Raw genomic sequence first — 69,849 nt, 5'->3', positions numbered from 1 at the left:
GGAATAAAGCCAATGTACAGAAGATGTCTTATCTGTTATGCAACATCTATTTTCGAAAACCATCTACTCTTCAGACTATCGTCCTCTCTCTAGGTTACACATCGTTCTTCACGACAAAATTCCATAACAAAACAAAGTTCTTGTTTAGAAAAACGTTTACATGAACCAGCTGCACCAAGAAAGGAAGAATTATTTCGGGGCATACAAGGTCTAATTGTTCATACCTGAGCACTATATTCAAGTGAACTAAATACAAGTTTTGTACCGTAACGTCAGAAGATTCGATCATGACGAGAAGACATATCATCGTAAAATATCTTTAAGGAAGAAATGTTATAAAATAAAGAAATCATAAACAGAACAAGAAGTCTATAAGAAAACAATGCTGTCTATAGGAGGACGATACTTCTCTTCTTCAGATTGGCTAGACATGGTGGTAAGGGACATTTTGAGTCTCTCTCTACGAGGGGCGTGTGTTCCCAATTCAAATGAAATAACATGTAAGCATTTTCAGACGTAGGGACGAGTTAGGGATATGATCGAAAATTTCACTGTTCGGTAAAATTAAGTACATCAAATAGTTGGTGGTGAATGATGTTGTAGAATTGCCTTTCCTCTTTCCGTCACTGGTAAGTTGGAGATGATAACGCACATAACCATCCAATAGTTTTGACCGGAATTTAAAAGAATAGGTTAAAGAATGAAACATGTAGTGTGATTAGTTGTCACAGCATGAAGAGTTGTTCTCAACACAAACTGACGGAGTCGTGATCTCTAGATATTACCTGTACAACCTGGCAAGTACGTTAACTTATCTTCAAATAAGGTCGCGTGCATCGACGTTTCAAACTGTTCACGCATTTAAGAAAAAAACAAAACTCATAAACCCATTCTATCCAAAAGTTGTAACTTGCTGGTCAGATACTTCGTCGAACGTCACATGATTACGCGAAGGTCGTTTCATCACTTCAAATGTCGCAGCAGTGCACGCATTATATTCAAAGTAATAACGTTCCTGTTTTGATTTATCACACAACAGTCACATGAATTTCTGAAAGTGGTTACAAGTGTAGGGAAACTCGGTAACTTCTGTGATATCTCAGCCGTCTCACCCTCTGAAACAGATATTATGAAGAAAATATCGTTCCACGTTCTCACCATCCGATTTAAAAGAAAAGAATGGTTCAAAATATTAAAATATGCCTGCCAGGGATCGAACCTGGGACCTTCCGCGTGTTAGGCGGATGATAACCACTACACCACAAGCACCTGCGTTTCGCGATTTTTCTTGTTAGAGATTTAAATGAAACGATAACGTTCCAAAAATTTTATTTCGCAGTGTAAACAAACACAAGTATAATGACAGTTTAACCTTTAATTTTAAATAATATAACACTCTCCTTTTCTACCAATGCCAAAGAATTTTTCCAATGTGCTACGGTGTCTTTCAACGAATTTATCGAGCCCACAGTATCAAATGTTTTCACACCTCGTTTAATTGCTTTGAAACGTGCAAAACGCAAGTTTTCTTTCCTCAGTCTTTTCTCTTTCTATCAAAAACTGAACAGAACATTTTCATGGCTTTAATTTTTCTATCAGAATTATTAAACGATAACGCAATAAGCGATTTTATACGTCTATTAAATCCATTAACAAAATTAGGGATCGTCTTAAATAATATTTAATATTCGTTATTTTGTGACCAATTTTGCGATTTCACTCTAGCCGATGTTTTCTTGTCACACAAAACTTGTTTAAGGTGTTCAATACCACAAAAGTTGCATGGTGACTCTCAAACTCCTAAAATGATAACCTTGTCCAAACACGCTTAAGTTGTAATAGTACATTGACAGTTGTGGGTTGTAGGAGATCACAGCGGTGGAATAAAGTCCAATGCACAGAAGATGTCTTATCTGTTATGCAACATCTATTTTCGAAAACCATCTACTCTTCGAGACTATTGTCCTCTCTCTAGGTTACACATCGTTCTTCACGACAAAATTCCATAACCAAAACAAAGAATTCTTGTTTAAGAAAAACGTTTACATGAACCAGCTGCACCAAGAAGGAGGAAACACTTCAGAATAACAAATATTCTCCGGTCTTGGCATCGTAATTTCATTTTACCTGTCTAGTCTGTACTATATTCAAGTGAACTAAATACAATTTTTTTAATAAGTACGTAAAACAGGAGATTCGATCATGACGAGAAGACATTAAGCATCGTAAAATATCTTTACAAAGTGAAGAAATGTTATAAAAATAAAGAAATCAGACAAAAAGGGATAAACAGAACAAGAAGTCTATAAGAAAACAATGCTGTCTATAGGAGGACGATACTTCTCTTCTTCAGATTGGCTAGACATGGTGGTAAGGACATTTGAGTCTCTCTCCGAGGGGCGTGTATTCCCAATTCAAATGAAATAACATGTAAGCATTTTGAGACGTAGGACGAGTTAGGATATGATCGAAAATTTCACTGTTCGGTAAAAATTAAGTACATCAAATAGTTGGTGGTGAATGATGTTGTAGAATTGCCTATCCTCTTTTCCGTCACTGGTAAGTTGGAGATGATAACGCACATAACCATCCAATAGTTCTGACCGGAATTTAAAAGAATAGGTTAAAGAATGAAACATGTAGTGTGATTAGTTGTCACAGCATGAAGAGTTGTTCTCAACACAAACTGACGGAGTCGTGATCTCTAGATATTACCTGTACAACCTGGCAAGTACGTTAACTTATCTTCAAATAAGGTCGCGTGCATCGACGTTTCAAACTGTTCACGCATTTAAGAAAAACAAAACTCATAAACCCATTCTATCCAAAAGTTGTAACTTGCTGGTCAGATACTTCGTCGAACGTCACATGATTACGCGAAGGTCGTTTCATCACTTCAAATGTCGCAGCAGTGCACGCATTATATTCAAAAGTAATAACGTTCCTGTTTTGATTTATCACACAACAGTCACACGAATTTCTGAAAGTGGTTACAAGTGTAGGGGGAAACTCGGTAACTTCTGTGATATCTCTCAGCCGTCTCACCCTCTGAAACAGATATTATGAAGAAAATATCGGTCCACGTTCTCACCATCCGATTTGAAAGAAAAAAGAATGGTTCAAAATATTAAAATGTGCCTGCCAGGGATCGAACCTGGGACCTTCCGCGTGTTAGGCGGATGTGATAACCACTACACCACAAGCACCTGCGTTTCGCGATTTTTCTTGTTAGAGATTTAAATGAAACGATAACGTTCCAAAATTTTTTTATTTCGCAGTGTAAACAAACACAAAAGTATAATGACAGTTTAACCTTTAATTTTAAATAATATAACACTCTCCTTTTTCTACCAATGCCAAAAAGAATTTTTCCAATGTGCTACGGTGTCTTTCAACGAATTTATCGAGCCCACAGTGTCAAATGTTTTCACACCTCGTTTAATTGCTTTGAAACGTGCAAAACGCAAAGTTTTCTTTCCTCAGTCTTTTCTCTTTCTATCAAAAACTGAACAGAACATTTTCATGGCTTTAATTTTTCTATCAGAATTATTAAACGATAACGCAATAAGCGATTTTATACGTCTATTAAATCCATTAACAAAATTAGGGATCGTCTTAATTAATATTTAATATTCGTTATTTTGTGACCAATTTTGGATTTCCTCTAGCCGATGTTTTCTTGTCACACAAAACTTGTGTAAGGTGTTCAATACGACAAAGTTGCATGGTGACTCTCAAACTCCTAAAATGATAACCTTGTCCAAACACGCTTTAGTTGTAATAGTACGTTGACAGTTGTGGGTTGTAGGAGATCACAGCGGTGGAATAAAGCCCAATGTACAGAAGATGTCTTATCTGTTATACAACATCTATTTTCGAAAACCATCTACTCTTCGAGACTATCGTCCTCTCTCTAGGTTACACATCGTTCTTCACGACAAAATTACATAACCAACACAAAGAATTCTTGTTTAAGAAAAACGTTTACATGAACCAACTGCACCAAGAAGTAGGAAACACTTCAGAATAACAAATATTCTCCGGTCTTGGCATCGTAATTTCATTTTACCTGTCTAGTCTGTACTATATTCAAGTGAACTAAATACAATTTTTTAATAAGTACGTAAAACAGGAGATTCGATCATGACGAGAAGACATTAAGCATCGTAAAATATCTTTACAAAGTGAAGAAATGTTATAAAAATAAAGAAATCAGACAAAAAGGGATAAACAGAACAAGAAGTCTATAAGAAAACAATGCTGTCTATAGGAGGACGATACTTCTCTTCTTCAGATTGGCTAGACATGGTGGTAAGGACATTTGAGTCTCTCTCCGAGGGGCGTGTATTCCCAATTCAAATGAAATAACATGTAAGCATTTTCAGACGTAGGACGAGTTAGGATATGATCGAAAATTTCACTGTTCGGTAAAAATTAAGTACATCAAATAGTTGGTGGTGAATGATGTTGTAGAATTGCCTATCCTCTTTTCCGTCACTGGTAAGTTGGAGATGATAACGCACATAACCATCCAATAGTTCTGACCGGAATTTAAAAGAATAGGTTAAAGAATGAAACATGTAGTGTGATTAGTTGTCACAGCATGAAGAGTTGTTCTCAACACAAACTGACGGAGTCGTGATCTCTAGATATTACCTGTACAACCTGGCAAGTACGTTAACTTATCTTCAAATAAGGTCGCGTGCATCGACGTTTCAAACTGTTCACGCATTTAAGAAAAACAAAACTCATAAACCCATTCTATCCAAAAGTTGTAACTTGCTGGTCAGATACTTCGTCGAACGTCACATGATTACGCGAAGGTCGTTTCATCACTTCAAATGTCGCAGCAGTGCACGCATTATATTCAAAAGTAATAACGTTCCTGTTTTGATTTATCACACAACAGTCACACGAATTTCTGAAAGTGGTTACAAGTGTAGGGGGGGAAACTCGGTAACTTCTGTGATATCTCTCAGCCGTCTCACCCTCTGAAACAGATATTATGAAGAAAATATCGGTCCACGTTCTCACCATCCGATTTGAAAGAAAAAGAATGGTTCAAAATATTAAAATGTGCCTGCCAGGGATCGAACCTGGGACCTTCCGCGTGTTAGGCGGATGTTTTTTTTTTTTTTTTCTCTTTATTTATCCCACCTCAACGAGGGGGTATACACAGAAATACAACAAATAAAACACTAGTTAATGAATTAGCATGTAACAATAGCTCTATAGATTACCATGCTGAACATTACCACAAAGTTAATAAAATTAAGGAAAAAGAAATAAAAGAGGTAATTGGAACAGCAGGTAATCCAACAAACATTATAATGAACATTAACAAACAAGAAATCAATGGATCTTGCATTGGTAACAAAAATATAATGAAATAACAACTTATCTTAACAACGTACACAAGGAATAACCTTGGGCACCTTGGGTTACCAAGCTACCAACATAAGAATACACAGAATAAAAAACATTTAATGAGTTATGTAACAAAGATCTATGATAATGAAGATATATATGTCTCCGTACACGCACTTTAAACATGGAAATTAAATGAATGATGCGATTTCGTGCCAAAGAAACTGAACGAGCAGAACATATAACCTGACGTGCCAAACTTGTAATTAAACGGAATATGTTCCAGCATCTCCTGGGTAACGAAGGATGAGATCCCACTAAGAGGCATCTCCTCCATACCCAGTTTGATATGGGACATCCAAAATAAAATGCCAATAATTTATATACATATGACCACAAGGGCTGTACAAAAGGACATTGGAAAACAGATGGTCTATGGTTTCTGGCGCCTGGGAACAGAAAGTGCACAACCCTGTGGGATGTCTGTCCATATGTATCAGCTTGACATTTGTGGTAATCGCCCGCAACCAGAGTAAATAATCCACATCACAAACAAAAAAAACCAACAAAAGAAGAATAAGCGTTTTTACGAATGCGTTTCCAGTCTCCAGGAGGAACAATATCCCCCAGTAGAATGGAGCAGGGAAGTTATTAGCGAGTGAAAACTGTATATATCCCACCAGTTGCCGCAGATAAACCTTGAAAATGAACTCGATTATCAGAGTGGTCCAGAAAATATAAATCCACAACACATGTGGACGACGGAAGAGGAGCCGGCTGGGTAGACAAAATCGGCAACCACTCCACAGGCAACGCCTCCTTGAGCATATGAAAATGTGAAAAAATTGTGCGGGCATTGGCCAACGGGTCAGCGTCCGTACACATTTCAATCACTGCCCCCACCGGAAGAAAAGCAGGGAGCACCTCGTACATTAAATGACGGACCTGAACCAAATCTGCGTTAATAAATTCAGGAAAATGAAATGTTCGGTGGCGAACATCAACAATAGCCGGATTGAAAAACAAAGGTTCATCAAAATTTGGGGAAAGAGGAGCTGGGACAATCCCTTTATCCCCAAGAAGAACCTTCCAGGCATGAAACATTTCCTGAATATAGAAAGGTAACGATTTCACAAAACGTGGCAAAATACGGCATTGAAGAATCCGAAAGCTTAAAGAGTGATTACCATAACAAGAAAAAATCCAGAAAGAAGTTGTCGCAAGGTGGAAGGACAAGAAGCATCCAAACAACGCTGCAACAACTTCAAACGGAATGCGAGTTTACGAGTGTTAACATCAACCAAGTTGATACCTCCACAATCATAACTCCGAATCAGAATACCGTATGCCACTTTATGTATACCTCCCCGCCAAATAAAATCCAGTATACATTTGCGAAATCTAGCCTCAAACTGTCTTGGCAACGGGAGTATATTCAACGGGTACCATAACACCGATGCCACCAAGGAGTTCACCACAAGAGATTTACCCTTTAGCGACAAAGAACGAAATCGCCACGACACCAAGACACGAGATACCCTGCGCAATACACCCTGCCACGTATCTTGCAGCATGACATCGAAATTAGAGTGGAAAACTATTCCCAAAATCCGAATAGGATCCTGGGAAATTCTCAACTCACCAAGGACGAAGTCTGCAGAAGAGGCCAAACACCCAACCCACAAACCCTGACTCTTGGTCCAGTTGATCTTCCCACCAGTAGCTTTGCCAAAGTTTGGCAGACATCCAACACATGCGGCAAAGATTCGGCGTCTCGTAAGGTTAAGGTGGTATCATCAGCATGCTGATAAGTAAGTGAAGGCGTGGTGAGTAGCACATCACCACCAATACCAGTAATATGTACATTATGGACTAACATATTTCGTAACGGTTCGACACTGAGAACGTAAAGTAGAGCAGACATGGGGCATCCTTGACGAATACCCCGAGTAATAGCAAAATCATCAGTGAGAAATCCATTAAACTTTACACAACTAGAAATAGAAGTATAGCAAAGACGAACCCAATGAACAAAAGTAGAACCAAAACCCATACGCAGAAGAAGTTGAAATAGATAGTCATAGGCCACCCGATCAAAAGCTTGCATCTGATCGAGCTTCAAAAAGATTCCACCCTGGCCGGTACGTGCTAAAGATTGCAATAGCAAAACGAGTGTTAATGGAGTATCAGCAACGTCCCGTCCAGGTATACACCCGGATTGGTCATCTGAAACTAAGCTGGAGATCACAGACGAAAGGCGACGAGCCAGCACTTTGGCCAAAAGCTTATAGTCAGTACAAAGCAATGTCAAAGGCCGGCTGTTAGCCGCCAACCGTCGATCCCCTTTCGGGATAGGAACAATTACCCCAGAACACATTGTACGGAGCAACTGTGGAGAGTGAAACAGTTGAGACAAGACAGATAAAAAGTCGTCAACAAAAAGAGGTAGAAAATATTTGAAAAATTCGGAGGTAAAACCACATAAACCAGGAGATTTGCCCAGCGGTAAACTGTCTAAAGCAGCGATAACTTCCGGAACCGTGAATGGAGCATCACAAATATTAGCTTGTTCACTGGAAAGAGTTCGATCAACAAATGAGAGAACTAAATCTATGTCTGCCTGCAGAACGATATCCTTAGAGTACAGTGCGGAATAATACTGATGTAAAACAGCAGCGATATCTTCCACACCGGACACCTCCACACCCCTATCAGTGAGCATGGATCTAAACTCAATTCTGCTTTGACGGACCTTTTCCATACGAAGAAAGTAAGACGTAGATCTCTCACCCTCCTCAAACCAACGAATATGAGATCGAATCCTCGCCCCCTCTATGGTATCGTGATCCAAAGTCTCCAATGCATCTTCAAGTTCATACAATTTGACCTTAGATCTACCAGGGAAACGGGTCAGTTTTCGAAGCTCACGATTGATGGACGACTCAAGCTGACATTTGCGAGAACGGGATGCCCGCGCACGAAGAATCGAATAACGCTCGGTAAGTAAACGGAACGCGCATTTCAATTGTTCATACCATTTAATTTTATCAGTCCCATAAACTGACCAACTACGACTTCTGGCGATCAACAGCTTAATGGCTTTCACATATTCGGCATCCCTCAATAACTGGTTATTGAAGTGCCAGAAATTAGGACCTCTGACAATTGGTCGCAGAGTAAGGTCGAAGCCCAATAAAGCGTGATCTGTAGCAGGAAACCACAACGTACGGAAACGTTGGACAGTCCCCTGCAAGATATAAGAAAGCAAAACCCTGTCAATACGTGACGACATCATCTCACCATTAACAAAACGCTTCCATGTGAAACCAGGTGTAGTCGGCGATATGAGTGAATGCGCATCAAGCAAATCAAACCTATTAAGCAACTGGACAAAAGCCGAACGGCTGGCGTCTCGGTAGAAACGGACCGGAAATCGATCGCGTGCCACATCCACCACACAATTAAAATCTCCCACAACAAGCAATCCTGTGCAACCATCCAAACAATACTCCAAGTTTTGGAAAATTCCGTCGCTCGGAGATATCGCGAGGAGCGTACACAGATGATAACAGATAAGACAAAGACTCGAAACTGAATTTGACTGTCAGAACCCTACCCACCCCATCAGAAGAAACGAATGTAACATTATCACACAAAAACTGCTGTACCAAGATGGCAACCCCTTGTCGGCCAGAAGTAGAATTATTAAAAAAAACTACACCTGGCCAAAATTTCAGAACGACATCATAAAAGTTATCAGTGAAAAACGTTTCCTGTAAACAAACAACATCAAAATTAGTAACAAAGTAATCCAGGTAATAAGCCAGCTTACTAACATTACGCAACCCATTACAATTCAAAACTCCCACCCTTAGTAAATGTACCATGCTAAAGAGAAAGTAAAGGTACAAAATTGAAAGGAAACTGTCACAAACACAAAAATAACAAGAATAAATGTAAAGATCTAAGCAAACATGCACAAAGTTCAAATAACAATAAATGACAGTCTTACACTAACTGAAACAAACAAACTGTCACAAAAAAACACATTTAAGGCTGCGACACCGCCTTCGCCTTCGCCCGAGATATCCGTAGTATTGGCACGTCCGACACCCGTTTTCGTCCACTGCCCTTCTTAGAAGTGTCACCAGAAGACATTGCCACCACACTAGCATACCTCCAACGACGAGGAAGAGGCACCTCCACATCGCCGGCGGTACTCACACCACTAACCGGAAGTGGCGGGAAGTGACGATCAAAATTGCGACTTGCAGCAGGGGTGACTACTTGCCCGTTCCTGGCCCCACCAGTAACCGTCGATCGTCGGGCAGAAACATCGTCCACCACCCGAAGGGTAGCTGAAGCCTTCTTTGAAAGGGGAACCTCCGAATCAACGCGTGGACAAACAGAAATGGTGTCAACATCATGAGGCACTGCACGAGAGGGAGCAGCCGGGTCTACTTCAGCGGCGTCACGAGAAGTAGTAGGCGTGGCCACTTCAGCGTCGTCACTAGAGGAAGTTCGAGGAACAACAAGCTTGGGACAACGTTGACGGACGTGTCCCTGCATATGACAATGTCGGCATATAAACTGGGTGCTATCTCGATATAGATGATCCGCCCCCAAACATAAATTACATACTTTTGACTGGCGATCATGCTTCACTTTTACCATTACCGCCTTGCCCAAAGGATCAAAAACTTTTACTACGTACGGCAAAGAGATACACTTCTCACTAAAACACACACGAACATGGCGTATACCTAAGTATATGCCCTGGTCCCTCTTCCACACAATAGGGCTTTTCACCTCACAATCATAATCTTTAAGTTTATTTAGTATAATATCATCGTCGATATATTCGGGTACGTCCATAAATGACACAGTAATAGTACGTTTAGTGACACCATTAGCCGAACAGTGCACACCATTTACAGTTAGACCAGCATCTATAGCCAGGTCCACATCGTCGGGAAGAACAAAAGTTACCTCATATCCACCCGGGCGAGGAACTACAGCAGTGACCGAAGCTGCGCAAACGTAGAAATAACAGAATGGATAACGTCCCCATGGCTTGAATTAGTCGTTTCAACAAAAACTGTACGACGCATAACTTCCATGACCTTCTTAGTTGATGAAGACATCGTCAAACAACTTGAAAAATACAAAATCTAGCAAAAAAAAAACTACACACTCACCAGGCTTAGCTGTTAAATTTACACTAAGGCAATGAGGAGCTCGAAAAACACGTCTGTACTCGTTGACGAGAACCGGCGCTTTCCAAATGTGCTTGCCAGGGATCGAACCTGGGACATTCCGCGTGTTAGGCGGATGTGATAACCACTACACCACAAGCACCTCTCTTTCGCAATTTTTGCTGTTAAAGTTTTTAAAATGAAACGATAACGTTCCAAAATTTTATTTCGCAGTGTAAACAAACACAAGTATAATGACAGTTTAACGTTTAACTTTAAATAATATAAAACATGTTGTATAGGCCTAAAAGTAAGAAACATTATCCAGACTATAGCTCTAACCTATAGTCATCTTTACGTAATGATGTTTCTCGCGAACGTAAGCACTTACTAATATAATAAGATAATTATATAATATTAAATACTATGGTAGCTTATTGTTACAGTTTAGTTTATAATTAATAAGTGTGAAGTCAACAAATTACAACGTGTTAATAATCATCGTTTCATGTAATGTAAATAACTGTCTACATGTTGTTGTAAAATATTTTGATTCAGCTCTAATAACTTGTAGTTAACAAATTATGAAATATATTTAACATCGTTGTTTCTGATTTTAAAGTTAAAAGCCAGGATACCTGTACATTGTATTTTATGTCTTAAAATCCCTTTTAGTTATAAACTAAGATACTTTCTCTTGAAAACCACCTTCTTGGTGTATATATGTGGGTTGGATATATGTACCACCTTGCTTTCCCAGTACAAAGGACAGCATTGACTCATGACCTCTTTGCTCTGATAGTATTGGTCAGTTATCAAATTTTACTTATTTTTAAGATATGTAACGATATTTGTCTGACACGAACCAGTTTATTGGTAAGAAAAGTTCAACTGTTAACCTCCTCCTGGATAACAGTTATAATGTGAGAGCAGATAAGCTACTGGATAAAAGCAGAATTACGAACATAATATAACAAGTCAAACTGTACCACAAACATTTGCGATAATTGAGGATGACTAGCTGCATTCTATCTAGTTTTTGACTGTTAAATAAGAAATGGCTAACGCAGACAGCCGTGATGAACATTTGCGCGAGATTCAAAACAAATTAAAAGACAAACGATAACAAATAACTATCAATTATCAAATTGACAGTTTAGATATTTTACACCTAACTTCAGATTCCTCTGTGACGATCAAAAAGAATTGTTATACAAAGAAACCGTGGTGTTTTTTAAAGACCAGAATCTACACGCTAGCCTGTCTGAACTTAGTAGCGTTAAAATAGAACTCCACATTCTGATGTTATAAGATGAAGACTACTGCTGACCAAAAAAAATGTTTGTTCAAGAGTTTCATGCAGTATATTTTATTAATTGAAGTTTACCAAATGGTATTCTTAAAATACACCATAGCTTCTTATATTGATTACTCGTTCACATATCTGATTGTGGCAGTCTGTTGATGGTCCAAAGATAAAATTGAAAATACATTATAAAAGCAAATAACATTTTGAATCATAATGTTTGATGTATCTAGCTAGCTAATTGTGTAAATAATTATCAATCATCAATTAAACATTTAAAATTTATATAATGACATTTATCAAACTAAAAAGAGAACCAACATAGATTAATCCATTTTCAGTTTGATATAGTACTAACCGTCTCTCGAGAATACTTTCAATAATATTCATTTGCACAAATACACAATTCGTTTTACCATCAGGATGTTCAGGCCAAAAATAAAAAGCTCATTAACACAATGAAAATAATCTTCTCAAACTAAATCTCAAGTATAGATGTAATTATAAGTAATCTGTTGAGGATATAACGATTAACAGGTGCTGTTGTTGACATTCGTTATTTGTATTAATTGTTTTCAAACATCAAGAGTTAAGGTCACTTGAAAGGTCTCTGATGAAACACGACTTGAATCTAAGCTCTAAGAATTTTAAGATTTTATTATTTTCATGAGGATTTTTACTTTAATTCTTAATTTACTGCAGATCTATAATTCAAGTTATTTTGAGCCAAAGTATTTGACTCGAATGTAAATTTTATTTTTAACTAGAGTTATGTTTCTCAGCTCTTCAACTGTAGTCCTTTTTGTAGTAGTCTTGCATAATACGTCGTGCAGATATGCACGTTGTGAAATAGTGGGCTTATTTCCTAAATGTGCTCTTATCCAGTGGCAGCGCCAGGGGGGGGCTTGGGTAGCTTGAGGCCCCAAAATAAACCAAGCCCCCCTCAGCCCCCAGTATTGTTACCTACATATATTCATAAAATATGGAAAACACAATCGTCGTTGTTGCTTAACAATTAACATCAAAAAGACTTAGATCTGTAGAACTCAACGTCTTCATTAAGACGGAAGTATGTGTCATGCGTCCCATAGCAACGTACTGAATGCATTTAAACTCATGCGTTGTATTGCCGCTCCCCTGTGTAGTGCCATTCTATCTTGAGCTTTGACGAAGATTAGACAACCACGTTTATTTCAAGTTTCAACAGAACAGGCGCATTCTTTTGAAGTAATATTAACTATAAATACAACATTATGAAAGATAGTTAGCCTGATAGTGACCTCAGAGTATATTAACTTCACATGGGATAATTCGCTTCTGCTATGTAAATTATATATTTATGTTATATTTATTTTGATTTGTAGCTTTACTCTTAATGGTATATTAAATGTTCAATCTAAGCTACTCTTGAGTGGAAATTAGGTGAGCTTCCTCTTTTACATATACGCATATTTTCGTAAACAGATTGTTTTTAATTTGTAATAATGATTCACAGTATAAGTTTCCAACGAAAACTGCATTAAAAATGCAATTCAAAATAGCACACTTTTCTGATATATACCTTGGTATTTAGATCATTATAATTTACCATCTATACTTCATATTGATGGCATTTTGGGAACCCCTCCACAGTTTACCTCAGCCCCTATTAGCACCCCAACGAAAATATCCTGGCGCCGCCACTGCTCTTATCAACATTTTATTGTCATTGGTGTTTTGTTTTCGTTTTCATTACGTTTAGAAGAATAATTTCTCGGCTGTAGGCTTTTCGTTTCGTCATCTTTAAGTAATGGTGTTTCTTGTGAACGTAACACCTTCTAAAAATATATGGTAATATATAAACATTGGATGCTTTGGTATTTTGTTACCACAGTTTATTTTATAATTAACAAGACCAAGGTTAAAAAATTACAGAGTATATAGATTTTTTCAAATACATTTTACTTATTTGTGTCAACTTTGAGTAAAAAAATTATTTTATTTTCACATATTGATTCACATATCCTGGACTATTATCACTGTCAATACATCTAAATCTAGTAATACTGTCTTTTTACAACTTACCGTTTTACTAAAAGGTACGTCCTTTGTTAGAGATCTACGAATCATCGAACAATTCTTATTGGTACGTAATATAAATGCATAATCTTATTCTTGAAAAATAGAATATTTATATCACTCATTCATCAGACTCGGTGTCAAATTATCATTCCACTATCACCACTCTCCGGTTTCAAACGTGGCTTATGGACTAACTGTACATATAGCTTATTTACTTTTCATTTCCATATATCATTTTTCCTTTGTGGTATACTAGAGAACGTTATAACTGTACAATCTCCTGCTGGTTATTTCGTGGTAAAACTGGTTTTATAAAAGTACTGGACCAACCAAATAATATTAGTTGGTTAAGAAACCCCTGTCATATCTTCTTCAAAAGGTTGATTCCCAGGTGGTCTGGTATAGAAAGGAGACAGACTAGTCTAGATGTACTGTGTTGGCTAGGATATCACACATTACCATAGTAAGGGTGAACCAACCATCATATCTACAATTAAGGAGGTCATCTTCTTTTAACACCCAGTTTAGTGAAACATACTGTCAAGATGGGCAAAGACTGTATCTGGTTATGAGCGTTGTCCCACATGTGTATTTCTCTAAGTTGAGATGTTACACTCCATAGAAATGAATTTGAACACTTTCCGAAGGGTGCTCATCACTGTTTCCTCAACCAAGTCAATGTGAGTTTGGGTAAGATATCGTGATAATTTCTTACACTGATACCTCGACTCACACTTCTGGTGCTTCCTTACTTGGAAGCAGCTGCAACAGTAGAAGTAGTCACGTTCCTGTTGAAACCTTGGGTAGGTGGAACTAATGGCGGCAGAAACTGAACGGTAAAGCCATCTTATGAGAAGTAGTATTTATCGGAAATATATTTGCGGTGTATGATAAATATTAAGTTTTCATAAATTCACAATCAACGTACTATAACTTTTTGTTTAAACAAATTTAGACACTACACATGTAAAACAAATCTGAAAATCAACATTACCAAACTGTATTCAAATTTTATGTGTGTAATCTAACGTATATATAAATAACTATAAATAAACGTATTTACTGGTCCTTCTGTTTGTAAGATCAAAATTAGAATTATTTGACTTTCTTTATACAAAATATTTACCATCATAACTTATCAGTATGTTTAACCTGTAAAGGCAGATCACAGATATAAATGACACATTTAAATGGTATAACAGTAATATCTGATTCCATGTAGTCCAAAACATCAATTATGGTAAGGATATTGTTGAAACATTTTACTCGGAATAGATTCAAAGAGACTATGTCCACATGTTCAGATTATTTATTGATACAAATAATTGAAATCATGTATATGTTTTACAATAAGACTTTATCAAAACTGTAGGTATGCTGTATAAATAAAATTATAAAAAACAACAACTAAAGTCTCAATTCCTTAAACAGTGAACAGACAGTTTGTCTGATATATTTTTATTACATTGGTTCTTGACCAACATGATGAATGTCTTTACATTTGTTAATTTCAATACAACCATATACTAAAAGTATAAAGTACTAACTAGTTTACATTTGATCGTATCTTTGTATAGTTCTACTGTTATTAGATAGGCTTGTTTAAAAGATTCTAACAAACCAGTTTTAAATCTTCATAACATGTTCGATCCTACCTGATTCATTCAATACTAAATTATTATTTAACAGAAACTGATCAAGAAAACATTTCTATATTTAATGAAATATTGAAATTGTTCATGTGTGATGATTTAACACGATCACATTTTATATTTTTAGTAGTATGCACAGGGTTCAGAATGTTATATTAATATAATGTTGAATAACCAAATCAACATCTTGAATTAAAGGTTCCAGTGGTACAGTAGCAACATTATTTGGTATTTAGTATGTAGTTAGACGTCACTAAGACTTTGTCACATTTGGGAAAGTATGTGATGATCATAAAAAATAATCAAGTTGGTGGATTATGAAGATGTGTTTAGATAAAGGACTTTTCAAGATGGAGATAGTCCTTAAACTTAGTTGAATTGAGAAACAAGGCAACATACATCAACATTTTCAACAACTTTCACTAACACTATATTATTGGTATATCTTCATTAACACTATATTAGTCCTGTATGGCCAGATGAGTGGTCGCTTGACTACCAATTTGAGGGTGACGGGTTCGAATCCGTGTCCCACCAAACATGCTTGCCCTTTCAGCCAAGTGAAATTTTATATTTTTAGTAGTATGCACAGGGTTCAGAATGTTATATTAATATAATGTTGAATAACCAAATCAACATCTTGAATTAAAGGTTCCAGTGGTACAGTAGCAACATTATTTGGTATTTAGTATGTAGTTAGACGTCACTAAGACTTTGTCACATTTGGGAAAGTATGTGATGATCATAAAAAATAATCAAGTAGGTGGATTATGAAGATGTGTTTAGATAAAGGACTTTTCAAGATGGAGATAGTCCTTAAACTTAGTTGAATTGAGAAACAAGGCAACATACATCAACATTTTCAACAACTTTCACTAACACTATATTATTGGTATACCTTCATTAACACTATATTAGTCCTGTATGGCCAGATGAGTGGTCGCTTGATTACCAATTTGAGGGTGACGGGTCCGAATCCGTGTCCCACCAAACATGCTTGCCCTTTCAGCCAAGTGACGGTCAATCCCACTCTTGATGACTAAAAGACTAGCTGAAGAGTTGGCGGCCTTTCACTGCTAAATTAGGAACGGTTAGCGGAGATAACTGTCGTGTAACTTTGAGCAAAGTTCAAGCTACACCAAACCAATTAATACAATATCACTGGTATACTTTATTATGTAAGAGATATATTCGACTTTTATTTCGATGTTGTTTCGTTGAAGTGGGTGTTTACTATAAGCTACTTTATTAATACCATTTTCACGATATTCACACCAATAACAGCTTCGCTTTAGTCACAGTGACCCCCATGTTGATGTCTCAGAAGTCACAGTGACACTTGTAGAGGTAACTGAAAGCGGAGCTAGTTTTACTATCTGACATTTTGTGTGTAAATATGACGAGTTTCTGTAACGTTCATTACACACAGGAAAACTTTGTGTTTACAGTTTTGACTGATGATTTACATAAGGTAAAATGTTAGTAATTTGGAATGTATATCACAAACTCCTATTCCAACCTTGAAACAATAACCACAGACTTATGTACCGATTCATTAGTTTTGTTCACTTGTTCAGAGAGACACAGTTATGTACATTCCAGACACAGAATGCCTAGATGTTTTCAGTTACTTAGGGTTCATTGCCTCATATTGAAGGTATACAAAGTTTAGATGTCTTGTAATAGGCTAGATGTACAGTGTCAGACACGTTCGTTTTGGTAATATAGTCGAAAGTAAAGAACTGGTATAAATATTGTTAAACTGGACCTAGATGTGTTCTATATAATCACCTTTACTTACTAAGCAGTATTTCATGTGTGCTGATGGGTGATATCTTTCTTTACCTAAAGGGAGTCAACTTGTTTGTTAAGTTGTTGGATAACGTTTACCACATCTATTAGTGTTAGACCTATATTGTTTGTTTTTTGAAATTTCTCGCAAAGCTACACAAAGACTATCTGAACTAGCCGTCCCTAATTGAGTAGTTTAAGAAACGAGGAAGGCAGCTGGTCATCATCACCCACCGCCAACTCTTGGGCTACTATTTCATGAACGAGTACGGGGATTGACTCGTTTTATAACGCCCCAACTGGAAACACGAGCATACCTGTTGTAACAGGGATTCGAACCTGTTGTCTTCAGATTTCAAGTCAAGTACCCTAACCTCCTGACTATGTCGGAACGTTTGACCTGGAATTTAGATCTAACTGCTTATCTACACAACGCTTGTATTTTAACGTTACGCTACATGTACATTTTTAATTTACAAACCATATGCTAGTAAAGTTTTCAATGTGTGATTCGATCCAAATATTCACATTTCGCCTGAAAGAAGCACCACCTACAGACTGCTAAATATACTTACAGTTTCTGAGATAATATAATGTGTTGATGATACATGTGTAATTAATTTCTTAAAATGACTCAACACTTACAAGTTATAACAAAAGTTATATCTTCATATTGGGGAACTACATGCTACCCTGTACATGTAATCATAACTGTGAGCTAGGATGGAGTATGTTTTTTTAGTTGGGTCTGTATCAAAAAATGTCTGTTTTTGAAGCTTTTGTGATTCTAATATTAATATTCGTGATAGTCCTCCGATGAAACAGTGGTGCATCTTCAGATGTACATCTCTAAAATCAGTGTTTCGATTCCTCTCGGTAGACACAACATAATGTCCAATATTCATGATAATTACATTCTCCGAAAGAAAATACTTTCAATACATTACAATTATGTTTGTAACTACGTCAGTCACAACTACTGTCCTAGAGCATTTTGTATGGGTTATAGTTCAACTAGAGGGCCAGGTCTAGACTGTACGTTTCACGTGTATAACAGGAATATGAATAACAACCAGTTGGTTATGATGCTGTTGGTTTAAAACATACAGGGCTGACCTTTGGTTATCTTTGTTGGTGTCTCCATGTTTTAAACCAACAGCATCACAACCAACTGGTACGATTGTATTTAACTGAAAATAGGGTCATTGTTACTTCATTTACTTATTGTTGGGTCCAATATGGCGGAATAAACAAAGCCGACCAGGTGCATGAAGTCACGTGCATAACCTTTATAACGATCTCGTACACGTTATTCTGACACCTACATGTAGACTCAAATCAGTCACAGTGACATCTATAACAGTTTCAGTAATGTTGACATTTATAACGGTCTCGCACTAGTAATTGTTACCCATAAAAATAGTTAAATCAGTTACACTGACAAATATAACAGTGTCAGTCACACTGACTCCTATAATATTTTATCAACTGTCATTGTGACACTCAAATCGTCTCACACCAGTTATACTGAGATAAATAATATAATCAACCCTAGTTGTACTGACGCTCATCATAGTCTCACAACAGTCACATTGGCTTTAATTTAAACACTTAACGGTAGATGGGGTCACTGTTATAGTTTTATTAATTTCGAAGTGGTTACGTTAAAAATAATATTAATTAAACACATGCTTATTGATTCCGAAATAGTCTTTTACCAATGAATCATTTTTTGAACATTTGTTTTTGTTTTGCTTTAAATCCATTAAACAAAGTAAAGTATAACTAGAAACTTTCAAATTTTCTACCATGAATACATCATGGGTTATTAACAGGTGGTTTGTTTACTGATTTTTACACATTTTTAACGCTTTCAAAGTAGAAATGGTAGAATTTCAATACAAGAAATCCGTTTAGCTGAGCATTTTTTAAAATTTGATTGATAAATAAAGGGAGACAAACAGAGACTTGGATAAATACATTAGATATTACACTTTATTACAATCAAATCATACAATTACACTGATTAGTCAGAGAAATAAGTACAACGTAACGTATTTCGATTAATTTATCAGTGTTCAAATGTTTAGAAACATATTATTTATTATCTAGAACTTCTCAAAAGAAATATGGTAAACAATCACCTCAACTAGTATATAAAACAATCTGGTATATAATACTACCGGTTATATGTTCCTTGTGTACTGTAGTAACGATGTAAAGTTAACAGTGTTGTTACTAATAGTACAGGACGATATTCATTTTATCTACATCATAAGATAAAACAGTTAGATCTGTCGGTTTATAACCAAATAAACATGTTTACAGTTCTTCCTCTTTGTTATAAAATTATCTAATCACTTTATCTTGTTAATAGCGATGACCATCTCAGAGTTAACTGTACGTTTTCGAGTCTCGCGTCTTTTATCAGTCTCTAATGAATCCTATTATGGAAAAAGACTTAATGTTATTTTGTGTTATCTGTCTTTCTTTAACATGTTTAAATCATCTAGAAGGAGGTGTATTCATGTCAGTCTCATGTTGATTGTTTACTAATGTGAATGGTTTCACTCACCATATCAAGCTGTGTTTACAGACAACCTTACTATTTCCAGTAGTAGTGTGTCTCCCAGAAGAGAAAAGACAAATATCAAACGTGTAGAAAATGAAAATTGTGGTCATCGAAGGTTATTCAATGTGATAGGCTAGTCTAACCTTTTATGATCCAATAGGGTCGTATGGTAGACACCTATGATGTAAGTGAAACTGACACTGTTAACAACAGAAGCAGTTGATATACAAAAGACGTCTTAAATTTCTTAGGCTATATTCTTTACATAGAGACAATAGCAGAGTTAATATCTTGTCATGAATTTTGATGAAACTAAAGGTTTAATTGTTCCTACAAAACAGTAAGGTACACATTACTACGAAGTAACCAATCTCAGTGAACTTGGAAGAGAACACTACACCAAAAGGACGAAACAACCATTGGATCGCAAGTACTGGTAAAACAAAAGCTATAGACATGTGGTCTTTTCAGCAGACAAAATGGAATTAATCACAGGGTTCTTATAAATGGAGATCAGTTAAATTCAATTAATGAAACAAAACAAAAACTCAACAATCTAGGAAACCAAATAAACACAGTCATAAACTATGTTCACCAGATAAAATTAACGATGAATTAGACAAAATAAAACAATACTTCATCAACATCAATAAGTTTCCTCCACAAACTGTAGAAAACATTATACGCACACACCTAGACAAAGAGCAAAATCAACCACCAACTAAAGTAAATACAGCTCACGAATCAAAAAACCACGAAACCATATACTGCTGCATACCATATATTCCTGACATCAGCAAACAAATAACCAACATTTGGCAAAATTAGTAACAAAATATGACATTCCAATTAATACCAAATTTATTCAAAAACCAGGCACAAAACTAAGGTCTATACTATGTAAAAACTACATTGACAAACACAACACCAACATTATTTATAAAATACAATGTGATAACTGCCACGACTTCTATATTGGAGAAACAAGTAGAAAAATGGAAACCAGATTAAAAGAACACAAAAATTCACAAATACTAAATAAAGAAACAAACATAAACAAACGCAAAATTAAAGAAGCCTTACTTCTACAACAACTCAAGCCCAAAATAAACCAGTACAAAGAACACCTTTATATCTATATTAATAAATATAATCAAACATCAAGCACGTTCTCTACATTCCTATACTCAATTATACAGCCCCCTTTAAACATGTGGTCAGCTATCGGTTAGTTACCTCTTTCTTTGTGAACCTGACGATGAGTGAAGAATGTCGAAAAGTTGTTCGCTCCTATACATAAATATTTTCTCAACACAAACCAGCTGTTTTTACATATATAATTTACTTCATGTATTGTTTGGTTTCCTTTGTGTTGAATGGTAAAAAATACATATACAATAATATTAGAGGCAGGTAACTATCACAGTGAATCAGCCAATAAAATACATTGTTTGTATAATCTTATTGTTACTGACCAATCATACAAATCACAGGCAGTTGAGAACCGCGATTGATTTAGTAACTAATTTTATGTTACCGCAGAATACTTCAACTTGTACCATCTTTATGGGCACAGATACTCTGTTACCTTAAAGCTGAAAACACGACAAAATAAACGTTTGGTGGATTTAAAATATTTATAAAAATATAAGGTTTTATATAAAACGCTTAGTAATTTATACATTTTATTTTAAAAATGGCAGACATGTATAATAGTTTTGTAAAATGTTAACTTTGTGAAGCTAAAATAGTGTTTTCTTGGAACTGATATATAATAAACACCTATACACAAACACTTGTTAACATGCTGTTTAACAACCTCTATCTCTAGACATCAATGTTTATATAGTTATGGACACAGTAACAATATAACAAAATTTTACATGAAAAATAAAAATAGCAAGTTAAAATAATAAATTTTAAATTCTGAAAAACTTATTTCATTTTAACAAAACTGGGAAATCTGTTAATAGAATTTCTTATATCCTGAGACTGGTTATTTCCAGTTAGTATATTAACATTTAAATACTTTTCATGTTATGGTAATTATAAAGGCATAATTGAAAGCAAAGGAGAATGTGTTATATGTTAGTCACATTACATATGTGATCTCAGGCGTTAAAGATGCCTCTCGTCAAACACTAGCAATATAGTTAATACGTCAAAAGGTTTCTGATGTATTATCCAGTCAGTGAGACCCAGCTGTACAGCGGTATGTCTACGGGCTCACACCAGTAAACGCAAACTATATCATCATACTTTAGACGAAACTTTGTATAAACCCAACCAAATATAAAAGAGAAACAAAAATGGCAGAGATAAATAAAAACAAATCACAAACTACAGACGATATCCTGAGGTATTCTGATGTTTGTTTCACCGAGTTCTCTATATGTATTAACAACTTCCTCTGTTAGCTAATAAACAATTAAACTGCTTCGATATATTTCACTGTAATTGTTTGTTTTGAATTTCGCGCAAAGGTACATGAGGGCTATCTGCGCTAGCCGCCCCTAATTTATCTTGTAATTTGAAAATGTAGGTCAGTAAACATTTAGTTAAACCACCGAGGAACAAAGAGCGTAGTGTTCACTTATAGGAATAACATAATCAGCCTTATCTTTATCCACTTATGTGCTATACATTTTGTTAAGACAGTGTAATATTATTTTATATGTGTCTACAAAACAAGTTTAGAATTAACGAACTTTCTTCTACAAGTACAAAATAAACCTTTATTTTACAATTGAAGAAACACCGCTCTTAGGAAAGTGCAAGACCTCTATTAACAGAAAGGTTAGATGGGCCTAAAACAACGAATTAAATTCCTACTCATACATTTTACTTTAAAAAATCCCTTTCGCAAAACCTTAAAAACCATTTGTTTTGATCAATAACATTCAAATTCAATGAATAGAAAAGAAATTATTGTCTATTCTTCATAGTCTTGCTAACGAATTGACAACCAAATCTCTATTCTTGTTCTTCTATATATCTAACACCCAAATCGTTATTCTTCTCCTTCTATATATCTAACACCCAAATCTCTATTCTTGTCCTTCTATATACCTAACACCCAAATCTCTATTCTTGTCCTTCTATATATCTAACACCCAAATTGTTATTCTTGTTCTTCTATATGTCTAACACCCAAATCTCTATTCTTGTCCTTCTATATGTCTAACACCCAAATCGTTATTCTTTCTTGTTTTTCCACAAACTTCCACCAACATCTCGATTCTTCTTTGTCTTGCTATTTGAAATACTTTTAAATATTCTTAATATTTTTGTAGAAATCTGGCATCCAAATCTTTATTTTTCACCTTCATTTTAACTGTTTGACATCCATATCTCTATCTTTCATTGCCTTGCTAATTGTTTCAGGTCAAAATCTTTATTCATACCATTTTCTAAGTATTTATTCCTCAGATCTCCATTTTGCATTATCTTTCCCACCGCTTGACATCCAGGTCTAAGTTATTGAACGTCTTCCTAACTAGTTGACACTCAAATCTCTATTCTTGCCATTCTATATATCTAACACCCAAATATCTATTCTTCAATGTACAATCCACCACTTCCACCCGTACATGTATTGTTCTCGTCTTGCTATTTGAAATTCATATATATATTCTTCATATTATAAAAATATGGCATTCAGATCTTTATTTTCCACCTACCTTTAACTGTATGACATCCATATCTATATTCTTCATAACATTGCGAAGTACTTGACATTAAGTATTTATTCTTGAGATTTTCATTTTGCATTATCTTACCCACCGCTTGACATCTAAGTGTCTATTTATACTGGGAGACTTCTGATCAGTCAGACCTTGACATTCTTCTTGAACATTTGCTGTATCCCCACATTTATTAAATGTATATTTTGGGAGATGTTAAAGGATGCAATCCCCTCTGGTGTGCTGATATTGATAGGAAGGGTCTTTCTGTGGACTATATGCTCTCAGTTCATGAACTGTATCTGATGCTATTCTTGTACATATTTTTAGGCACCTACTCAATATCTTACTTCTAATGATCTGTTTGTTTTCCTTCATTTTTCTTGGAGGGTTATTGTAACTCATGGTGCAGTGATAATTTTCCTATAGTTTTGAGGGAAATTAGCCATGGTTGATGCACTCCGACTCAAATGCTACAGTGGAAGTTGTAACAGACCAACTGATTCATCATTCAAGCAAATATTCATTTTGTACCTAAAACTTTGACATATTTCTCACTATATCCTTGTCCATAGTGGTTTCAAGCCTGCCGGCAGGCATAGGAGGCTCAGAAATGGACTTAAGATACCTATTACAGACATCCCACACTTTCTAACTACATTGCTTTCCAGCAGACCCCTTTTCATATTTGACAGATCAGGTATTGAAGCCGAAAGGAAACTTGGATTAAGTATACCGCTAGCAACTCTTCTACTGGAAATTCAAGTCATATGACCAGGAAGTCGCTGTATAAAATATTTCCAATACCCTCATCAAAACTTATTTTTACAACACTTCCATCTGTTCCTCTGTTTTCTTGGCCATCATGTCTTGGACAAAGTGATTGCCTCTTTCCTATTGGGCCAATTATGTCAATGACTGTAATTGCCCCTAAACACTGATGGAACTCCAGCTTGCTCTTCATTTGTCTGGCAGTGCATGAGTCAGACCAGATGACGTTCACTATGAGATGATGCACCATCTTTCTTTCTTGCTCTTCTTATGGTTGTTTTTTTTACCAGTTTTGGAAGGAAGAACATTTTTCTTGATGCCTGGTGCTAATCTATCTTTTCCAAAGCCTGGGAAGTATTCAAAATTCCTTCTAATTATCATCCAGTAGCTTTGATAACCTGTCTCTGTAAGATCTTAGAGAGGATTGTTAATGCTTGTCTTGTTTGGTTCCTTGAATCAAACAGCTTTTTTATTGGCCACCAAGTATGGGTTCCATTGATAGCACTCCATCTTGGACCACCTGATTCCACTTGAAACAGTGACGATCACAGAAGACTTCAACAATGAGAGATCACCTTGTTTCTGTCTTCTTCAATCTTGAGCTCTATATCGGTGATATTGTTCTTCCCATGGTCCTTAAGGCAAAATTCTTGATGTTTATTTTTGACCATAACTTTCTTTCATTCATCATATCAAACAGCTATGTTCTTATATTAGTGAGAGATTTAGTTATATTCTTATCTCCATCTAAGCTACACTTCAGTAAATTATTAAAAGGATTAATTCTCAAATGCTGGGCTTGGCCTAGTCATTAGCTTACCATACTATAACTTGAGTCCATAGTTTGCATCAAACTGTGTAAAATCATTCTTTGTGCTTTTGGATTGTGTGTGAATTATAAAAGTAACAACTCTGATCTTATTTTCTGAACAGAATAACTCAAGACATAATGGTGATTTCTGTCAATTAGTTGAATCTCCTTTGGTTTGGACCATATAGTTCTTTGTGTAGCTTTTCACATACCACCTAATCAACTACTTAAAAAGCTGACTGTATGAGTTTTGTTCTTAACTGTTTATGTTGCTTATTCCTTATAAAGATGATGTTTATCATATAAGAGATGAATTAGTGTTTCTTGACCCAACCAACAACTGTTCTTAGTGTTGATTCTCCTGACATTGAGAGTTACCACTGTTGTTATACTAGTAGGATGAATTTCACTGAATTGAATCCTTTCATTACATTGGTACGTTTTGTTTTTTAAAGCACTCTATTTTATACTTTTTAAATGAAACAAAGAAACAGTTTTAAAAGCATCAGTTCTCTATACGTTGGTTTCATCTTGCTGTTTACTGTTGATGAAATATAAACCTACTTTTTATACTAATGGTTCTACTACATTAAATAATTTATTTAATTAAATACTGTGCCCAAGAACACACAATAATAACTTGCAAAAAGCACACAATGCCACATAACTATTGTTATTTGTCTTGCTTTCTAATAGTACAGTAGGAGCCGTTAAAATCATTTAGGTGATTCCCATGAGAGGAAGTTAAAACTGGTTGATGAAATAGACAATTCTCTCTTAAGAAAACAGCATAATATAGTATGTCATTTAATAGATTATAAGTTTCGTTTTTCTAGTTGTAATAGATAATATGCAATGTCAAAGAAAACTTGGCTATTTATGAAAGAGAGGATGTTTATGGTTTTCTAAACAAATAATATTGAAGGTTATAAAAATTGCTTTACTTGAGTAATATTTACAGTATGAATTCCATATTTCTTGGTAAATAAATTAGAAAAGATACTGACAGAACAAATGTCATAATTTTCTTACTTGTGGAGATTGAGGATTGTTTTAAATATTTCCTTTTAAAGTTAAAATTTGTTTTATTAACTACATTTTCATACCAAGGTTATTTGAATCACGGACTATGGTAGTGGTTCATAACAGGAATTGCAAGGAAATGCATACAACTCCAAGAGGTTAACATTTCTTATAAATGTTATCACATTTAACCCTTATGTACTGTACACAACTTTTTGGTACAAGCTGAATGTGTTACCAATGACTCTAAATTATGATTTGCTAGTTCTCAAGGCTAACTTGTATTGGACATCCAGTTTACGTGATATCGACATTCCTGTCTATACATTTCATTACAGTCTTTAAACATAACACTTTATACTTCTATAGAAGAATAGTGAACTATTCAAAAGTCTCCAGTTTTGGGTATCATTTAAAAATCATTGTGTTTAGATTGTTTGTGAAGGACTAATATCCCTACATTTACTTGGTTTTTTGTAAAGTTTTCTTTACTTGTTTTAACATGTTAGTTTGACTAGTTATTAGCTTTAGTTGTATGGTTTGTGTTTTTAGTTTGTAAATTCTTTCTTGGACTTGGACAAATCCATTAAAATAGTTTTTTTTTCCTTTTTATTTAAATTGAGAAACAACTGAATAAATATCTATAGATATGCAGTAAGAATGGTTGAGATGCTGATACCGATTTGAAAAACGAAACACCAACTACTGGAACATTTTCGAATCGTTGTCTTTTCTTCATTTTGTTTTATTCTCATAGAAAAGAATAGTCAAGTATCTGAAAGTGCTCCAGCCTTGATTACTATTTTTTTTATAATCTATTGCATCTTTTTTGTGTGATCCTGTGTTGCTAACTCTCTCATTTGTAGGTACTAATATGTATACACAGTGTTATTATTTCCTTTAAAGTATCCTATTCTTGATTATTTATTGAAATATTTTTTGTATTCAGTTACGTTTATTTATACATGTTCTACTAAAATTTTCTGTAAAATAATCACCAAAAGTTTAATCTTTCTATATAATATTGTGCAATTTATTTTGTTCTGAATTTAGTGTGAGTCTTATCTTGCTGTATAATATTGTACAATTTATTTTGTTCTGAATTTAGTGTTAGTCTAATCTTACAGTATAATATTGTACAATTTAGTTTGTTCTGAATTTAGTGCTAGTCTAATCTTACAGTATAATATTGTACAATTTAGTTTGTTCTGAATTTAGTGTTAGTCTAATCTTACAGTATAATATGGTACAATTTATTATGTCTGAATTTAGTGTTAGTCTAATCTTACAGTGTAATATTGTACAATTTATTTTGTTCTGAATTTAGTGTTAGTCTAATCTTACAGTATAATATTGTACAATTTATTTTGTTCTGAATTTAGTGTTAGTCTAATCTTACAGTATAATATGGTACAATTTATTTTGTTCTGAATTTAGTGTTAGTCTAATCTTACAGTATAATATTGTACAATTTATTTTGTTCTGAATGTAGTGTTAGTCTAATCTTACAGTATAATATGGTACAATTTATTATGTTCTGAATTTAGTGTTAGTCTAATCTTACAGTATAATATTGTACAATTTATTATGTTCTGAATTTAGTGTTAGTCTAATCTTACAGTATAATATGGTACAATTTATTATGTTCTGAATTTAGTGTTAGTCTAATCTTACAGTATAATATTGTACAATTTATTATGTTCTGAATTTAGTGTTAGTCTAATCTTACAGTATAATATTGTACAATTTATTATGTTCTGAATTTAGTGTTTCTACTTTTGAAATGAAGCAGATTTTGATATGTAGTGTAACCTTGTTTATTAGGTAAGTACTGACTCCAACTTTGCTTTTTTCTTTATTATAATTTTCTATGAATTTGATTTCTGTTTTCATGTCGTTTACAGAGTTAAATATTTAGCTATAAAAATGTTATTGCAAAAACCAATTTAAATACTATTTGAGTGACGTTGAATAAATTATTATTGGATGTTACTTATTTTGTAACAACAGCAGTGTCTTCATACATGAAATGAAGGTGATTGCTACAAAAGAGAATAGAGAATGCTTTGACATACAGAAAAAGCTATCATGATGCATGCATTTCCTAGTACTGTTGACAATATAATAATTAAGGATTTGAGGCTGATGAAGGCTTATAAGCTACGAGTTAACATGTTTCCAGTTATGCTCTGAAATTGATACTGTTTCTTGGAGAAAGATGGCCAAAGAAATTGAAATTGCAGTAAAACTGTTCAACACATGCTTATCACATCCTAAGGTGCAACTCAATAGACTTGTGGGCCTTTGTTTTACTTAAAGATGGTCTTGATAGCCAAACTTCATATGTGGTATTGGAAAATCCATCAAGATGCTTGGGCTGTGATTGACCCCACCATTTATTACAGAATCTTAACATGTTGTGGAAATAGTGTTGAATAATACAGGGTGTTTGGAAAGTCACTGTGCACATATATATTTATTAACAGACGTGTTTAAATATAGAATACAGGAGGTAAATATGAATGACAATCATAAACAATGTTGAAAGTATCCCTCGTTGGTATCAATACAGGCCTGGATCCTTCTTATTTTGTTTGTAAACACCGCTATCAGTTGCTGGCTTGAAATAGACTGAATAAACTATGGTTACAAAACTTCACGGTGACTTTCCAAACACCCTGTAGAACATAATCACTCGAGTTGCATTTTGAACACTGTTTTTAATATAGTACAGTTAACCTAAACAGTACAAAAAACTATTTTTAATTTTTATAAGCTTCAGTTTCTTTCCATATATTCTTTTGCATTCCACGTGCTTATGTAAATGAGCCATAACTTATTTTAAATACATGTAAAAAGAATTTATCCACTTACAAACTTAAGTCACAAAAAAATCTATATATATACTTCAAACACCATCCCAGGAAGACCGTTTTTATCATTCCTTTTCTAACAGTTTTCAATATCCAGTGAGAAAATGCCTTTATTTGAACTAAGTAAAGACAGGCCACTCCACTAGACAACTTGAATCTGAAGAAGCTGCAGGTAAACAAGTTTTGAAATTTATTTTCTAAAGTTTACCAGTTTGTTTTACATTATTTATTGTGCTAAATACTAAATAATTTTGCATGCATAAATGATTTAAGCTTTTCTTAACATTTTCTCTAGCTGTAGCTATATCTGTAAAACAAAAAAACACATTCAAATGGTATATTTCTGTGAATTTTTAATAAGTTTCTTTGCAGCAATGAGATGCAAACCATGGATCCTCAGATTCACTGTCTAACCTGTTAACTGTTATTCTTTAGGCTAGACTAGACCTAGTGGTTATTATGCAGGATTGTGAATTTGAGAGTCCGTGGTTTGCATTCCATTGTTGTAAAAAATAATGTTGTGTGTTTTTGTCTGTGAGTGTACAGACATGACAAAGGTAATCCATCAATTTCTTCTTTCAGACCTGTCAGCTCTTGAGATATAGCTCTTCATATTTTCATTCCATATATCCTTTCCACAGTTGGAACTTTGTCTGTGTGGTTGTCTCATTTGCAAGCTCAATGAGGTGACAGCATATGAGCTCAGAATTAAGAACCTTTTTAAGGAATATAGCATCTGTAACTTTTTTAGGAAGTTTATCAAATTCTCATAATTCTATATGTGCACTTATAAATAATTACCACATATTATATGTCCTCAAATACATATAACAGAACAAGTACTTAAAAGTTTCAGCTTCCTGGCCTTGCCTTCCCAGTAATATAGATTTGTTTCTCATTGTCAGCCAAACATCGTGTTCTGTGTTAGAGTAATAAAAAAATAAGTTTGAGAATTGGATCATGGCTAACTGTGAACAAACAATACAAACAAGTGTGTGTATCTATATATATAAATGTATATATACACTTAAGTAGTATATTTAATGTAAGCAAATTAAAGATCTGAACAGTTGTTTAACAGTATTTTTTATAATTAAATAATACTAACAGAAACATTCTAAAACAGTGATTATAATAATAATGACTTTAGAAAGATATCCATTTAATCACACAAGACTTAAAAACCTAGTAGCTGCATAAAAAATGAAATTCACTATAAATAAGCATAAGAATAATTCTGTATTGTGTTTGTTTGCGACCCAGCTAAGATGGACATAATAGAGTGTAACACACGTGCCACATAATTTTCGAAATAACTTGATGTGACAGGTATAACACATCATATGTGTCACACTGAACTTTGGACATCACTTGTTGTTTGTACATATTTGTTTAAAATTAATTTGTTTTATTAAATAGCATACACAAATTGAAAGGTCGAATGTTAAAACACAGTTTTTCATATACAGATAACCCCTTCACACTTTCACATGCAGTGAATAGTATTGCACTCTTTGTGAAGGAATATATGCTGATTTCAGTTTTCAGATACATTTCTACTTGTAAACAAAGAATCTTTTTTTCATTAAATGTACAGATTCTGTAGTGTACCTGTCAAATCATGAGTGAAACTAGTTTAACTGTATTCCTGTACAAATGCGTGGTAACACAGGAGTTCTTTTGGGTGAATGAAAATTTTCCTCACTTATTTAATATCAACTAATTTAAATCATTTTGGTATCTCTTTAATGGTTAATAAATGTATTCTAATATTAAAAATAACTTCCCTTAAAACTACCAACTCTATTAAAATTCAAACCAACCTTTTACTTGACCAACTACATGTTAGGACAAGTGCTATGATATTAGTTTTTAAACAGTTTGAAAATAGTGTAGTTAAAGGGTTCTGCTGTACTACTTTTAGTTGGGTTTAGTTTTGGGTTTTAGGTATTGTACAATCCAAAGAACAGGGAAGTACAAAAAAGTCTTTGTAAAAGCATCATCCTAGTGGTTAATGTACACAGACTGTAACTTTAGGGATTCATAGTTTGTAACTCATTATCACAAAAATACCCCTCACACTTTCAAGTTGTAGATGCATTGTAAGAATGATGGATAAATTTCTTTACTTGGTCAGATAAAAGAAACCCAAAAGTTGTCACTTCTTGTATACCAGTTAACAATTAGGGATGGCTATCTGTACATAACCCTTATGTAGCTTTGCACAACAGTTTAGGTTATTTCTAGTTTTATTGAGTTAAAACACAGCCACAAAAATCAGTATCTGACTCTGAAAAAAGCCTAAAATGAAAATTCAATAAAAATATTGGGAAAGAAGTGAATGCACTTAGAAATTTAACATCTGTAAAGAAGATAAAATATTGTGTAGCAGACTTAGCTACATATATAAATATTGTGTGTCAGGCTTATCTACATATATAAATATAGTGTGGAAGGCTTAGCTACATATATAAATTTTTTGTGGAGGCTTAGCTACATATATAAATTTTGTGTGAGAGGCTTAGCTACATATATAAATCTTGTGTGGCAGGCTTAGCTACATATATAAATCTTGTGTGGAAGGCTTAGCTACATATATAAATCTTGTGTGGAAGGCTTAGCTACATATATAAATCTTGTGTGGCAGGCTTAGCTACATTATAAATATTGTGTGGCAGGCTTAGCTACATATATATGTATAGTGATTTTATTAATGGTTTCCATTAAAAATTTCTTTTCTTACTTAATCCCAAATATGGAAATATTTATTAAGTACCAAAAGCATTTGCCAAACATGCTCGCCCTTTCAGCCGTGGGGTCATTATAATGTGATGGTCAATCTCACTGTCCACTGGTAAAAGAGTAGCCAAAGAGTTGGTGATGACTAGCTGCCTTTCCTCTAGTCTTACACTTTTAAATTGGGGACGGCTAGCACAGATAGCCCTCGAGTAGCTTTGCGTGAAAAACAAAAAACAAAAACAATTACCTGTATTATAGTTCGTCCTGCCTGGTCCTAAATCTCTAGTTCTACCACAAAACAAACCCATGTCCTTAAATAAACATTTCAAGTTAACAACAAAGGAGTATTGTCCATATAAGAAATGGAAGCCATGTTTCTACAATATATGTTGAAAGAACATTTAGTATTTTTCTATCAGCTAAGTATGACGTCAATTTGTTTCTTTTTTGAATTGCGCGCAAAGCTGCACGAGGGCTATCTGCGCTAGCCGTTCCTAATTAGAGAGTAGAGGGAAGGCAGCTAGTCGTCACCACCCACCGCCAATTTGTGGGCTACTCTTTTACCAACGAACAGTGGAATTGACCGCCATATTATTATGCCCCCACGGCTGAAAGGGCGAGCATATTTGGTGCAATGGGAATTTGAAACCGCGACATTCAAATTACGAATCGAGCGCCTTAACCACCTGGCCAAGCTGGGCCTATGAAATCATGAGCTTGCAATTAATTCATACGGAAGCAGTCTAATATATCGTACATAATCAAAGTGTTTCCTTTCTAAGAGTTGATTTTCGCTTTTTCCCTACTAAAAAAAGCTTTATTACTAACTAAAAACATTTTGTTACATAATATAGCCTTTAAACCATAAGTATTTCTTACATGAGAAATTTTCTGAATAATAAATGTTATATGTATAATAGTATTAAAAAAAAAATCTTGAATGTTACGTTGACCTCTTTCATGGCATAAAGCAGTAGTTCCCAACCTTTTTTATGCCTCGCATCCCTAAAAAATTTAATATGTTCTCGCACCCCTCACAATAATTATTTATTTAACAATAAAGGTGAAGGTGGACAAAACAAATATTATTTCACTACCTCTGGAACGCTATCTCTCACCCTCAAGGGGTGCGAGCATCCCTGATGGGAATCACTGGTATAAAGGAAGAAGTCCCAATTCATCTCATTTTAAAATACACGCAAAATTGGAACTTTAATATAATTTAATATATAGACAATAAATTATTTAAATCACTAAAAATTTAAGCGAAATAAATAATTTATAAGTAAATTAGCGTTTCGTAATTACTATTTTCATATTAAAATGTAAAAAAACTAATAAAATGTAATAAGAAAAAATAATAATTTATAATGAATTTGAAAACTTGATTTTTTCATAACTTGCAACTCGTGCTCGTAACTGTGTATTACCTCTTTGATGTCACGTGATGTGCAGATACTTCGGACATTCTGTTAAATGATGTTGTTTTTTGCATACTTAGCTTTTTTGTACGTGACACAGAAGATTCGATCATGACAATAAGTCACGAAGCATCACACACCAACTTTACTGAATGAAGAAGTTTTATAAAAGTAAAGAAATCAGACAAAAATTGATAAACATAACAAATAATCTTCAAGAAAACATTGCTGTTTAAGAGGCAGTCGCTTCTCTACCACGTTAGACTTTCATATCCTGTTTGTAAAGACATTTTATTCGCTATCTGTAGGTCGTTTATTTCCAATTCAAATAAACGAAAATATAAGCCTTCTCAGACGTGGGGAGAGTTATGATGTGATTGGCCATTCCACCGTTAGGTAAAAATAAAGAAGATCAAATAGTTAGTGGTGAATGATGTTGAATAGTTGCCTTTGCTCATATCCATCACTTGTAAGTTGGAGATGATAACGCATATTGCAAACTAGTAGATCTGAAAGTGATTTCAAAGAAACACGTATGGGTGAAAGAACGATACATCCTATATTTATCTCATGTGATTAGTTGATACAGCATGACTGGTAATTCTCAATAAACACTGAAGAGGTCGTGATCTCTATATATTTCCTAAACAACCAGGTGAGGACATTATCATAACCTCAAACAAGGTTCTTGTAACAACGATTCAACTTATTCACGCGTTTAAAAAAAAATAGCTCAGAAACACTATCGAAACACGATTAAAATTACATATCAGGTAGTTCGTCAAACGTACCATGATTACTCGAATACCTTTAGAGCACAACCCATATCGAGGCAGTGTATGCATTGTATTAAATGCTAATCCTTTTTTGGTTTATTAAACTACAGTCACACGAATTTCTGAAGGTGGTTACAAGTATAGGAGAAACTCGGTGATGACAAGAAACCCACTTGTTGAGAAATTTATATGCAAAAACGGCTCGTTTGGGCTGAGAAAACACTTTTACATAGAAGAGCGAACAACGTTTCGACCTTCTTCGGTCATCGTCAGGTTCACAAAGAAAGAGGTAACTGACCGGAAGCTGACCACATGTTTGAAAGGGGTTGTGTAATTGTGTGTCGAAATGTAGAGGGCGGTATTAGATGTTTGAATATATAATTTTATTTATTTTATTAATATAGGTATAAAGGCGTTCCTTTATATTGGTTTATTTTGGGTTTAAGTTGTTGTATAAGTAAGGCTTCTTTAATTTTGCGTTTGTTTATGTTTGTTTCTTTATTTAGTATTTGAGTGTTTTCTATGGTTATGTTGTGTTTATTTGACTTGCAGTTTTTCAAAACGTGTGAAGGTGACTTTTTATGTTCTTTGAATCTGGTTTCCATTTTTCTACTTGTTTCTCCAATATAGAAGTCGTGGCAGTTATCACATTGTATTTTATAAATAATGTTGGTGTGGTGTTTGTCAGTGTAGTTTTTACATAGTATAGACCTCAGTTTTGTGCCGGGTTTTTGAATAAATTTGGTATTAATTGGAATGTCATATTTTGTTACTAATTTTTTGCCAAATGTTGGTTATTTGTTTGCTGATGTCAGGAATGTATGGTATACAGGAGTATATGGTTTCGTGGTTTTTTGATTCGTGAGCTATATTTACTTTAGTTGGTTGATTTTGCTTTCTGTCTAGGTGTGTGCGTATAATGTTTTCTACGGTTTGTGGAGGAAACTTATTGATGTTGATGAAGTATTGTTTTATTTTGTCTAATTCATCGTTAATTTTATCTGGTGAGCATAGTTTTATGGCAAAACAAAGTTACACATTGGTATTCTCGTTTCAAAATATATATTTCGCACTCTAAACAAACAAAAAATACAATGACAGCTTAACGTCTAACAGTAAGAAAAAATAACACTCTCCTTGTCTACCAAAGCCAAAAGTATTTTTTTAATGTGCTAACGTGTCTTTCAACGACTTTATCGAGCCCACAGTATCAAACGTTTTCACACCTCGTTTAATTGCTTTTAAACGTGCAAAACGCAAAGTTTTCTTTCCTCAGTCTTTTCTCTCTCTGTCAAAAACTGAACAGAACATTTTCATAGCATTAATTTTTTTATCAGAATTATTAAACGATAACGTAATAAGCGATTTTATACGTCTAATAAATCCATTAACAAAATTAGGGGTCGTCTTAAAAAATATTTAATATTCGTTATTTTGTGACCAATTCTGGGATTCCACTATAGCCGATGTTTTCTTGTCACACACAACTTGTTTAAGGTGTTCAATACGACGAAGTTGCATGGTGACTCTCAAACTCCTAAAATGATAACCTTGTCCAAACACGCTTTAGTTGTAATAGTACGTTGACAGTTGTGGTTTGAGGAGATCACAGCGGTGGAATAAAGCCCAATGTACAGAAGATGTCTTATCTGTTATGCCACATCTCTTTTCGAAAACCATCTACTCTTCGAGACTATCGTCCTCTCTCTATGTAACACATCGTTCTTCACGTTCAAAATGCCATTACCAAAACAAAGAATTCTTGTTTAAGAAAAACGTTTACATGAACCAGCTGCACCTAAAAACACTTCAGAATAACAAATATTCTCCGGTCTTGGCATCGTAATTTCATTTTACCTGTCTAGTCTGTACTATATTCAAGTGAACTAAATACAATTTTTTTAATAAGTACGTAAAACAGGAGAATCGATCATGACCAGAAGACATTAAGCATCGTAAAACATCTTTACTAAGTGAAGAAATGTTATAAAAATAAAGAAATCAGACAAAAATGGATAAATAGAACAAGGAGTCTTGAAGAAAACAATGCTGTCTATAGGAGGACGCTACTTCTCTTCTTCAGATTGGCTAGACATGGTGGTAAGGACATTTGAGTCGCTCTCTGAGGGGCGTGTATTCCCAATTCAAATGAAGTAACATGTAATCATTTTCAGACGTAGAAGGAGTTAGGATATGATCGAAAATTTCATTGTTCGGTAAAAATTAAGTACATCAAATAGTTGGTGGTGAATGATGTTGTAGAATTGCCTTTCCTCTTTTCCGTCACTGATAAGTTGGAGATGATAACGCACATAACCATCCAATAGTTCTGACCGGAATTTAAAAGAATAGGTTAAAGAATGAAACATGTAGTGTGATTAGTTGTCACAGCATGAAGAGTTGTTCTCAACACACACTGACGGAGTCGTGATCTCTAGATATTACCTGTACAACCTGGCAAGTACGTTAACTTATCTTGAAATAAGGTCGCGTGCATCGACGTTTCTAACTATTCACGCGTTTAAGAAAAATAAAACTCATAAACCCATTCTATCCAAGAGTTGTAACCTGCTGGTCAGATACTTCGTCGAACGTGACATGATTACGCGAAGGTCGTTTCAGCACATCAAATGTCGCAGCAGTGCACGCATTATATTCAAAAGTAATAACGTTCCTGTTTTGATTTATCACACAACAGTCACACGTATTTCTAAAAGTGGTTACAAGTGTAGGGGAAACTCGGTAACTTCTGTGATATCTCTCATCCGTCTCACGCTCTGACCCAGATATTATGAAGAAAATATCGATCCACTTTCTCACCATCCGATTTGAAAGAAAACGAATGGTTTAAAATAATAAAATGTTCCTGCCAGGGATCGAACCTGGGACATTCCGCGTGTTAGCGGATGTTGTTGTTGTTGTTTTTTTTCTCTTTATTTATCCCACCTCAACGAGGGGGTATACACAGAAATACAACAAATAAAACACAAGTTAATGAATTAGCATGTAACAATAACTCTAAAGATTACCATGCTGAAAATTACCACAAAGTTAATAAAATTAAGGAAAAATAAATAAAAGAGGAAATTGGAACAGCAGGCAATCCAACAAACATTATAGTGAACATTAACAAAACAAGAAACCAATGGACCTTTCATTGGTAACAAAAATATAACGAAATAACAACTTATCTTAGCAACGTACACAAGAAATAACCTTGGGCACCTTGGGTTACCAAGCTACCAACATAAGAATACACAGAATAAAACACATTTAATAAGTCATGTAACAATGATCGCTGATGATGGAGATGAATATGTCTACGTACACGCACTTTAAACATGGAAATTAAATGAATGACGCGATTTCGTGCCAAAGAAACTGAACGAGTAGAACATATAACCTGACGTGACAAACTAGTAATCATACGGAATATGTTCCAGCATGTCCTGAGTAACGAAGGATGAGATCCCACTAAGAGGCATCTCCTCCATACCCAGTTTGATATGGGACATCCAAGATAAAATGCCAATAATTTATATACATATGACCACAAGGGCTGTACAAAAGAACATTGGAAAAACAGATGGTCTATGGTTTCCGGCGCCTGGGAACAGAAAATGCACAACCCTGTGGGATGTCTGTCCATGTGTATCAGCTTGACATTAGTGGTAAACGCCCGCAACCAGAGTAAATAATCCACATCGCAAACAAAAAAACCCACAAAAGAAGAATAAGCGTTTTTACGAATGGGTTTCCAGTCTCCAGGAGGAACAATATCCATCCAGTAGAATGGAGCAGGGAAATTAGTAGCGAGTGAAAACTGTAAATGTCCCTCCAGATGCCGCACAGATAAACCTTGAAAATGAACTCGATTATCGGAGTGGTCCAGAAAATATAAATCCACAACACATGTGGACGACGGAAGAGGAGCCGGCTGGGTAGACAAAATCGGCAACCACTCCACAGGCAACGCCTCCTTGAGCATATGAAAATGTGAAAAAATTGTGCGGGCATTGGCCAACGGGTCAGCGTCCGTACACATTTCAATCACTGCCCCACCGGAAGAAAAGCAGGGAGCACTTCGTACATTAAATGGCGGACCTGAACCAAACCTGTGTTAATAAATTCAGGAAAATGAAATGTTCGGTGGCGAACATCAACAATAGCCGGATTGAAAAACAAAGGTTCATCAAAAATTTGTGGGGAAAGAGGAGCTGGGACAATCCCTTTATCCCCAAGAAGAACCTTCCAGGCATGAAACATTTCCTGAATATAGAAAGGTAACGATTTCACAAAACGTGGCAAAATACGGCATTGAAGAATCCGAAAGCCCAAAGAGAGATTACCATAACAAGAAAAAAATCCAGAAAGAAGTTGTCGCAAGGTGGAAGGACAAGAAGCATCCAAACAACGCTGAACAACTTCAAACGGAATGCGAGTTTACGAGTATTAACATCAACCAAGTTGATACCTCCACAATCATAACTCCGAATCAGAATACCGTATGCCACTTTATGTATACCTCCCCGCCAAATAAAATCCAGTATACATTTGCGAAATCGAGCCTCAAACTGTCTTGCCAACGGGAGTATATTCAACGGGTACCATAACACCGATGCCACCAAGGAGTTCACCACAAGAGATTTACCCTTTAGCGACAAAGAACGAAATCGCCACGACACCAAGACACGAGATACCCTGCGCAATACACCCTGCCACGTATCTTGCAGCATGACATCGAAATTAGAGTGGAAAACTATTCCCAAAATCCGAATAGGATCCTGGGAAATTCTCAACTCACCAAGGACGAAGTCTGCAGAAGAGGCCAAACACCCAACCCACAAACCCTGACTCTTGGTCCAGTTGATCTTCCCACCAGTAGCTTTGCCAAAAGTTTGGCAGACATCCAACACATGCGGCAAAGATTCGGCGTCTCGTAAGGTTAAGGTGGTATCATCAGCATGCTGATAAGTAAGTGAAGGCGTGGTGAGTAACACATCACCACCAATACCAGTAATATGAACATTAAGAACTAACATATTTCGTAACGGTTCGACACTGAGAACGTAAAGGAGAGCAGACATAGGGCATCCTTGACGAATACCCCGAGTAATAGCAAAATCATTAGTGAGAAATCCATTAAACTTTACACAACTAGAAATAGAAGTATAGCAAAGACGAACCCAATGAACAAAAGTAGAACCAAAACCCATACGCAGAAGAAGTTGAAATAGATAGTCATAGGCCACCCGATCAAAGGCTTGCATCTGATCGAGCTTCAAAAAGATTCCACCCTGGCCGGTACGTGCTAAAGACTGCAATAGCAAAACGAGTGTTAACGGAGTATCAGCAACGTCCCGTCCAGGTATACACCCGGATTGGTCATCTGAAACTAAACTGGAGATCACAGACGAAAGGCGACGAGCCAGCACTTTGGCCAAAAGCTTATAGTCAGTACAAAGCAATGTCAAAGGCCGGCTGTTAGCCGCCAACCGTCGATCCCCGCCTTTCGGGATAGGAACAATTACCCCAGAACACATTGTACGGAGCAACTGTGGAGAGTGGAACAGTTGAGACAAGACAGATAAAAGTCGTCAACAAAAGAGGGAGAAAATATTTGTAAAATTCGGAGGTTAAACCATCCAAACCAGGAGATTTGCCCAGCGGTAAACTGTCTAGAGCAGCGAGAACTTCCGGAACCGTGAATGGAGCATCACAAATATTAGCTTGTTCACTGGAAAGAGTTCGATCAACAAATGAGAGAACTAAATCTATGTCTGCCTGCAGAACGATATCCTTAGAGTACAGTGCGGAATAATACTGATGTAAAACAGCAGCTATATCTTCCACACCGGACATCTCCACACCCTATCAGTGAGCATGGATCGAAACTCAATTCTGCTTTGACGGACCTTTTCCATACGAAGAAAGTAAGACGTAGATCTCTCACCCTCCTCAAACCAACGAACATGAGATCGAATCCTCGCCCCCTCTATGGTATCGTGATCCAAAGTCTCCAATGCATCTTCAAGTTCATACAATTTGACCTTAGACCTACCAGGGAAACGGGACAGTTTTCGAAGCTCACGATTGATGGACGACTCAAGCTGACATTTGCGAGAACGGGATGCCCGCGCACGAAGAATCGAATAACGCTCGGTAAGTAAACGGAACGCGCATTTCAATTGTTCATACCACTTAATTTTATCAGTCCCATAGACTGACCAACTACGACTTCTGGCGATCAACAGCTTAATGGCTTTCACATATTCGGCATCCCTCAATAACTGGTTATTGAAGTGCCAGAAATTAGGTCCTCTGACAATTGGTCGCAGAGTAAGGTCGAAGCCCAATAAAGCGTGATCTGTAGCAGGAAACCACAACGTACGGAAACGTTGGACAGTCCCCTGCAAGGTAGAAGAAAGCAAAACCCTATCAATACGAGACGACATCATCTCACCATTAACAAAACGCTTCCATATGAAACCAGGTGTAGTCGGAGATATGAGTGAATGCGCATCAAGTAAGTCAAACCTATTAAGAAACTGTACAAAAGCCGAACGGCTGGCGTCACGGTAGAAACGGACCGGAAATCGATCGCGTGCCACATCCACCACACAATTAAAATCTCCCACAACAAGCAATCCCGTGCAACCATCCAAACAATACTCCAAGTTTTGGAAAATTCCCGTCGCTCGGAGATATCGCGAGGAGCGTACACAGATGATAACAGATAAGACAAAGACTCGAAACTGAATTTGACTGTCAGAACCCTACCCACCCCATCAGAAGAAACGAATGTAACATTATCACACAAAAACTGCTGTACCAAGATGGCAACCCCTTGTCGGCCAGAAGTAGAAATATTAAAAAAAAACTACACCTGGCCAAAATTTCAGAACGACATCATAAAAGTTATCAGTGAAAAACGTTTCCTGTAAACAAACAACATCAAAATTAGTAACAAAGTAATCCAGGTAATAAGCCAGCTTACTAACATTACGCAACCCATTACAATTCAAAACTCCCACCCTAGTAAATATACCATGCTAAAGAGAAAGTAAAGGTACAAGAATTGAAAGGAAACTGTCACAAACACAAAAATAACAAGAATAAATGTAAAGATCTAAGCAAATATGCACAAAGTTAAAATAACAATAAATGACAGTCTTACACGAACTGAAACAAACAAACTGTCACGAAAAACACATTTAAGGCTGCGACACCGCCTTCGCATTCGCCCAAGATATCCGTAGTATTGGCACGTCCGACACCCGTTTTCGTCCACTGCCCTTCTCAGAAGTGTCACCAGGAGACATTGCCACCACACTAGCATACCTCCAACGACGAGGAAGAGGCACCTCCACATCGCCGGCGGAACTCTCACCACTAACCGGAAGTGGCGGGAAGTGACGATCAAAATGCGTCCTCCAGCAGGGGGGTAACTACTTGCCCGTTCCCTGGCCCCACCAGAAACCGTCGATCGTCGGGCAGAAACATCGTCCACCACCCGATGGGTAGCTGCAGCCTTCTTTGAAAGGGGAACCTCCGAATCAACGCGTGGACAAACAGAAATGGTGTCAACATCATGAGGCACTGCACGAGAGGGAGCAGCCGTGACTACTTCAGCAGCGTCACGAGAAGTAGTAGGCGTGGCCACTTCAGCGTCGTCACTAGAGGAAGTTCGAGGAACAACAAGCTTGGGACAACGTTGACGGACGTGTCCCTGCATATGACAATGTCGGCATATAAACTGGGTGCAATCGCGATATAGATGATCCGCCCCCAAACATAAATTACACACTTTTGACTGGCGATCATGCTTCACTTTTAACATTATTGCCTTGCCCAAAGGATAAAAAACTTTCACTACGTACGGCAAAGAGATACACTTCTCACTAAAACACACACGAACATGGCGTATACCTAAGTATATGCCCTGGTCCCTCTTCCACACAATAGGGCTTTTCACTTCACAATCATAATCTTTAAGTTTATTTAGTATAATATCATCGTCGATATATTCTGGGACGTCCATAAATGACACAGTAATAGTGCGTTTAGTGACGCCATTAGTCGAACAAAGTACACCATTGACAACTAGACCAACATCTATAGCCAGGTCCACATCTGCGGGAAGAACAAAAGTTACCTCATAACCACCCGGGCGAGGAACAACAGCAGTGACCGAAGCAGCACCAAACGTAGAAATAACAGAATGGATAACGTCCCCATGGCTTGAAGTTGTCGTTTCCACGAAAACAGTACGACGCATAACTTCCATGACCTTCTTGGTTGATGAAGACATCGTCAAACAACTTGAAAAATGCAAAATCTAGCAAAAAAAAAGAAGTACACGCTCACTAGGCTTAGCTGTTAAATTTACACTAAGGCAATCAGGAGCTCGAAAAACACGTCTGCACTCGATGACGAAAACCGGCGCTTTCCAAATGTGCCTGCCAGGGATCGAACCTGGGACCATCCGCGTGTTAGGCGGATGTTTTTTTTTTTTTTTCTCTTTATTTATCCCACCTCAACGAGGGGGTATACACAGAAATACAACAAATAAAACACAAGTTAATGAATTAGCATATAACAATAACTCTATAGATTACCATGCTGAAAATTACCACAAAGTTAATAAAATTAAGGAAAAAGAAATAAAAGAGGTAATTGGAACAGCAGGTAATCCAACAAATATTATAGTGAACATTAACAAACAAGAAATCAATGGATCTTTCATTGTAACAAAAATGTAATGAAATAACAACTTATCTTAACAACGTACACAAGAAATAACCTTGGGCACCTTGGGTTACCAAGCAACCAACATAAGAATACACAAAATAAAAAACCTTTAATGAGTTATGTAACAAAGATCTATGATAATGAAGATATATATGTCTACGTACACGCACTTTAAACATGGAAATTAAATAAATTACGCGATTTCGTGCCAAAGAAACTGAACGAGCAGAACATATAACCTGACGTGCCAAACTAGTAAACAAACGGAATATGTTCCAGCATCTCCTGGGTAACGAAGGATGAGATCCCACTAAGAGGCATCTCCTCCATACCCAGTTTGATATGGGACATCCAAAATAAAATGCCAATAATTTATATACATATGACCGCAAGGGCTGTACAAAAGGACATTGGAAAAACAGATGGTCTATGGTTTCCGGCGCCTGGGAACAGAAAGTACACAACCCTGTGGGATGTCTGTCCATATGTATCAGCTTGACATTAGTGGTAATCGCCCGCAACCACAGTAAATAATCCACATCACAAACATAAAACCCACAAAAGAAGAATAAGCGTATTTACGAATGCGTTTCCAGTCTCCAGGAGGAACAATATCCCCCCAGTAGAATGGAGCAGGGAAAATAGTAGCGAGTGAAAACTGTAAATGTTCCACCAGTTGCTTCACAGATAAACCCTGAAAATGAACTCGATTATCAGAGTGGTCCAGAAAATATAAATCCACAACACGTGTGGACGATGGGAGAGGAGCCGGCTGGTTGGACAAAACCGGCAACCAGTCCACAGGCAACGCCTCTTTGAGCATATGAAAATGTGAAAAAATTGTGCGGACATTGGCCAACGGGTCAGCGTCCGTACACATTTCAATCACTGCCCCCACCGGAAGAAAAGCAGGGAGCACCTCGTACAATAAATGGCGGACCTGAACCAAACCTGCGTTAATAAATTCAGGAAAATGAAATGTTCGGTGGCGAAAATCAACAATAGCCGGATTGAAAACAAAGGTTCATCAAAATTTGTGGAGAAACAGTAGCTGGGACAATCCCTTTATCCCCAAGAAGAACCTTCCAGGCATGAAACATTTCCTGAATATAGAAAGGTAACGATTTCACAAAACGTGGCAAAATACGGCATTGAAGAATCCGAAAGCCCAAAGAGAGATTGCCATAACAAGAAAAAATCCAGAAAGAAGTTGTCGCAAGGTGGAAGGACAAGAAGCATCCAAACAACGCTGCAACAACTTCAAACGGAATGCGAGTTTACGAGTGTTAACATCAACCAAGTTGATACCTCCACAATCATAACTCCGGATCAGAATACCGTATGCCACTTTATGTATACCTCCCCGCCAAATAAAATCCAGTATACATTTGCGAAATCGAGCCTCAAACTGTCTTGGCTACGAGAGTATATTCAACGGGTACCATAACACCGATGCCACCAAGGAGTTCACCACAAGAGATTTACCCTGTAGCGACAAAGAACGAAATCGCCACGACACCAAGACACGAGATACCCTGCGCAATACACCCTGCCACGTATCTTGTAGCAGATACGTATTCTTTTACCAGAATTATTAAACGATAACGTAATAAGCGATTTTATACGTCTATTAAATTCCCTTAACAAAATTAGGGATCGTCTTAAATAATATTTAATATTCGTTATTTTGTGACCAATTCTGGGATTTCACTCTAGCCGATGTTTTCTTGTCACACAAAACTTGTTTAAGGTGTTCAATACGACAAAGTTGCATGGTGACTCTCAAACTCCTAAAATGATAACCTTGTCCAAACACGCTTAAGTTGTAATAGTACGTTGACAGTTGTGGGTTGTAGGAGATCACAGCGGTGGAATAAAGCCCAATGTACAGAAGATGTCTTATCTGTTATGCAACATCTATTTTCGAAAACCATCTACTCTTCGAGACTACCGTCCTCTCTCTACGTTACACATCGTTCTTCACGACAAAATTCCATAACCAAAACAAAGAATTCTTGTTTAAGAAAAACGTTTACATGAACCAGCTGCACCAAGAAGGAGGAAACACTTCAGAATAACAAATATTCTCCGGTCTTGGCATCGTAATTTCATTTTACCTGTCTAGTCTGTACTATATTGAAGTGAACTAATTACAATTTTTAATAAGTACTTAAAACAGGAGATTCGATCATGACGAGAAGACATTAAGCATCGTAAAATATCTTTACTAAGTGAAGAAATGTTATAAAAATAAAGAAATCAGACAAAAGGGATAAACAGAACAAGGAGTCTTTAAGAAAACAATGCTGTCTATAGGAGGACGATACTTCTTTTCTTCAGACTGGCTAGACATGGTGGTAAGGACATTTGAGTCGCTCTCTGAGGGGCGTGTATTCGCAATTCAAATGAAATACCATGTAAGCATTTTCAGACGTAGGAGGAGCTAGGATATGACCGACAATTTCACTGTTCGGTAAAATTAAGTACATCAAATAGTTGGTGGTGAATGATGTTGTAGAATTGCCTTTCCTCTTTTCCGTCACTGGTAAGTTGGAGATGATAACGCACATAACCATCCAATAGTTCGGACCGGAATTTAAAAGAATAGGTTAAAGAATGAAACATGTAGTGTGATTAGTTGTCACAGCATGAAGAGTTGTTCTCAACACACACTGACGGAGTCGTGATCTCTAGATATTACCTGTACAAACTGGCAAGTACGTTAACTTATCTTCAACTAAGGTCGCGTGCATCGACGTTTCAAACTGTTCACGCATTTAAGAAAAATAAAACTCATAAACCCATTCTATCCAAAAGTTGTAACTTGCTGGTCAGATACTTCGTCGAACGTCACATGATTACGCGAAGGTCGTTTCATCACTTCAAATGTCGCAGCAGTGCACGCATTATATTCAAAAGTAATAACGTTCCTGTTTTGATTCATCACACAACAGTCACACGAATTTCTGAAAGTGGTTACAAGTGTAGGGGGAAACTCGGTAACTTCTGTGATATCTCTCAGCCGTCTCACCCTCTGAAACAGATATTATGAAGAAAATATCGTTCCACGTTCTCACCATCCGATTTGAAAGAAAAAGAATGGTTCAAAATATTAAAATGTGCCTACCAGGGATCGAACCTGGGACCTTCCGCGTGTTAGGCAGATTTTTTATAACCACTACACCACAAGCACCTCCGTTTCGCGATTTTTCTTGTTAGAGATTTAAATTAAACGATAACGTTCCAAAATTTTTATTTCGCAGTGTAAACAAACACAAGTATAATGACAGTTTAACCTTTAACTTTAAATAATATAACACTCTCCTTTTTCAACCAATGCCAAAAGAATTTATCCAATGTGCTAACGTGTCTTTCAACGACTTTATCGAGCCCACAGTATCAAACGTCTTCACACCTCGTTTAATTGCTTTCAAACGTGCAAAACGCAAAGTTTTCTTTCCTCAGTCTTTTCTCTTTCTATCAAAAACTGAACAGAACATTTTCATGGCTTTAATTCTTTTATCAGAATTATTAAACGATAACGTAATAAGCGATTTTATACGTCTATTAAATTCCCTTAACAAAATTAGGGTTCGTCTTAAATAATATTTAATATTCGTTATTTTGTGACCAATTCTGGGATTTCACTCTAGCCGATGTTTTCTTGTCACAAAAAACTTGTTTAAGGTGTTCAATACGACAAAGTTGCATGGTGACTCTCAAACTCCTAAAATGATAACCTTGTCCAAACACGCTTTAGTTGTAATAGTACGTTGACAGTTGTGGGTTGTAGGAGATCACAGCGGTGGAATAAAGCCCAATGTACAGAAGATGTCTTATCTGTTATGCAACATCTCTTTTCGGAAACCATCTAATTTTCGAGAATATCGTCCTCTCTCTAGGTTACACATCGTTCTTCACGACAAAATTCCATAACCAAAACAAAGAATTCTTGTTTAAGAAAAACGTTTCCATGAACCAGCTGCACCAAGAAGGAGGAAACACTTCAGAATAACAAATATTCTCCGGTCTTGGCATCGTAATTTCATTTTACCTGTCTAGTCTGTACTATATTGAAGTGAACTAATTACAATTTTTTAATAAGTACTTAAAACAGGAGATTCGATCATGACGAGAAGACATTAAGCATCGTAAAATATCTTTACTAAGTGAAGAAATGTTATAAAAATAAAGAAATCAGACAAAAAGGGATAAACAGAACAAGGAGTCTTTAAGAAAACAATGCTGTCTATAGGAGGACGATACTTCTTTTCTTCAGACTGGCTAGACATGGTGGTAAGGACATTTGAGTCGCTCTCTGAGGGGCGTGTATTCGCAATTCAAATGAAATAACATGTAAGCATTTTCAGACGTAGGAGGAGCTAGGATATGATCAACAATTTCACTGTTCGGTAAAAATTAAGTACATCAAATAGTTGGTGGTGAATGATGTTGTAGAATTGCCTTTCCTCTTTTCCGTCACTGGTAAGTTGGAGATGATAACGCACATAACCATCCAATAGTTCTGACCGGAATTTAAAAGAATAGGTTAAAGAATGAAACATGTAGTGTGATTAGTTGTCACAGCATGAAGAGTTGTTCTCAACACACACTGACGGAGTCGTGATCTCTAGATATTACCTGTACAAACTGGCAAGTACGTTAACTTATCTTCAACTAAGGTCGCGTGCATCGACGTTTCAAACTGTTCACGCATTTAAGAAAAACAAAACTCATAAACCCATTCTATCCAAAAGTTGTAACTTGCTGGTCAGATACTTCGTCGAACGTCACATGATTACGCGACGGTCGTTTCATCACTTCAAATGTCGCAGCAGTGCACGCATTATATTCAAAAGTAATAACGTTCCTGTTTTGATTTATCACACAACAGTCACACGAATTTCTGAAAGTGGTTACAAGTGTAGGGGGAAACTCGGTAACTTCTGTGATATCTCTCAGCCGTCTCACCCTCTGAAACAGATATTATGAAGAAAATATCGTTCCACGTTCTCACCATCCGATTTGAAAGAAAAAGAATGGTTCAAAATATTAAAATGTGCCTACCAGGGATCGAACCTGGGACCTTCCGCGTGTTAGGCAGATTTTTTATAACCACTACACCACAAGCACCTCCGTTTCGCGATTTTTCTTGTTAGAGATTTCAATTAAACGATAACGTTCCAAAATTTTTATTTCGCAGTGTAAACAAACACAAGTATAATGACAGTTTAACCTTTAACTTTAAATAATATAACACTCTCCTTTTTCAACCAATGCCAAAAGAATTTATCCAATGTGCTAACGTGTCTTTCAACGACTTTATCGAGCCCACAGTATCAAACGTCTTCACACCTCGTTTAATTGCTTTCAAACGTGCAAAACGCAAAGTTTTCTTTCCTCAGTCTTTTCTCTTTCTATCAAAAACTGAACAGAACATTTTCATGGCTTTAATTCTTTTATCAGAATTATTAAACGATAACGTAATAAGCGATTTTATACGTCTATTAAATTCCCTTAACAAAATTAGGGTTCGTCTTAAATAATATTTAATATTCGTTATTTTGTGACCAATTCTGGGATTTCACTCTAGCCGATGTTTTCTTGTCACAAAAAACTTGTTTAAGGTGTTCAATACGACAAAGTTGCATGGTGACTCTCAAACTCCTAAAATGATAACCTTGTTCAAACACGCTTTAGTTGTAATAGTACGTTGACAGTTGTGGGTTGTAGGAGATCACAGCGGTGGAATAAAGCCCAATGTACAGAAGATGTCTTATCTGTTATGCGACATCTCTTTTCGGAAACCATCTAATTTTCGAGAATATCGTCCTCTATCAAGGTTACACATCGTTCTTCACGACAAAATTCCATAACCAAAACAATGAATTCTTGTTTAAGAAAAACGTTTACATGAACCAGCTGCACCAAGAAGGAGGAAACACTTCAGAATAACAAATATTCTACGGTCTTGGCATCGTAATTTCATTTTACCTGTCTAGTATGTACTATATTGAAGTGAACTAATTACAATTTTTTAATAAGTACTTAAAACAGGAGATTCGATCATGACGAGAAGACATTAAGCATCGTAAAATATCTTTACTAAGTAAAGAAATGTTATAAAAATAAAGAAATCAGACAAAAAGGGATAAACAGAACAAGGAGTCTTTAAGAAAACAATGCTGTCTATAGGAGGACGATACTTCTTTTCTTCAGACTGGCTAGACATGGTGGTAAGGACATTTGAGTCGCTCTCTGAGGGGCGTGTATTCGCAATTCAAATGAAATAACATGTAAGCATTTTCAGACGTAGGAGGAGCTAGGATATGATCGACAATTTCACTGTTCGGTAAAAATTAAGTACATCAAATAGTTGGTGGTGAATGATGTTGTAGAATTGCCTTTCCTCTTTTCCGTCACTGGTAAGTTGGAGATGATAACGCACATAACCATCCAATAGTTCGGACCGGAATTTAAAAGAATAGGTTAAAGAATGAAACATGTAGTGTGATTAGTTGTCACAGCATGAAGAGTTGTTCTCAGCACACACTGACGGAGTCGTGATCTCTAGATATTACCTGTACAACCTGGCAAGTACGTTAACTTATCTTCAAATAAGGTCGCGTGCATCGACGTTTCAAACTGTTCACGCATTTAAGAAAAACAAAACTCATAAACCCATTCTATCCAAAAGTTGTAACTTGCTGGTCAGATACTTCGTCGAACGTCACATGATTACGCGACGGTCGTTTCATCACTTCAAATGTCGCAGCAGTGCACGCATTATATTCAAAAGTAATAACGTTCCTGTTTTGATTTATCACACAACAGTCACACGAATTTCTGAAAGTGGTTACAAGTGTAGGGTGAAACTCGGTAACTTCTGTGATATCTCTCAGCCGTCTCACCCTCTGAAACAGATATTATGAAGAAAATATCGTTCCACGTTCTCACCATCCGATTTGAAAGAAAAAGAATGGTTCAAAATATTAAAATGTGCCTACCAGGGATCGAACCTGGGACCTTCCGCGTGTTAGGCAGATTTTTTATAACCACTACACCACAAGCACCTCCGTTTCGCGATTTTTCTTGTTAGAGATTTCAATTAAACGATAACGTTCCAAAATTTTTATTTCGCAGTGTAAACAAACACAAGTATAATGACAGTTTAACCTTTAACTTTAAATAATATAACACTCTCCTTTGTCTACCAATGCCAAAAGAATTTTTCCAATGTGCTAACGTGTCTTTCAACGACTTTATCGAGCCCACAGTATCAAACGTTTTCACACCTCGTTTAATTGCTTTCAAACGTGCAAAACGCAAAGTTTTCTTTCCTCAGTCTTTTCTCTTTCTATCAAAAACTGAACAGAACATTTTCATGGCTTTAATTCTTTTATCAGAATTATTAAACGATAACGTAATAAGCGATTTTATACGTCTATTAAATTCCCTTAACAAAATTAGGGTTCGTCTTAAATAATATTTAATATTCGTTATTTTGTGACCAATTCTGGGATTTCACTCTAGCCGATGTTTTCTTGTCACACAAAACTTGTTTAAGGTGTTCAATACGACAAAGTTGCATGGTGACTCTCAAACTCCTAAAATGATAACCTTGTCCAAACACGCTTTAGTTGTAATAGTACGTTGACAGTTGTGGGTTGTAGGAGATCACAGCGGTGGAATAAAGCCCAATGTACAGAAGATGTCTTATCTGTTATGCAACATCTCTTTTCGGAAACCATCTAATTTTCGAGAATATCGTCCTCTCTCTATGTAACACATCGTTCTTCACGTTCAAAATGCCATTACCAAAACAAAGAATTCTTGTTTAAGAAAAACGTTTACATGAACCAGCTGCACCTAGAAACACTTCAGAATAACAAATATTCTCCGGTCTTGGCATCGTAATTTCATTTTACCTGTCTAGTCTGTACTATATTCAAGTGAACTAAATACAATTTTTTTAATAAGTACGTAAAACAGGAGAATCGATCATGACCAGAAGACATTAAGCATCGTAAAACATCTTTACTAAGTGAAGAAATGTTATAAAAATAAAGAAATCAGACAAAAATGGATAAATAGAACAAGGAGTCTTGAAGAAAACAATGCTGTCTATAGGAGGACGCTACTTCTCTTCTTCAGATTGGCTAGACATGGTGGTAAGGACATTTGAGTCGCTCTCTGAGGGGCGTGTATTCCCAATTCAAATGAAGTAACATGTAATCATTTTCAGACGTAGAAGGAGTTAGGATATGATCGAAAATTTCATTGTTCGGTAAAAATTAAGTACATCAAATAGTTGGTGGTGAATGATGTTGTAGAATTGCCTTTCCTCTTTTCCGTCACTGATAAGTTGGAGATGATAACGCACATAACCATCCAATAGTTCTGACCGGAATTTAAAAGAATAGGTTAAAGAATGAAACATGTAGTGTGATTAGTTGTCACAGCATGAAGAGTTGTTCTCAACACACACTGACGGAGTCGTGATCTCTAGATATTACCTGTACAACCTGGCAAGTACGTTAACTTATCTTGAAATAAGGTCGCGTGCATCGACGTTTCAAACTATTCACGCGTTTAAGAAAAATAAAACTCATAAACCCATTCTATCCAAGAGTTGTAACCTGCTGGTCAGATACTTCGTCGAACGTGACATGATTACGCGAAGGTCGTTTCAGCACATCAAATGTCGCAGCAGTGCACGCATTATATTCAAAAGTAATAACGTTCCTGTTTTGATTTATCACACAACAGTCACACGTATTTCTAAAAGTGGTTACAAGTGTAGGGGAAACTCGGTAACTTCTGTGATATCTCTCATCCGTCTCACACTCTGACCCAGATATTATGAAGAAAATATCGATCCACTTTCTCACCATCCGATTTGAAAGAAAACGAATGGTTTAAAATAATAAAATGTTCCTGCCAGGGATCGAACCTGGGACATTCCGCGTGTTAGCGGATGTTGTTGTTGTGTGTTTTTTTCTCTTTATTTATCCCACCTCAACGAGGGGGTATACACAGAAATACAACAAATAAAACACAAGTTAATGAATTAGCATGTAACAATAACTCTAAAGATTACCATGCTGAAAATTACCACAAAGTTAATAAAATTAAGGAAAAATAAATAAAAGAGGAAATTGGAACAGCAGGCAATCCAACAAACATTATAGTGAGCATTAACAAAACAAGAAACCAATGGACCTTTCATTGGTAACAAAAATATAACGAAATAACAACTTATCTTAGCAACGTACACAAGAAATAACCTTGGGCACCTTGGGTTACCAAGCTACCAACATAAGAATACACAGAATAAAACACATTTAATAAGTCATGTAACAATGATCGCTGATGATGGAGATGAATATGTCTACGTACACGCACTTTAAACATGGAAATTAAATGAATGACGCGATTTCGTGCCAAAGAAACTGAACGAGTAGAACATATAACCTGACGTGACAAACTAGTAATCATACGGAATATGTTCCAGCATGTCCTGAGTAACGAAGGATGAGATCCCACTAAGAGGCATCTCCTCCATACCCAGTTTGATATGGGACATCCAAGATAAAATGCCAATAATTTATATACATATGACCACAAGGGCTGTACAAAAGAACATTGGAAAAACAGATGGTCTATGGTTTCCGGCGCCTGGGAACAGAAAATGCACAACCCTGTGGGATGTCTGTCCATGTGTATCAGCTTGACATTAGTGGTAAACGCCCGCAACCAGAGTAAATAATCCACATCGCAAACAAAAAACCCACAAAAGAAGAATAAGCGTTTTTACGAATGGGTTTCCAGTCTCCAGGAGGAACAATATCCATCCAGTAGAATGGAGCAGGGAAATTAGTAGCGAGTGAAAACTGTAAATGTCCCTCCAGTTGCCGCACAGATAAACCTTGAAAATGAACTCGATTATCGGGTGGTCCAGAAAATATAAATCCACAACACATGTGGACGACGGAAGAGGAGCCGGCTGGGTAGACAAAATCGGCAACCACTCCACAGGCAACGCCTCCTTGAGCATATGAAAATGTGAAAAAATTGTGCGGGCATTGGCCAACGGGTCAGCGTCCGTACACATTTCAATCACTGCCCCCACCGGAAGAAAAGCAGGGAGCACTTCGTACATTAAATGGCGGACCTGAACCAAACCTGTGTTAATAAATTCAGGAAAATGAAATGTTCGGTGGCGAACATCAACAATAGCCGGATTGAAAAACAAAGGTTCATCAAAATTTGGGGAAAGAGGAGCTGGGACAATCCCTTTATCCCCAAGAAGAACCTTCCAGGCATGAAACATTTCCTGAATATAGAAAGGTAACGATTTCACAAAACGTGGCAAAATACGGCATTGAAGAATCCGAAAGCCCAAAGAGAGATTACCATAACAAGAAAAAAATCCAGAAAGAAGTTGTCGCAAGGTGGAAGGACAAGAAGCATCCAAACAACGCTGCAACAACTTCAAACGGAATGCGAGTTTACGAGTATTAACATCAACCAAGTTGATACCTCCACAATCATAACTCCGAATCAGAATACCGTATGCCACTTTATGTATACCTCCCCGCCAAATAAAATCCAGTATACATTTGCGAAATCGAGCCTCAAACTGTCTTGCCAACGGGGTATATTCAACGGGTACCATAACACCGATGCCACCAAGGAGTTCACCACAAGAGATTTACCCTTTAGCGACAAAGAACGAAATCGCCACGACACCAAGACACGAGATACCCTGCGCAATACACCCTGCCACGTATCTTGCAGCATGACATCGAAATTAGAGTGGAAAACTATTCCCAAAATCCGAATAGGATCCTGGGAAATTCTCAACTCACCAAGGACGAAGTCTGCAGAAGAGGCCAAACACCCAACCCACAAACCCTGACTCTTGGTCCAGTTGATCTTCCCACCAGTAGCTTTGCCAAAAGTTTGGCAGACATCCAACACATGCGGCAAAGATTCGGCGTCTCGTAAGGTTAAGGTGGTATCATCAGCATGCTGATAAGTAAGTGAAGGCGTGGTGAGTAACACATCACCACCAATACCAGTAATATGAACATTAAGAACTAACATATTTCGTAACGGTTCGACACTGAGAACGTAAAGGAGAGCAGACATAGGGCATCCTTGACGAATACCCCGAGTAATAGCAAAATCATTAGTGAGAAATCCATTAAACTTTACACAACTAGAAATAGAAGTATAGCAAAGACGAACCCAATGAACAAAAGTAGAACCAAAACCCATACGCAGAAGAAGTTGAAATAGATAGTCATAGGCCACCCGATCAAAGGCTTGCATCTGATCGAGCTTCAAAAAGATTCCACCCTGGCCGGTACGTGCTAAAGACTGCAATAGCAAAACGAGTGTTAACGGAGTATCAGCAACGTCCCGTCCAGGTATACACCCGGATTGGTCATCTGAAACTAAACTGGAGATCACAGACGAAAGGCGACGAGCCAGCACTTTGGCCAAAAGCTTATAGTCAGTACAAAGCAATGTCAAAGGCCGGCTGTTAGCCGCCAACCGTCGATCCCCGCCTTTCGGGATAGGAACAATTACCCCAGAACACATTGTACGGAGCAACTGTGGAGAGTGGAACAGTTGAGACAAGACAGATAAAAGTCGTCAACAAAAAGAGGGAGAAAATATTTGTAAAATTCGGAGGTTAAACCATCCAAACCAGGAGATTTGCCCAGCGGTAAACTGTCTAGAGCAGCGAGAACTTCCGGAACCGTGAATGGAGCATCACAAATATTAGCTTGTTCACTGGAAAGAGTTCGATCAACAAATGAGAGAACTAAATCTATGTCTGCCTGCAGAACGATATCCTTAGAGTACAGTGCGGAATAATACTGATGTAAAACAGCAGCTATATCTTCCACACCGGACATCTCCACACCCCTATCAGTGAGCATGGATCGAAACTCAATTCTGCTTTGACGGACCTTTTCCATACGAAGAAAGTAAGACGTAGATCTCTCACCCTCCTCAAACCAACGAACATGAGATCGAATCCTCGCCCCCTCTATGGTATCGTGATCCAAAGTCTCCAATGCATCTTCAAGTTCATACAATTTGACCTTAGACCTACCAGGGAAACGGGACAGTTTTCGAAGCTCACGATTGATGGACGACTCAAGCTGACATTTGCGAGAACGGGATGCCCGCGCGCGAAGAATCGAATAACGCTCGGTAAGTAAACGGAACGCGCATTTCAATTGTTCATACCACTTAATTTTATCAGTCCCATAGACTGACCAACTACGACTTCTGGCGATCAACAGCTTAATGGCTTTCACATATTCGGCATCCCTCAATAACTGGTTATTGAAGTGCCAGAAATTAGGTCCTCTGACAATTGGTCGCAGAGTAAGGTCGAAGCCCAATAAAGCGTGATCTGTAGCAGGAAACCACAACGTACGGAAACGTTGGACAGTCCCCTGCAAGGTAGAAGAAAGCAAAACCCTATCAATACGAGACGACATCATCTCACCATTAACAAAACGCTTCCATATGAAACCAGGTGTAGTCGGAGATATGAGTGAATGCGCATCAAGTAAGTCAAACCTATTAAGAAACTGTACAAAAGCCGAACGGCTGGCGTCACGGTAGAAACGGACCGGAAATCGATCGCGTGCCACATCCACCACACAATTAAAATCTCCCACAACAAGCAATCCCGTGCAACCATCCAAACAATACTCCAAGTTTTGGAAAAATTCCCGTCGCTCGGAGATATCGCGAGGAGCGTACACAGATGATAACAGATAAGACAAAGACTCGAAACTGAATTTGACTGTCAGAACCCTACCCACCCCATCAGAAGAAACGAATGTAACATTATCACACAAAAAACTGCTGTACCAAGATGGCAACCCCTTGTCGGCCAGAAGTAGAATTATTAAAAAAAACTACACCTGGCCAAAATTTCAGAACGACATCATAAAAGTTATCAGTGAAAAACGTTTCCTGTAAACAAACAACATCAAAATTAGTAACAAAGTAATCCAGGTAATAAGCCAGCTTACTAACATTACGCAACCCATTACAATTCAAAACTCCCACCCCTAGTAAATATACCATGCTAAAGAGAAAGTAAAGGTACAAGAATTGAAAGGAAACTGTCACAAACACAAAAATAACAAGAATAAATGTAAAGATCTAAGCAAATATGCACAAAGTTAAAATAACAATAAATGACAGTCTTACACGAACTGAAACAAACAAACTGTCACGAAAAACACATTTAAGGCTGCGACACCGCCTTCGCATTCGCCCAAGATATCCGTAGTATTGGCACACGTCCGACACCCGTTTTCGTCCACTGCCCTTCTCAGAAGTGTCACCAGGAGACATTGCCACCACACTAGCATACCTCCAACGACGAGGAAGAGGCACCTCCACATCGCCGGCGGAACTCTCACCACTAACCGGAAGTGGCGGGAAGTGACGATCAAAAATGCGTCCTCCAGCAGGGGTAACTACTTGCCCGTTCCTGGCCCCACCAGAAACCGTCGATCGTCGGGCAGAAACATCGTCCACCACCCGATGGGTAGCTGCAGCCTTCTTTGAAGGGGAACCTCCGAATCAACGCGTGGACAAACAGAAATGGTGTCAACATCATGAGGCACTGCACGAGAGGGAGCAGCCGTGACTACTTCAGCAGCGTCACGAGAAGTAGTAGGCGTGGCCACTTCAGCGTCGTCACTAGAGGAAGTTCGAGGAACAACAAGCTTGGGACAACGTTGACGGACGTGTCCCTGCATATGACAATGTCGGCATATAAACTGGGTGCAATCGCGATATAGATGATCCGCCCCCAAACATAAATTACACACTTTTGACTGGCGATCATGCTTCACTTTTAACATTATTGCCTTGCCCAAAGGATAAAAAACTTTCACTACGTACGGCAAAGAGATACACTTCTCACTAAAACACACACGAACATGGCGTATACCTAAGTATATGCCCTGGTCCCTCTTCCACACAATAGGGCTTTTCACTTCACAATCATAATCTTTAAGTTTATTTAGTATAATATCATCGTCGATATATTCTGGGACGTCCATAAATGACACAGTAATAGTGCGTTTAGTGACGCCATTAGTCGAACAAAGTACACCATTGACAACTAGACCAACATCTATAGCCAGGTCCACATCTGCGGGAAGAACAAAAGTTACCTCATAACCACCCGGGCGAGGAACAACAGCAGTGACCGAAGCAGCACCAAACGTAGAAATAACAGAATGGATAACGTCCCCATGGCTTGAAGTTGTCGTTTCCACGAAAACAGTACGACGCATAACTTCCATGACCTTCTTGGTTGATGAAGACATCGTCAAACAACTTGAAAATGCAAAATCTAGCAAAAAAAAAGAAGTACACGCTCACTAGGCTTAGCTGTTAAATTTACACTAAGGCAATCAGGAGCTCGAAAACACGTCTGCACTCGATGACGAAAACCGGCGCTTTCAAATGTGCCTGCCAGGGATCGAACCTGGGACCATCCGCGTGTTAGGCGGATGTTTTTTTTTTTTTTCTCTTTATTTATCCCACCTCAACGAGGGGTATACACAGAAATACAACAAATAAAACACAAGTTAATGAATTAGCATATAACAATAACTCTATAGATTACCATGCTGAAAATTACCACAAAGTTAATAAAATTAAGGAAAAAAGAAATAAAAGAGGTAATTGGAACAGCAGGTAATCCAACAAATATTATAGTGAACATTAACAAACAAGAAATCAATGGATCTTTCATTGTAACAAAATGTAATGAAATAACAACTTATCTTAACAACGTACACAAGAAATAACCTTGGGCACCTTGGGTTACCAAGCAACCAACATAAGAATACACAAAATAAAAAACCTTTAATGAGTTATGTAACAAAGATCTATGATAATGAAGATATATATGTCTACGTACACGCACTTTAAACATGGAAATTAAATAAATTACGCGATTTCGTGCCAAAGAAACTGAACGAGCAGAACATATAACCTGACGTGCCAAACTAGTAAACAAACGGAATATGTTCCAGCATCTCCTGGTAACGAAGGATGAGATCCCACTAAGAGGCATCTCCTCCATACCCAGTTTGATATGGGACATCCAAAATAAAATGCCAATAATTTATATACATATGACCGCAAGGGCTGTACAAAAGGACATTGGAAAAACAGATGGTCTATGGTTTCCGGCGCCTGGGAACAGAAAGTACACAACCCTGTGGGATGTCTGTCCATATGTATCAGCTTGACATTAGTGGTAATCGCCCGCAACCACAGTAAATAATCCACATCACAAACATAAAAACCCACAAAAGAAGAATAAGCGTATTTACGAATGCGTTTCCAGTCTCCAGGAGGAACAATATCCCCCCCCAGTAGAATGGAGCAGGGAAAATAGTAGCGAGTGAAAACTGTAAATGTTCCACCAGTTGCTTCACAGATAAACCCTGAAAATGAACTCGATTATCAGAGTGGTCCAGAAAATATAAATCCACAACACGTGTGGACGATGGGAGAGGAGCCGGCTGGTTGGACAAAACCGGCAACCAGTCCACAGGCAACGCCTCTTTGAGCATATGAAAATGTGAAAAATTGTGCGGACATTGGCCAACGGGTCAGCGTCCGTACACATTTCAATCACTGCCCCCACCGGAAGAAAAGCAGGGAGCACCTCGTACAATAAATGGCGGACCTGAACCAAACCTGCGTTAATAAATTCAGGAAAATGAAATGTTCGGTGGCGAAAATCAACAATAGCCGGATTGAAAAACAAAGGTTCATCAAAAATTTGTGGAGAAACAGTAGCTGGGACAATCCCTTTATCCCCAAGAAGAACCTTCCAGGCATGAAACATTTCCTGAATATAGAAAGGTAACGATTTCACAAAACGTGGCAAAATACGGCATTGAAGAATCCGAAAGCCCAAAGAGAGATTGCCATAACAAGAAAAAAAATCCAGAAAGAAGTTGTCGCAAGGTGGAAGGACAAGAAGCATCCAAACAACGCTGCAACAACTTCAAACGGAATGCGAGTTTACGAGTGTTAACATCAACCAAGTTGATACCTCCACAATCATAACTCCGGATCAGAATACCGTATGCCACTTTATGTATACCTCCCCGCCAAATAAAATCCAGTATACATTTGCGAAATCGAGCCTCAAACTGTCTTGGCTACGGGGTATATTCAACGGGTACCATAACACCGATGCCACCAAGGAGTTCACCACAAGAGATTTACCCTGTAGCGACAAAGAACGAAATCGCCACGACACCAAGACACGAGATACCCTGCGCAATACACCCTGCCACGTATCTTGTAGCAGATACGTATTCTTTTACCAGAATTATTAAACGATAACGTAATAAGCGATTTTATACGTCTATTAAATTCCCTTAACAAAATTAGGGATCGTCTTAAATAATATTTAATATTCGTTATTTTGTGACCAATTCTGGGATTTCACTCTAGCCGATGTTTTCTTGTCACACAAAACTTGTTTAAGGTGTTCAATACGACAAAGTTGCATGGTGACTCTCAAACTCCTAAAATGATAACCTTGTCCAAACACGCTTAAGTTGTAATAGTACGTTGACAGTTGTGGGTTGTAGGAGATCACAGCGGTGGAATAAAGCCCAATGTACAGAAGATGTCTTATCTGTTATGCAACATCTATTTTCGAAAACCATCTACTCTTCGAGACTACCGTCCTCTCTCTACGTTACACATCGTTCTTCACGACAAAATTCCATAACCAAAACAAAGAATTCTTGTTTAAGAAAAACGTTTACATGAACCAGCTGCACCAAGAAGGAGGAAACACTTCAGAATAACAAATATTCTCCGGTCTTGGCATCGTAATTTCATTTTACCTGTCTAGTCTGTACTAGATTGAAGTGAACTAATTACAATTTTTTAATAAGTACTTAAAACAGGAGATTCGATCATGACGAGAAGACATTAAACATCGTAAAATATCTTTACTAAGTGAAGAAATGTTATAAAAATAAAGAAATCAGACAAAAAGGGATAAACAGAACAAGGAGTCTTTAAGAAAACAATGCTGTCTATAGAAGGACGATACTTCTTTTCTTCAGACTGGCTAGACATGGTGGTAAGGACATTTGAGTCGCTCTCTGAGGGGCGTGTATTCGCAATTCAAATGAAATACCATGTAAGCATTTTCAGACGTAGGAGGAGCTAGGATATGACCGACAATTTCACTGTTCGGTAAAAATTAAGTACATCAAATAGTTGGTGGTGAATGATGTTGTAGAATTGCCTTTCCTCTTTTCCGTCACTGGTAGGTTGGAGATGATAACGCACATAACCATCCAATAGTTCTGACCGGAATTTAAAAGAATAGGTTAAAGAATGAAACATGTAGTGTGATTAGTTGTCACAGCATGAATAGTTGTTCTCAACACAAACTGACGGAGTCGTGATCTCTAGATATTACCTGTACAACCTGGCAAGTACGTTAACTTATCTTCAACTAAGGTCGCGTGCATCGACGTTTCAAACTGTTCACGCATTTAAGAAAAATAAAACTCATAAACCCATTCTATCCAAAAGTTGTAACTTGCTGGTCAGATACTTCGTCGAACGTCACATGATTACGCGAAGGTCGTTTCATCACTTCAAATGTCGCAGCAGTGCACGCATTATATTCAAAAGTAATAACGTTCCTGTTTTGATTTATCACACAACAGTCACACGAATTTCTGAAAGTGGTTACAAGTGTAGGGGGAAACTCGGTAACTTCTGTGATATCTCTCAGCCGTCTCACCCTCTGAAACAGATATTATGAAGAAAATATCGTTCCACGTTCTCACCATCCGATTTGAAAGAAAAAGAATGGTTCAAAATATTAAAATGTGCCTGCCAGGGATCGAACCTGGGACCTTCCGCGTGTTAGGCAGATTTTTTATAACCACTACACCACAAGCACCTCCGTTTCGCGATTTTTCTTGTTAGAGATTTAAATTAAACGATAACGTTCCAAAATTTTTATTTCGCAGTGTAAACAAACACAAGTATAATGACAGTTTAACCTTTAACTTTAAATAATATAACACTCTCCTTTGTCCACCAATGCCAAAAGAATTTTTCCAATGTGCTAACGTGACTTTCAACGACTTTATCGAGCCCACAGTATCAAACGTCTTCACACCTCGTTTAATTGCTTTCAAACGTGCAAAACGCAAAGTTTTCTTTCCTCAGTCTTTTCTCTTTCTATCAAAAACTGAACAGAACATTTTCATGGCTTTAATTCTTTTATCAGAATTATTAAACGATAACGTAATAAGCGATTTTATACGTCTATTAAATTCCCTTAACAAAATTAGGGTTCGTCTTAAATAATATTTAATATTCGTTATTTTGTGACCAATTCTGGGATTTCACTCTAGCCGATGTTTTCTTGTCACAAAAAACTTGTTTAAGGTGTTCAATACGACAAAGTTGCATGGTGACTCTCAAACTCCTAAAATGATAACCTTGTCCAAACACGCATTAGTTGTAATAGTACGTTGACAGTTGTGGGTTGTAGGAGATCACAGCGGTGGAATAAAGCCCAATGTACAGAAGATGTCTTATCTGTTATGCAACATCTCTTTTCGGAAACCATCTAATTTTCGAGAATATCGTCCTCTCTCTAGGTTACACATCGTTCTTCACGACAAAATTCCATAACCAAAACAAAGAATTCTTGTTTAAGAAAAACGTTTACATGAACCAGCTGCACCTAGGAAACACTTCAGAATAACAAATATTCTCCGGTCTTGGCATTGTAATTTCATTTTACCTGTCTAGTCTGTACTATATTCAAGTGAACTAAATACAATTTTTTAATAAGTACGTAAAACAGGAGATTCGATCATGACGAGAAGACATTAAGCATCGTAAAATATCTTTACTAAGTGAAGAAATGTTATAAAAATAAAGAAATCAGACAAAAGGGATAAACAGAACAAGGAGTCTTTAAGAAAACAATGCTGTCTATAGGAGGACGATACTTCTCTTCTTCAGATTGGCTAGACATGGTGGTAAGGACATTTGAGTCGCTCTCTGAGGGGCGTGTATTCCCAATTCAAATGAAATAACATGTAAGCATTTTCAGACGTAGGAGGAGTTAGGATATGATCGAAAATTTCACTGTTCGGTAAAAATTAAGTACATCAAATAGTTGGTGGTGAATGATGTTGTAGAATTGCCTTTCCTCTTTTCCGTCACTGGTAAGTTGGAGATGATAACGCACATAACCATCCAATAGTTCTGACCGGAATTTAAAAGAATAGGTTAAAGAATGAAACATGTAGTGTGATTAGTTGTCACAGCATGAAGAGTTGTTCTCAACACACACTGACGGAGTCGTGATCTCTAGATATTACCTGTACAACCTGGCAAGTACGTTAACTTATCTTCAAATAAGGTCGCGTGCATCGACGTTTCAAACTGTTCACGCATTTAAGAAAAATAAAACTCATAAACCCATTCTATCCAAAGTTGTAACTTGCTGGTCAGATACTTCGTCGAACGTCACATGATTACGCGAAGGTCGTTTCATCACTTCAAATGTCGCAGCAGTGCACGCATTATATTCAAAAGTAATAACGTTCCTGTTTTGATTTATCACACAACAGTCACACGAATTTCTGAAAGTGGTTACAAGTGTAGGGAAACTCGGTAACTTCTGTGATATCTCTCAGCCGTCTCACCCTCTGAAACAGATATTATGAAGAAAATATCGTTCCACGTTCTCACCATCCGATTTGAAAGAAAAGAATGGTTCAAAATATTAAAATGTGCCTGCCAGGGATCGAACCTGGGACCTTCCGCGTGTTAGCGGATGTTGTTGTTGTTGTTTTTTTTCTCTTTATTTATCCCACCTCAACGAGGGGGTATACACAGAAATACAACAAATAAAACACAAGTTAATGAATTAGCATGTAACAATAACTCTAAAGATTACCATGCTGAAAATTACCACAAAGTTAATAAAATTAAGGAAAAATAAATAAAGAGGAAATTGGAACAGCAGGCAATCCAACAAACATTATAGTGAGCATTAACAAAACAAGAAACCAATGGACCTTTCATTGGTAACAAAAATATAACGAAATAACAACTTATCTTAGCAACGTACACAAGAAATAACCTTGGGCACCTTGGGTTACCAAGCTACCAACATAAGAATACACAGAATAAAACACATTTAATAAGTCATGTAACAATGATCGCTGATGATGGAGATGAATATGTCTACGTACACGCACTTTAAACATGGAAATTAAATGAATGACGCGATTTCGTGCCAAAGAAACTGAACGAGTAGAACATATAACCTGACGTGACAAACTAGTAATCATACGGAATATGTTCCAGCATGTCCTGAGTAACGAAGGATGAGATCCACTAAGAGGCATCTCCTCCATACCCAGTTTGATATGGGACATCCAAGATAAAATGCCAATAATTTATATACATATGACCACAAGGGCTGTACAAAAGAACATTGGAAAAACAGATGGTCTATGGTTTCCGGCGCCTGGGAACAGAAAATGCACAACCCTGTGGGATGTCTGTCCATGTGTATCAGCTTGACATTAGTGGTAAACGCCCGCAACCAGAGTAAATAATCCACATCGCAAACAAAAAAACCCACAAAAGAAGAATAAGCGTTTTTACGAATGGGTTTCCAGTCTCCAGGAGGAACAATATCCATCCAGTAGAATGGAGCAGGGAAATTAGTAGCGAGTGAAAACTGTAAATGTCCCTCCAGTTGCCGCACAGATAAACCTTGAAAATGAACTCGATTATCGGGTGGTCCAGAAAATATAAATCCACAACACATGTGGACGACGGAAGAGGAGCGGCTGGGTAGACAAAATCGGCAACCACTCCACAGGCAACGCCTCCTTGAGCATATGAAAATGTGAAAAAATTGTGCGGGCATTGGCCAACGGGTCAGCGTCCGTACACATTTCAATCACTGCCCCCACCGGAAGAAAAGCAGGGAGCACTTCGTACATTAAATGGCGGACCTGAACCAAACCTGTGTTAATAAATTCAGGAAAATGAAATGTTCGGTGGCGAACATCAACAATAACCGGATTGAAAACAAAGGTTCATCAAAAATTTGTGGGAAAGAGGAGCTGGGACAATCCCTTTATCCCCAAGAAGAACCTTCCAGGCATGAAACATTTCCTGAATATAGAAAGGTAACGATTTCACAAAACGTGGCAAAATACGGCATTGAAGAATCCGAAAGCCCAAAGAGAGATTACCATAACAAGAAAAAAATCCAGAAAGAAGTTGTCGCAAGGTGGAAGGACAAGAAGCATCCAAACAACGCTGCAACAACTTCAAACGGAATGCGAGTTTACGAGTATTAACATCAACCAAGTTGATACCTCCACAATCATAACTCCGAATCAGAATACCGTATGCCACTTTATGTATACCTCCCCGCCAAATAAAATCCAGTATACATTTGCGAAATCGAGCCTCAAACTGTCTTGCCAACGGGAGTATATTCAACGGGTACCATAACACCGATGCCACCAAGGAGTTCACCACAAGAGATTTACCCTTTAGCGACAAAGAACGAAATCGCCACGACACCAAGACACGAGATACCCTGCGCAATACACCCTGCCACGTATCTTGCAGCATGACATCGAAATTAGAGTGGAAAACTATTCCCAAAATCCGAATAGGATCCTGGGAAATTCTCAACTCACCAAGGACGAAGTCTGCAGAAGAGGCCAAACACCCAACCCACAAACCCTGACTCTTGGTCCAGTTGATCTTCCCACCAGTAGCTTTGCCAAAAGTTTGGCAGACATCCAACACATGCGGCAAAGATTCGGCGTCTCGTAAGGTTAAGGTGGTATCATCAGCATGCTGATAAGTAAGTGAAGGCGTGGTGAGTAACACATCACCACCAATACCAGTAATATGAACATTAAGAACTAACATATTTCGTAACGGTTCGACACTGAGAACGTAAAGGAGAGCAGACATAGGGCATCCTTGACGAATACCCCGAGTAATAGCAAAATCATTAGTGAGAAATCCATTAAACTTTACACAACTAGAAATAGAAGTATAGCAAAGACGAACCCAATGAACAAAAGTAGAACCAAAACCCATACGCAGAAGAAGTTGAAATAGATAGTCATAGGCCACCCGATCAAAGGCTTGCATCTGATCGAGCTTCAAAAAGATTCCACCCTGGCCGGTACGTGCTAAAGACTGCAATAGCAAAACGAGTGTTAACGGAGTATCAGCAACGTCCCGTCCAGGTATACACCCGGATTGGTCATCTGAAACTAAACTGGAGATCACAGACGAAAGGCGACGAGCCAGCACTTTGGCCAAAAGCTTATAGTCAGTACAAAGCAATGTCAAAGGCCGGCTGTTAGCCGCCAACCGTCGATCCCCGCCTTTCGGGATAGGAACAATTACCCCAGAACACATTGTACGGAGCAACTGTGGAGAGTGGAACAGTTGAGACAAGACAGATAAAAAGTCGTCAACAAAAAGAGGGAGAAAATATTTGTAAAATTCGGAGGTTAAACCATCCAAACCAGGAGATTTGCCCAGCGGTAAACTGTCTAGAGCAGCGAGAACTTCCGGAACCGTGAATGGAGCATCACAAATATTAGCTTGTTCACTGGAAAGAGTTCGATCAACAAATGAGAGAACTAAATCTATGTCTGCCTGCAGAACGATATCCTTAGAGTACAGTGCGGAATAATACTGATGTAAAACAGCAGCTATATCTTCCACACCGGACATCTCCACACCCTATCAGTGAGCATGGATCGAAACTCAATTCTGCTTTGACGGACCTTTTCCATACGAAGAAAGTAAGACGTAGATCTCTCACCCTCCTCAAACCAACGAACATGAGATCGAATCCTCGCCCCTCTATGGTATCGTGATCCAAAGTCTCAATGCATCTTCAAGTTCATACAATTTGACCTTAGACCTACCAGGAAACGGGACAGTTTTCGAAGCTCACGATTGATGGACGACTCAAGCTGACATTTGCGAGAACGGGATGCCCGCGCACGAAGAATCGAATAACGCTCGGTAAGTAAACGGAACGCGCATTTCAATTGTTCATACCACTTAATTTTATCAGTCCCATAGACTGACCAACTACGACTTCTGGCGATCAACAGCTTAATGGCTTTCACATATTCGGCATCCCTCAATAACTGGTTATTGAAGTGCCAGAAATTAGGTCCTCTGACAATTGGTCGCAGAGTAAGGTCGAAGCCCAATAAAGCGTGATCTGTAGCAGGAAACCACAACGTACGGAAACGTTGGACAGTCCCCTGCAAGGTAGAAGAAAGCAAAACCCTATCAATACGAGACGACATCATCTCACCATTAACAAAACGCTTCCATATGAAACCAGGTGTAGTCGGAGATATGAGTGAATGCGCATCAAGTAAGTCAAACCTATTAAGAAACTGTACAAAAGCCGAACGGCTGGCGTCACGGTAGAAACGGACCGGAAATCGATCGCGTGCCACATCCACCACACAATTAAAATCTCCCACAACAAGCAATCCCGTGCAACCATCCAAACAATACTCCAAGTTTTGGAAAAATTCCGTCGCTCGGAGATATCGCGAGGAGCGTACACAGATGATAACAGATAAGACAAAGACTCGAAACTGAATTTGACTGTCAGAACCCTACCCACCCCATCAGAAGAAACGATGTAACATTATCACACAAAACTGCTGTACCAAGATGGCAACCTTGTCGGCCAGAAGTAGAATTATTAAAAAAAACTACACCTGGCCAAAATTTCAGAACGACATCATAAAAGTTATCAGTGAAAAACGTTTCCTGTAAACAAACAACATCAAAATTAGTAACAAAGTAATCCAGGTAATAAGCCAGCTTACTAACATTACGCAACCCATTACAATTCAAAACTCCCACCCCTAGTAAATATACCATGCTAAAGAGAAAGTAAAGGTACAAGAATTGAAAGGAAACTGTCACAAACACAAAAATAACAAGAATAAATGTAAAGATCTAAGCAAATATGCACAAAGTTAAAATAACAATAAATGACAGTCTTACACGAACTGAAACAAACAAACTGTCACGAAAAAACACATTTAAGGCTGCGACACCGCCTTCGCATTCGCCCAAGATATCCGTAGTATTGGCACGTCCGACACCCGTTTTCGTCCACTGCCCTTCTCAGAAGTGTCACCAGGAGACATTGCCACCACACTAGCATACCTCCAACGACGAGGAAGAGGCACCTCCACATCGCCGGCGGAACTCTCACCACTAACCGGAAGTGGCGGGAAGTGACGATCAAAAATGCGTCCTCCAGCAGGGGGGTAACTACTTGCCCGTTCCCTGGCCCCACCAGAAACCGTCGATCGTCGGGCAGAAACATCGTCCACCACCCGATGGGTAGCTGCAGCCTTCTTTGAAAGGGGAACCTCCGAATCAACGCGTGGACAAACAGAAATGGTGTCAACATCATGAGGCACTGCACGAGGGAGCAGCCGTGACTACTTCAGCAGCGTCACGAGAAGTAGTAGGCGTGGCCACTTCAGCGTCGTCACTAGAGGAAGTTCGAGGAACAACAAGCTTGGGACAACGTTGACGGACGTGTCCCTGCATATGACAATGTCGGCATATAAACTGGGTGCAATCGCGATATAGATGATCCGCCCCCAAACATAAATTACACACTTTTGACTGGCGATCATGCTTCACTTTTAACATTATTGCCTTGCCCAAAGGATAAAAAACTTTCACTACGTACGGCAAAGAGATACACTTCTCACTAAAACACACACGAACATGGCGTATACCTAAGTATATGCCCTGGTCCCTCTTCCACACAATAGGGCTTTTCACTTCACAATCATAATCTTTAAGTTTATTTAGTATAATATCATCGTCGATATATTCTGGGACGTCCATAAATGACACAGTAATAGTGCGTTTAGTGACGCCATTAGTCGAACAAAGTACACCATTGACAACTAGACCAACATCTATAGCCAGGTCCACATCTGCGGGAAGAACAAAGTTACCTCATAACCACCCGGGCGAGGAACAACAGCAGTGACCGAAGCAGCACCAAACGTAGAAATAACAGAATGGATAACGTCCCCATGGCTTGAAGTTGTCGTTTCCACGAAAACAATTACGACGCATAACTTCCATGACCTTCTTGGTTGATGAAGACATCGTCAAACAACTTGAAAAATGCAAAATCTAGCAAAAAAAAAAAAAGTACACGCTCACTAGGCTTAGCTGTTAAATTTACACTAAGGCAATCAGGGCTCGAAAAACACGTCTGCACTCGATGACGAAAACCGGCGCTTTCAAATGTGCCTGCCAGGGATCGAACCTGGGACCATCCGCGTGTTAGGCGGATGTTTTTTTTTTTTTTTTCTCTTTATTTATCCCACCTCAACGAGGGGGTATACACAGAAATACAACAAATAAAACACAAGTTAATGAATTAGCATATAACAATAACTCTATAGATTACCATGCTGAAAATTACCACAAAGTTAATAAAATTAAGGAAAAGAAATAAAAGAGGTAATTGGAACAGCAGGTAATCCAACAAATATTATAGTGAACATTAACAAACAAGAAATCAATGGATCTTTCATTGTAACAAAATGTAATGAAATAACAACTTATCTTAACAACGTACACAAGAAATAACCTTGGGCACCTTGGGTTACCAAGCAACCAACATAAGAATACACAAAATAAAAAACCTTTAATGAGTTATGTAACAAAGATCTATGATAATGAAGATATATATGTCTACGTACACGCACTTTAAACATGGAAATTAAATAAATTACGCGATTTCGTGCCAAAGAAACTGAACGAGCAGAACATATAACCTGACGTGCCAAACTAGTAAACAAACGGAATATGTTCCAGCATCTCCTGGGTAACGAAGGATGAGATCCCACTAAGAGGCATCTCCTCCATACCCAGTTTGATATGGGACATCAAAATAAAATGCCAATAATTTATATACATATGACCGCAAGGGCTGTACAAAAGGACATTGGAAAACAGATGGTCTATGGTTTCCGGCGCCTGGGAACAGAAAGTACACAACCCTGTGGGATGTCTGTCCATATGTATCAGCTTGACATTAGTGGTAATCGCCCGCAACCACAGTAAATAATCCACATCACAAACATAAAACCCACAAAAGAAGAATAAGCGTATTTACGAATGCGTTTCCAGTCTCCAGGAGGAACAATATCCCCAGTAGAATGGAGCAGGAAAATAGTAGCGAGTGAAAACTGTAAATGTTCCACCAGTTGCTTCACAGATAAACCCTGAAAATGAACTCGATTATCAGAGTGGTCCAGAAAATATAAATCCACAACACGTGTGGACGATGGGAGAGGAGCCGGCTGGTTGGACAAAACCGGCAACCAGTCCACAGGCAACGCCTCTTTGAGCATATGAAAATGTGAAAAAATGTGCGGACATTGGCCAACGGGTCAGCGTCCGTACACATTTCAATCACTGCCCCCACCGGAAGAAAAAGCAGGGAGCACCTCGTACAATAAATGGCGGACCTGAACCAAACCTGCGTTAATAAATTCAGGAAAATGAAATGTTCGGTGGCGAAAATCAACAATAGCCGGATTGAAAAACAAAGGTTCATCAAAAATTTGTGGAGAAACAGTAGCTGGGACAATCCCTTTATCCCCAAGAAGAACCTTCCAGGCATGAAACATTTCCTGAATATAGAAAGGTAACGATTTCACAAAACGTGGCAAAATACGGCATTGAAGAATCCGAAAGCCCAAGAGAGATTGCCATAACAAGAAAAAAATCCAGAAAGAAGTTGTCGCAAGGTGGAAGGACAAGAAGCATCCAAACAACGCTGCAACAACTTCAAACGGAATCTGAGTTTACGAGTGTTAACATCAACCAAGTTGATACCTC

General features: G+C 37.4%; 1 long non-coding RNA gene and 2 other non-coding genes across 3 annotated transcripts; 1 reads left to right on the top strand and 2 right to left on the bottom strand.

Annotated features, from left to right (window-relative positions):
* Window positions 1-3,133: 3,133 nt before the first annotated feature.
* TRNAV-AAC (transfer RNA valine (anticodon AAC)) lies at window positions 3,134-3,206 on the bottom strand. The gene has a single exon. It is a non-coding gene; the product is annotated as a tRNA-Val (tRNA).
* A 7,446-nt stretch (window positions 3,207-10,652) lies between these two features.
* TRNAV-AAC (transfer RNA valine (anticodon AAC)) lies at window positions 10,653-10,725 on the bottom strand. The gene has a single exon. It is a non-coding gene; the product is annotated as a tRNA-Val (tRNA).
* Window positions 10,726-26,519: 15,794 nt separating this feature from the next.
* On the top strand, window positions 26,520-30,610 carry LOC143250311 (uncharacterized). The gene is made up of 4 exons (XR_013028138.1): window positions 26,520-26,637; window positions 28,000-28,056; window positions 29,189-29,277; window positions 29,688-30,610. It is a non-coding gene; the product is annotated as an uncharacterized LOC143250311 (long non-coding RNA).
* Window positions 30,611-69,849: the final 39,239 nt, after the last annotated feature.

Source organism: Tachypleus tridentatus, chromosome 5, assembly GCF_004210375.1.
Source record: "Tachypleus tridentatus isolate NWPU-2018 chromosome 5, ASM421037v1, whole genome shotgun sequence".
Taxonomy (NCBI): domain Eukaryota; kingdom Metazoa; phylum Arthropoda; class Merostomata; order Xiphosura; family Limulidae; genus Tachypleus; species Tachypleus tridentatus.
This window is presented reverse-complemented; position numbering and strand designations above follow the sequence as displayed.